This window comes from Alexandromys fortis, unplaced genomic scaffold (assembly GCF_014885135.2).
Source record: "Alexandromys fortis isolate MF-2015 unplaced genomic scaffold, M_Fortis_MF-2015_v1.1 scaffold_94, whole genome shotgun sequence".
Taxonomy (NCBI): Eukaryota; Metazoa; Chordata; class Mammalia; order Rodentia; family Cricetidae; genus Alexandromys; species Alexandromys fortis.
Genome location: NW_026067979.1, coordinates 4997177 through 5068479, shown reverse-complemented (window position 1 = coordinate 5068479; position 71303 = coordinate 4997177). Strand labels below are relative to the sequence as shown.

Below are 71303 nucleotides of genomic sequence, written 5' to 3'. Positions count from 1 at the left end.
TAAGAAGGTGAGCCCAAAGAAAAACATATAGTCATCCACCTGGATATGGGAAGTAGACAAGATTCCAGGGCAAAACCTGGGAACTTGGGGATGAGGTGGCATGGGGCTAAGGGTGAATGGGGTGAGAAACGTGAGGGAGAATGGGGGGAGCTTGGGGGAATGGGATGGATGGGATAAAGGAAGGGTGGACACGGGAACGGAGAAATATATATTCTAATTAAGGGAGCCATCTTAGGGTTGGCAAGAGACTGGTCTCTAGAGGGGCTCGCAGGTGTCCTGGGAGATGTCCCCAGCTAGTAAGTACTTTGAGCAACTGAGGATAGGGAACCTGAAATGACCCTATCCTATAGCCATACTGATGAATCTTACATATCACCTTAGAACTTTCATCTGGCGATGGATCGAGATAGAGACAGAGATTCAAATTGGAGCACCGGACTGAGCTCTTAAGATCCAAATGAGGAGCAGAAGGAGGGAGAACGTGAGCAAGGAAGTCAGGACCACGAGGGGTGTACCCACCCACTGTGACAGTGGAACTGATCTATTGGGACCTCACCAAGGCCAGCAGGACTGGGACTGAATAATCATGGGGTGAAACCGGATTTTCTGAACGTGGCGGACAATGAAGGCTGATGAGAAGCCAAGGACAATGGCACTAGGTTTCGATCCTAATACATGAACTGACTTTGTGGGAGCCTAGTCTGTTTGGATGCTCACCTTCCTCATCCTGGATAGAAATGGGAGGACTGTGATCTTCCCGCAGGGCAGGGAACCTGGACTGCCCTTCATTCTTGAGAGGGAGGGGGAATGGAGTGGAGGGAGGGGGAGAGGGGGAGGGGAGTGGGGGGAAGGGACGATGTGTGCGAGAAGGGGGAGGGAAATGGGAATTTTTTTGCAACAACTAAAAAAAATAAAATAAAATATTAAAAAAATTTAAAAAAAGACATACAGAATGAAAGAAAGAAAGAATGGTATAGGAATCTGTATAAATTTGACTATCTGACAAAAGTAAGAATCGTTTTACTTTGACTTAAGGGAGATAATTTTACAGCTTTGGTCAAAGGTAAAAGCAAACATTTGATATTTTAATAATTATCATTCACCAATTTTTTCTATATTCAAAACTTTTTTTTTTACTTAAAGCAACAGGAATTTATTCTCTCACAATTGTGAAGACTGAAAGTCCAGCATACAGGCTCAGCAAGACCTTGTCCAGCCCACTGGAATCAGCTTAACACTGGAAGGCAACAGAAATCATGGACATCAACACAGACCATGGCTACTGTAGGACCAGGGACCCCATCTGATCCTTGACAGCAAGTCAGCCTGGACATCATCATAGCACCAGTTGGCAAGCAGACCTGCCTCTAAGTCTGCTCCTCACCGCCATCGCTGTGGACCCAGAGGGCAAGCATGCCTCCAATGCCTGCAGACTCCTTGCCATATTAATTTCTTCCTTTCTGCATCGTTCCATAGCACAGGAAGCATTCCAGTTTTCCCCTACGTATTTCCTATTTTAATATGGCACACATACCAGGTGCCTTGTATCACTGGGTGGGCCCTGGCTGTCTTGCCAGCTGGCGCCTGGAGGACACTGGGTGGCTATCTTCCCATCGAGCCCCCAACTGGGCCGTTGAGTATCAGGCAGGGGTGTCTCCATATTCAAATCTTAAAGCACTGAAGCACTGTTTGGGACACACAAACCAGATGAAGTTTCTTTATCTCCAGCACCAGTAGGCTTCTAGACTGTTCTTTGACAAGCTCTTACTCAAATGAAATAGATCTTAATGAATTTGTATATTTAATAAAACTAGCCAATTTGACCCACATTCTTGGTAGATTTAAGTTGTTTTTTTTTTTGGTCAAACATTAATTTCTAAAAGAAATAGGGGGGAAATTGGAGACATCATTTTAAAAAAAATTTACTTCTTAACTTAGCAGACGGTTGAATAAACTATAATTGAAGCTAATAAATAAAATCAGAAAAAGGAAAGAATTAAATAAAACGGGAATAGCAAAAATAGTTTTCTTTAAATTCCTGTCTGCCTTTTCATCGATATAAGTAAATAGTAATGTCATGTATGTATGAACCAAATGACTTTTTGTTAAATAAGAGATATTCAGGCTGGATGGAGGTGATGCATGCTTTTAATCCCAGCACTCTGGAGGCAGAGGCAGGAGGATCTCTGTTAATTTGAGGCCAGCCTGATCTACAGAGTGAGTTCCAGTACTGCCAGGACTACACAGAGAAACCCTGTCTCAAAAAAACAAATAAATAAATAAGAAATATTAACATCAATTAAAAATACCACAAGAACAAAAGCAATTTGGAATAAAGTATCAGTTGCAATAAAGTACTTAAAAATTTTTAACTACAAAAATTTAAGGCCAGGTTACATTTAATGAATATTTGGAAAGTAAGTTTCTATGGCCAAAATAAAAATAAATTGATCGTGTACTTTCTTTGTAAAAATTTTGAACTTTCAAAAAACGTAGTGCATGAAAGGTACATGGTAACACGTAGAAGAACATTTCAGACATATTGGCACTGGAAATAAGCAATTGCTTTATATTCTCAAAAAAATTCTGAACTCAAGACTCAGGAAGAATCTCTGTGCTGTTGTGCTGAAGCAGTCCTGGTTTTCTCTTCACATCGCTGTTCCTAGTGAAACGTGGGTGCCTCTTTACACATCACCCCTATGGCTGATGGTGAGAACTCGGCTTCTCCATGTTCCGCCTCTCAGAGTCAACACACAGATGCTCCCGGGATGCAGTTTTCCTCCAGGCAGGAAAAAAAAAATCAATAACTCACATGGGTCTCATGATGCTATTTGCTTAATTATAAACAAATAATTTTGCAAGCGAAAAAATATTTAATTTGAAACAGATGCTTGGGTGCCTGGAAAGAATTGTGGGTTCTTTCCTTCTTCCTCCAAACAAATACCAAGTATGGTGGCTTCGGGATTTTTTTTTAATGTCTTCCAGCTTTGAAGCTGTTATGATGAGCACAGCTGCCGCGGGAGCCACCGTTAAAATATTCATTATCATTTGGAATGAAAGACACGGTTAAAAGTTCCGACTCTTCTATAACAGGTCTCCTGGACAAGAACAAACCTTCCATGCGACAAGGGAGCAAAAGGGCCAGATGCCAAGACTGTTTTCGTGTGTAAATGAAGCCGTTGCAGATGGTGTGCGACACGCGTGTTTACTGTGCAAATCCACTTTCTTTTTCAATGAAAGAGATTTGTCTTTTCTCTTGGAAAATGAAGCTGTTCTCAACTCTTTCAGAAGGAGTTGGAAGTTTTGGTATTTTAAAGGTCTCTTTTTCAGTCGTCTAAGGAAGCACCAGCAAGCCCTGTGAGCTAAGTTCAAAAAGTGGTTAAGAGAAAGTACAAGCGGGGTATGGGGAGTCGTGGCTTTAATTCCAGTTCTTGGGAGGCCAAAACCAGAAGCTTAAGAACAGCTTGTGTTGCATAGTGATATTCTATCAAAAAAAAAGTGAAATAAAAAACAGGAAACATAATTTTGACCCTAGTGACACAACTCTGGGCACACAAAACTGTATATGCAGCAACATATACAGTGACACCGCCGTACCGACTTGTTACAGTCTTTTTTATGGAGTCCCTTGCAGCACTTAAGATGCTGGTATCCAGTATGGCTAAGACTGGGAGACAAGTGGTGTGTGTGTGCTATTTTAGTTGAGGTGTGGTAAACCCTCTGATATAAACGGTCTTCAGCTTTAGACATGGAAGAATAAAAGGAAAAATAAGAACACTTTCCTCATAGATCCTTCCTTCTAGTAAAAAGAAAACAATATATTGCATCATCTGACTTCTTGGCATTGTACAGCTGTCTTTCTTGCTTGTTTCTTGAAAGAAGGTTTTTCTTTGTATCCCTGGATGTCCTAGAACTCACTATGTAGACCACGCTGGCCGCGAACTCACAGAGATCTCCCTGCCTCTGCCTCCTGAGTACCGGTATTAAAAGTGTGAGGTACCATGCTGGACAAATATAGTTATACTTTTAATAAAAGCAACTCTCAAAAGAATAATTATGATTAACTCATAATTAATTATCTCATAAAACATCAATTGTTTCCACTTTAGAATCAAACTACGCTTGAAAGCATCTTATATCAAAAGAACATAGTATGGAACAGTGGTTCTCAACCTTCCTAATGCTGCAACCCTTTAATACAGTTCCTCACACTGTGCTGACCCCCAGCCATAAAATTATTTTCATTGTTACTTCATAACCATAGTTTTGCTACTGTTTTGGATTGTAATACAAATATTGTTGGAGACAGAGGTTTGCCAAAGAAGTCACAATCCCCAGGCTGAGAACCACTGATATGGAATGATGTGCATTTTCCTTTCTCTGAATAAAAGCTTTTCTGGTTTGGCCAAACCTGGAAAAATATTTCTTTCCCTAAACAACCCAATCAGTGGTCATGTTTCAGCATATATCTGGTGCACATACCTAAAGAATGTTTCATCCAGTCACTAAACACCTATTCAACTATGTTCATTGCTGTTCTATTTATAATAACCAGAAACTAGAAACAAGTTAGATGTCCCTCAACAGAAGAATGAATAAAGAAAATACGGTGCATACACACACTGGAGCATCACTCAGCAGCTGAAAGAAAAAAAAATAAGCCATATAATTTTCAGATAAATGGGTGGAACCAGAAAACAATAATTCTGAGTGAGATTTCCCAGACCCAGAAAGAGAAATCCGTGATGTATTCACTTATATGTGATATTAGCTCTATGTCAATGATAACCAAGGCACAACTCATAGAACCGCGGTGATTAGGTACAGAGCAAGGCTTCATGTGGAGGCATACAGATCCCTTCAGGAAAGGGAAATGGATAAATGTGAGTGGGTATAGTGGCTTAAACAGAAGGGTTAAGTGGAGGGGGAGGGGGAGAAGAGAAGCACAAGGGATAGAATACAAGAAGAGACAGCTAAAATTCATAGCGATTTGATGTGGAAACCAAAAACAGTAGAAACTTCCTATATACATATATATGTATATTCATATATCGTATATATCATATCTATGAAGGCAATCTAGTGGAAATCGCCAAATAATGAGGAGGCAGAGCCCAAATGGATATCTGTTGTCACCAAATGAAGTTTCCAATCCCAGAACTGGGTTACATCTAATTGAGTTTTGGCCCAAGGGATTCCATGGGAATCTCGAAATAACCCAGGCTACTGCCAAGAATATAGGTTGCTCTCCACTAACTGATGCCAATGCTCCATTGCTGGAGACAATACTGACATAACTCCCTGAAAATGGAGAAGCCACACTAGTGTCTACATAGAGGCTTCACCCCTACATTCTAGAGTCTTTGGTGCAGAAAACTACTCTGCACGTGACCAAAAAAGAAAAGTAAATAACAACTTAGCTACAAACCCTGTGATGTACAATGGTGTCCTGCCTGCAAGATATGCTAGGGCAATGGTGGCACAAAGCTGTGGGAGTAACCAACAATATCCGGTTGAATTAAGGCCTATTCCAGGAGATGGAATCTATCTAGATTTCTCCTCCTATTTATTCTCTCTGTCTGGTAATTCTGCCTATCCTTTCTCCTGCCTAGCTATTGGCCATTTACCTCTTTATTAGACCAATCAGGTGCCTTAGGCAGGCAAGGTGAAACAAGTGTTACACAGCTTTACATAATTTAAACAAATGAAACATAAACAAAAGTAATGCACCTTTACACAAAGTAATATTCTCCAACATAAACAAATGTAGCACATCTTTGCTTAGTTAAAGTAGCATTCCACAACAGAACTCTTTGGAAAGGACTAGGAAGTGCAAACTTGTTGAAGGAGGTATGTCACTGTGGTTGGGTTTTGAGGTTTCAAAAGCCCGTGTCTGGCCTAGCCTCTTCCCACCTCTCTCTCTCTCTGCCTACTGCGTTTGGATCAGGATGTAAAGCTCTCAGCTACTTCTCCAGCACTGTTTTATTGCTGTGAAGAGACACCATAATCAAGAAAACTCTTAGAAGAAAGCATGTTGTTGGGAGCTGGCTGACAGTTTCAGAGGGTCGGTCATTTGTCAGCATGGTGGGAAGTGGGACAGCAGGCTCTTCTGTTTCCATGTGTATCTGGCTCAAATGGTGTTCACCAATCTAAAAGCAATAAAACGTCCAAGCACATAAAATAATAAAACAGAAATTTTAAAGAGAGTGTGGTAGAATACAGGCGCCAGTTGGAACTAAGGCCCAAAAGGTGGGGTGTTCCACTTTGCCTAACTTGAGGCACAGAAGGGGAATTATGCAGCCTATCAGAATTGCTTGCAACCCAAAACCATATAATTGTCCTCATTTGCATAGCTGGAATTGCTTGCAGGGAAATTATATGCAAAGTGATTCACCCTAACCAGCCAAGGGCTCTTCCTGTATAAATGGCAATGAAACCTGCCACATTGGAAGTAGGTTTTTTTTTTTTTTTATTACCATCTTGGTCTTTCCTGTGTGCTGCACTCTTTATTATCGGGAACAATTAATGTCATTCTTTAAGTAAATAGCAACCCCATTTTCTTATTTGAAGCTAAGTGGACATTGGCATGTTCCTGGGTTATGTTTCTAGGCAAATATGTGAAAATTCTCTAGTCTGTTTCTCCTTATGTTCTCATAAATTTAGTTGATGTGGCTTAGGAAAGATTGTATGGAATGTTTTTTAAATAAGATAAAGTCTCAACCACCTAGTACTGAACTCTTTAGCCTTGAACTCACAGAGATTCACCTGTCCGCAAGCACTGGTACTAAAGGCCAGAGCTACTTGGTTGTTCTTAATTCTTACAAAGCTTTACATTTTTTTAAAATTTATTAAAGATTTCTGTCTCTTCCCCTCCTCCCCTTTCCCCCCCCCCCCCCCCCCCCAGCCCCCCCCCCCCCCGGTCAGCCCAAAGAGCAATCAGGGTTCTCTGCCCTGTGGGAAGTCCAAGGACCACCCTCCTCCATCCAGGTCTTTTAAGGTGAGCATCCATACTGCCTAGGCTCCCACAAAGCCAATACGTGCAGTAGGATCAAAAACCCATTGCCCATGTTCTTGAGGTCTCAGTAGTCCTCATTGTCCACTATGTTCCGCGAGACCTGTTTTAACCCAGGCCTTTTCAGACCCAGGCCAGCTGGCCTTGGTGAGTTCCCGATAGAACATCCCCATTGTCTCAGTGTGTGGGTGCCCCCCTCGCGGTCCTGAGTTATATTAATGTGTTACTGACCTCTGGTTGATAGGAGCTAGAACTGACATCGAAAGAGGTCTGTTTGTATTTCTGCTTTGGCACGTGGATTGCTAGGTTTCTAAATTTGTCATGAAAGTTCTCTAACTAAACAGATGACATTCAGTCTCTCTGACTGCAAAGGCACCCAATTCTCTTCATAATTTCTGCAGTGACCGCTTCATCTGTCACTTGCTGAAACATACGTCCTGAAACAGAAGGACTTTCTTTTTGTTGTTTTTTTTTAGGGTTCCTTTTTGAGACTGGGCCGAACCATGTTGTGTAGATCAGGCTGACCTTGTACTCCCAGGGATCTGCCTGTCCTGCCTTCCTCCCTCAGCGGGGGTACGAAGGGATTGTACCGCCGCCATTCCTGCCACAGGGAATTAAGTTCCTATTGTGTTGAACACACACTCAGGTAAAGTTGATGAAAATACCTTTTGAGGTGAAGTGGTGTTTAAGTACTACTATCTTTGGAGTACAGTGAAGTCAAAGGCACAGAAACTTCCTAAGCTTTCACTGTAAGTCGCTATAAAACATGCTGTCCACTTGTAGGTTCAGGATAACAGACTTTGTACTGGATTCCAATGTGACTTACTGCACGGTTTGTCAAAGTGAAAGGGCTAAGTTGGAGGTGAATGTCCCATTGGGCTTGACAGAAGACACGGCCTTAAGTTCTCCAATGCCGTCAGTGCCCTGGGACTCCCTAGCCCTCTCTCTGGACAGGCTAAGGGGTAAAGCATAGATCTCACCGGAGATCAAGTGTGCCTTTGCCTCTTGGCCACTGTTAGGTTTCTCTGTGTGAGAGGGGATATGTGCCCATGGGGAGGGTGACCCAGGTCTACCTCCGCTCTCTCCTTTAGAGTGGACCAACGCACCTGTGGCAGAAGACAAGGCCCAGGTGCGCTACATTCTTATTTCCACAAGGTGGCGAGCCAGACCTGCTTTGACATCCTAACGCAAGCCTGAAGACCTTTTGCCAGCAGAGATGGCACAAACGCCACCCTTGGTTCTCCCACCTGCTGCATGAGGATCATTTGTTACACGACGCACAGAGCTGTGGTCAGGCGGAGGAAGGTGATATTTTTATAAACCATATGGATAAGCATAAATTAGATGTTGGCATGGTGCCCTATTCCATCACGTAGTTATAGTGAAAGTTTCGGGGAGCGTTCCCTGATACAGAGGGGTAAGAACAGAAAGGGAGGAGTGAATTATTTCTATCTACATGACACTATTTCTGAGAGAACACAAGGCCATGAATGAAAAAGCCACTACCAACAGCAAGGGGAGTGTGCAGGCTGATTGGACATCGTTATGTATTAGTTGGTACACAGGTTTTTGTTGTTTTGTTTTGTCTTGTTGGTTTTTTTTTTTAAAGCAAACGGACATCCTAACAAATATCCAACAAGGACTCCATGCGCTTTTATGTTTAAAATTCACTTTTGTTATTACTGTTTTTGTGGTGCACGCACAAATGCAAGTACATAAGGCACCGTGTGATCTAGTTTCCAAAGTGTACTGCCACCTGCATGCAAAATCCTGTCCTTCCTAGGTGGCTTTCCCAGCCCCTCTGCCAGGGAGGGCACAGGGAGCCATCAGCTGCCAGGTGGACAAGTTGCTTCCCTTTACAGTGTTCCGTGGAACACACGGTTTGGCTTTTTTAGTTTTGTGTCTAATGATTCTAAATCAAAATGTGTGTATGTATGTATGTGTGTATGTATGTATGTGTATGTATGTGTGTATGTATGGATGTATGGATGGATGTGTGTATGTATTATGTATATATGTGTGTGTATGTATGTATGTATGGGTGGGTGGATGTATGTATGTATGTGTATGTGTGTATGCATGCATGTATGTATGGATGTATGGATGGGTGGGTGTATGTATGTGTGTGTATGTATGTATGTGTGTGTATGTATGTATGTGTGTATGTATGTATGTATGTATGTATGTATTGGTGGGTGGGTGGATGGGTGGGTGGGTGGGTGGATGGATGGGTGGGTGGGTGGATGGATGTGTGTGTATGTATGTATGTACATATGTGTGTATGTATGGATGGATGGATGGATGTGTGTATGGATGGGTGGATGGATGTTCTGGGACTCCCTTTTCCACAGCATGCCTTTTCTTTTCCTTCCACCCTTCCCTGCTCCATGGACCATTTTGGACTCTTCCTGGGAACTCCTGCCATTATTCCACAGACCCAAGCAGACCTGTAACCACAAATCACAGTACCCTATGGACACTGCTTTTGCTCGTGGTTTTGCCACTGACACTGTCCCAGAACAGTTCTCCTTGCAGACTCTGCTTTGCCAGTACGTGTGATGTGGGTCTTCGCCACTAGAGGGCAGAGGAAGCTCGCTTTCAGGTAAGGGGGTGCGTGAGTCGCTCTACTTCATGCTTCTTAGCCTGATGACCCGGGGACATGGCGAATTTTTCCTGCTGACACTAACAGCCAGCAGGGGCCCTGTCCCATACAAGGGTGTAGGATTCAAGCTAGCTAGAAACAGCCCTTGGTTCCATGCCTGCTAGCTACCACCTGGAGCTCCTGAGGAAGCGGCAAAGTGAGATTGAAAAACCACCGAATATTCTTTTTAAAGTGGTCAAAGACGAAGAAGAGTTCACTACATCAAAGCAACCCAAATCCTTACAAATACCAAATCTAAAGTGGATTTCACAAGGAAACTGATGACTTTGAATGTGACAGATGTATATGAAATCATGAGAAATGGCCAGATGAATTTACTGCGTGGACGTGTAGCTCAGTGGATGGCGTAGAAGAGAGGCTACAAATACAGCCACCTGCTTGTCTGCCTGCTGCCATGCTCCCTGCCATGGTGGTCATGGACTCCAACCCTCTGGAACCATGACCCCCAAATTAACATCTTTCTTTTATAAGTTGCCGCAATCGTGGTGCCAACAATAGAGAAGTAACTAAGACACAGCATCTTCAACAAGTGGGAAGGCTTGCTATCCGATTGTGGAAGAATCAAACTGAATCCTTGTCTCTTGAGTCGCATGAAAATCAACTCCAAATAGACCGGGGGCCTTAACACAAGACCAGCCATTCTGAAGCAGAAGGAAAAGAAGTAAAAAATATATTTTGGAATATATTCATAGGATAATAGCCTTTAGACTTGACCCATATTTAGTGCTTGTCTGCAGGGTGGTCTGGGGGCTCTCCTGAAGCAGTACATGTTTGTATGAAAATTACACATGCACACACATGTTTATACACACATGTGAATGTACACACACACACTTGTTGGGCCATCAGGAAGATGGCTCAGCAGGTAAAAGAACTTGCTACATAAACTTGATGATCTGAGTTCAACCCTTGGGATGCCTGGTGGAAAGTAAAGACTGAAAATCATTGCACAATTGCACATAAACAGTAATAAATGAAAAAATTTAATTAATAAACATTTGGGAGGTGGGGGCATAAGCATCAGGAGTGTGAGATAAATCCGTCTAGTTTCCTTTTCCTCCAGTAGTCCCTGAGCCCAGTCTGGGCTCCATGAAATCCTATTAAAAACAATGACTACTGTATCGTATTAGAGTGTTTAGACTGCAAATGGAACTTTTGTAAAGCGTGGGTCTGGCAGAGGCCACAACAAATATTAAGTTAAGCAACATCAAATTACTGGTTCTTTCGCTTAATAATATTTACATATCCATTTCAAGCAACCTGTGTAAATGAGTTTTAAAAGAACAGAACCTTGTAAATATGGGAATCTGGTATATAAAATATGGGAATTTGTTCTATAATATAAATGTATTTTATATTGTTCGGGGCGGGAGGGTTGGAAATGTAGGTGAATAGCCTGCTGGGGAGTGTCCTTGAGGGTGGGTCTTTCCTGACTGTTTCCTGTTTCCCCCTCCAATCCTCTCTGCCTTTGGCCTCTCTGCCTCCGTCCCACCCTGTCCTACACACCACGATGGACCAGAACTTCCAAAGCCAAGAGCCCAAGTTGACTCGTGCTCTATTAAGTTGTCACTGGGTGTTTTATAACAGAGACAACAATATGAACATTGAACCAGCAAACTGTACATTTTGAACATACAACCTTTAAAACAATGGAAATGGGGAGTCTGGAGAGAGCTCAGTGGGTGTGGTGTTTGCTGTGTGAGTACCAGGCCCCCAGAGTCCCCAGAACTCACGAATGATAGTATGATGCAGGCCCCTGGACTCCCTGGGCACGGGGAGACAGGTAGATCACAGGGAGCATGCTGGTGAGCCGGCCTAGCCTAATAGTCAAGCCTAGGCCAGTAATGGATTTGGGCTCATAAAAGAGAATAGAGGCACTTGAGTAAATAGCACCAGGGTTGACCCCCTGTCCTCAATATGCATGTGAACACAATTTCACCCACTCACACAGGAACACAAGCACACATAAATACTCTTGTACACACACAAACAAGAAAAAAAAGAGAGAAGGAAGTCCTGGCTTTCAGTTACATAAATCTTTAATTGCAAAGTATACTTAAATAAAATTGAAAACGTTTCCGGAGAATGCATCTTTTTAGGATCCCCAAAATGGTGATGTGCACTGGATACACACTCACTTGTAAGAAGACTTCAAAGGGGATGAGGCCCAGGGCTGTGGCAGAGTGGGTACAGGCTCCAAGCTGGATGCTCCAAGAGCATCTCTACTTTCAAAAGAGAGGCTGGGCGGTGAGGCCCATTCTCCCTGAGCACCAAGTGCTTCTCATTCCAAATCGTCAAGGTAATAAGACTGGTTAGACGCCAGGCCAACCAGCAGATTCCACTCCTCAGCCACACTCCCCAAGACACAGCCTGCCAATCCTGTTCCTTGAGGAACCATGCAAAAAGGAGACCTGTGGCCGCGGTAGAGATGGCTCAGCCTGGAAGAGCGCTTACTGTTCTGGCAGGGAACCCGAGTCTGGTTTCCAGAACCTGTGTAGGATGACTTATGATAGGCTCTGAACTCCAGCTCCAATGTGATCCAAAGCCGCTGGCCTCCTCTGGCACCTGCACTCACGTGAGTATTCACACACGCATGCACACACATACACACACACATGCGAGTGCACACACACATACGTGCACACACACAAACACACAGACACACACACAAATACACCATATAAAACAACATCATCAACATCAATAATAATTGCAAAAAAAAAAAAAGTGTAGCCAAGGAAGAGCAGCATCCGTGGCTTAGCAAGGGGACCAGTTGCATTGCTCTTGGGGCCGGAGCTTTCTGCCAGGTGGGTATAGTTAGGTGCCATGGAAGCAAAGTGTTATTTCTGTTTGCCTCCTCAATGCACGAGAAACAACACGAAGATGAGCTCAAAAGTCCAGTCCTCTGGCTTTTTATGATTCTGCTTCAAATTGTGTGGAGTACTGGAGGTGCCGAGGTTGGCATTAGATCGTGTAGGCAGATAAGGACCTAAAAACCGAATAGATAGAACACGAACTTGAACACAAGCACAAAACACCACACACACACCACACACATATACACACACATGCACACACCACATATAGGCTAACAGAGACAAATCTTTTGTAATGTATGAACAGATACCTAGTTTCCACACATTCAAGGGCTAAAAATGTTGTCGGACAGCATCTCAGGCCCACAGCAATTTTCCCTGCTGCGAGAGCGCCCCCTTCACGTTACATTTCCCTTTTTTGCTATAACCGCCTACCTAGTGTAGATACCAATGTATTTTAGAGAAAGTCTTGATTTGCGGCTTTCTTTGTCACGTTACCTTAAAAAACACCAGGAAACTGCATTCACTTTGAAGCATGGACTTCGAGGTACGCTAAATCTGGGGTTTGGGCTGCAGTCCCTCATGTTTGGCTCCAGCATGAGCTGTTATCCTCTTTGAGATGATCGTTGTGTTTCTGTGTCACCAACCTCTTGTGGATCATGGTGGCTCCAGGTTTTATCTGCTGCTATTGTGTTCTCATCCAAGGCACTCCCAGGGCCACCCTGTGACCTCACTTACCAAAACAGAAGAGGGGGGGAAAAAAGAGGAGAGAAAATCTCTTAGCAACCCTTAGCGATAGTAACTTGAGAGCTACAGAAATGGTGCACATAGCCAGTGCTAAGCGAGAGAGCCCCTTCTGCAAGAAGCCACGGCCATGCTCTCAGGCAAGTCTTCTGATAAACGCCAGCTCTGCTTCCTGCTGGCTCTCACTGAAACGGCTTGTATCAATGTCAAGGCTCTGGTTTGATCTGAGTCCGGGTCCACCAGAGGCTGCTGTGGGCAACAGCTCGGGGCTGCGAGTCTACTGGGCCCCAGCCGACGGTGATGCCAAAGTCCTATTTGTCGCAGTTTCCTTACTTGCCAAGTTTCTCAAAATGTCACATACAAAGGTTATTAAATATTAGATTCCCTAATCTTCCATAGCCATTCTTGCCCTGCCACACCACACTGAGAGTACTCCATTAGCTTCTGCAAAAAGCTTTTACATAAGGAAAACTATTTAAAAAGTGGTGGCCAACAGGGCCATTATAGTAGAGCTGGCCCGGCAGCCAGCAGTGCCCCTGAGTCAGGGCTGTGTCACTTCTTCAGAGATTCCTGCAGGGAGGCGACAGCTGAGGAGGAAGTGCAGCAGCACTGGCCCTGTCTCTGCTGCTTCTGGTCAAGGTGGCCCAGGGTGTGGTCTCCCTGCGGCCCCTGAACTACTCTGTTTTCAGAGCAGTAAGAGCCCGGTGAGCTGAGCTGAAAGTCTGCTGCAGGTCGGGCAGGCAGAGGGCTGTGAGAAAGAAGAACTAGACCCACAGGGAGCACAGACTTCCTACACAGCACTACAGTCTGCCCAGCAGTGGCTTCAACTGCCAGGCAGTCGAGGCCTGGGCTGCCCATGCTCAGCTCCATTTGTGGTGTATTTGTCTTCCTGAGCCTGGGTCATCTCACTCATACATTTTTCTCTTTCCATCCATTACTGTGCAAATATCTTTGATTCAGTTAGCGGATGAATAAAATTCCACTATACTTGTGTACCAAATTCTCGGAGTTCTGGAATTTCACTTTAGATCTTTACTGGAGTTCTTTGGGTATCACATACTAGTTGTTTTGGCTGAAAGCCTGTTGTTCTAGCGTGCTGGCAAGCTATACAAGGAAGGGCAGAGATTTTGCTATCTATGCTATGGCCCAAAACTGGTCACCAAGCATCCTCCACAGATGTCTGCCACTTTAACTTCTGAAATACCTCAGTCTCCCATAGCTGGACAATATTGGGCAATCCTGACCTGTCCAAGGGATCGTTTTTTTTTTCTCTGAACATCCTCGAACCCACAGAATGACACAGCTTTAGGGAGGCAGAGAATATTTGCTGACTAAGAGGAGGAAGAGGATGCTCCATGCAGCTGTGTGTCAAAGGTTCTGGGGCCCAGTTTAAGGGTATTAGGGTGGCCCTTTACACACAAGGCAAGGAGGGAAGAAGGGAGGGAGGGAGGGGACGGAAGGGGGGAGGGAAGTAGACATGTAGGGAAGGTCCAGCACCTCTAAAGAGCACAAGTGGGTTCTATGATGTCATCTTTTTTTTTTTTTTTTTTTGGTTTTTCGAGACAGGGTTTCTCTGTGGCTTTGAAGCCTGTCCTGGAACTAGCTCTTGTAGACCAGGCTGGCCTCGAACTCACAGAGATCTGCCTGCCTCTGCCTCCTGAGTGCTGGGATTAAAGGCGTGCGCCACCATCACCCGGCCCTATGATGTCATCTTAAAGCTGTCCCAGACCAGCTTTTCCTTGTGGGTGGATCAGCCACTTCTCTGGGTTCTCCTGCTGTGTCAAGGGTTGAGGGGGATTAAGATTCTCCCTCTGCTTGGTATCTTAGTGCACCCTGGCTCTCCATGGCCTCGTCCACACTCTCCTCCCTTCATCTTTGCCTCTTTGTGCCTTCCTCATCTTTCTTTCTGTCTCTCTAATGCAAAGAAGCCTCCAGCAAGGGGGTTGGGGGTCACAGTGTCTCTGCCAGTTGACCTTGTTCAGCCTGAGAAATCCAAAAGTCTGTCTGCCTTTCCACTTTAGCGAAGATCACACATATTCTGAGAGCTGTCTCTCTGGATGCCCAGCTGTCCTAGGACTGAGGAAGGAGATCAGGTCCTTGAGCTGAGAGGCCCTGCAGAAGGATGCTCTGGAGAGTAGGGTTGGAGCTTCCAGGCTGGTTCTCTTCTGTTCTTGATATGGTTCTCTTTTATCTGGACTCCAGGAACCTTCTGCAGGGGATTCTAGAATAGTAGGTACCACGGGAATTTGGCCAAGCTGGAGCCACCCAGAGAGCTCTTGCTCGGTAGCTTTCAGGTCATTTCCTGCTGTTCCACAATCACAAAAGCCAGAGGGAAAAACCAGGCCATCTAGATAGTAATGGATGAAAAAACAAAAACAGGGAAGAATGAAGGCGTAAGTCACAAACAATGTCACACCAGTTTGGAATTATGATTAATAGGGTGGTATTTGTTTAAAGAGGAAAAAAACTTACAGATCACCGTCCCAGACAACACCCCTCTGCGCAACCAGGAAGGGAGTCTAGTCGCCAGCGGAGCAGGAAGTGAAGAGAGAGGAGAGGGAAGTGGCCGCTTTTTTAAAGGGAGAGAGACCATACCCCAATGGGCTGGTATCTCAGCGACTATAGGCTGGAGGAGCGGAAGGACCTCCCGCAACAGTGGAAAGGGTGGAAAGGCAGAGTAGGGGTGATTGGAAGGAAAGATGATTCCCATGGACCACCGAGAATTCAATAGAGAAAATGGTTCTCTGGGGACTGTTCCAACCCAGACCAGACTGCAACCAAGGCCACAGCACCTGCGGCAACCATGTCCCCCTCACAGACACTGATGGGCACCCTAAGGAGCTCAGTGTCTTTGAATCTTCAGCTATCAGATTTCCAGGCACTCTTATTTCTTGGTGCCCTATTCCTCACTGGGGTTGGGGGAGCAGTTATAGGCTCAGACCCATCAGTTGGGTTCCTGCGACCATACATCCTTCTCCCTAAACCTCCCTCTCTGCTGCCTGCTGAGGAAACAGAACACCTAGTTACAGCCTCTTGCCAGGAAACCTCTCTGTACTGGCCTGGTTTTGTGTGTCAATGATGCAAGCTAGAGTCATCAGAGAGGAGTCCTCAATTGAAGAAATGCCTCCATGAGGTCCAGCTGTAAGGCATTTTCTCAATGAGTGATCAACACAAGAGTGTTCAGTCCAGGGTGGCGCCTTCCCTGGGCTGGTGTCCTGGGTTCTACAAGAAAGTTGGCTAAGCAAGCCAGGGAAAACAAACCAGTAAACAGCTCCCCTCCACGGCCTTTGCATCAGCTCCTGCCTCCAGGTTCCTGCCCTATTTGAGTTCCTGTCCTGACTTCCTTCGGTGATGAACAGCAATGCTGAAGTGTAAGTCAAATAAACTCTTTTTTCCCCATCTTGCTCTTTGGTCATGGTGTTTGGTTGCAGCTTTATTAATCCTAACTAAGACAGCTAACTGGATACAAGGACTGTGTGGGGTATTGCTCTGATAGACCTGACCATATTTGGGGGAGGATTGTGGAAGGATTTTAGGACTTTAGGCTTGAAGTGCCATGGGAGGTTCTGTAGGAGCCTGGAAGATAAGAACGGTGAGAGCAGTGTAGAGATCCTGGAGACTTGGCTAGTGAAGTCTCAGACATTTAAAGACTCTATCTGGACAATGTGTTATTCTGAATTAAGATTCTGTGGTTCTGGTTAGCTGGGGCTGAAGGACCAGCTGTGATTAACAAGGCACCAGAACGACTGAAGCGAAACCTTCATGTTACTTGGACAATGGATGCTGGTTGACTGGAGCTCAGAAATTAGTGGTGACTAAGAAGAAACTGGCATCGCTGAGGTGAAATCTTTTGGTAATGTGTAAAAGTCACCCAGGTGGTATTGGTTTTAAAGGCATGAAGGGGTCATGGAGAGCAGCTGAGGCTCGGCCCTGTGAGAGGCCAGGAGGGGCCATTGATGAAGGTACAGCCTCAGTGGCAGTTGAAGGCCCAGGATTGAAAGGGTCATGCCAAGAAGCATCATAAAGAGAGCCTATAAGAGGCTTTTGTTGAGAGTACAGCCCAGTTGTAGCAGAAGACCCCAGCATTTCGGAGATGCCAGTACCATGGGATGCCCACCATGATCAGCAGCAGCAGTGGAGTGGAGCCAGCCGGAGCCTAGAAGACAAGCCGTGTGTGCTGCAGAGGGCAGAGCTGGAAAAGTGACCCAAGTTCTCTGGAGGAGCCTAGATGATGGTGAGTGAATCCCAGATACTGGCTGGTTGGAATTTGGTTTTGCTATAATTTGTTTGTGACCGTGCCCTGATTTTTCCCTCTTGAAGCAAAAAGTGTTTTACTGGAATCCACAGCTGAAAGATTTTGAATTTTAAAAGAGATTGGTTATTTTAAGGGGACCGAAATTTTAATGTTTTGAATTTGTAAAGACTGCGGGACTTTTAAAGTTATTTGTAATTTTAATGTGAGATCTTGGGGTTGAATAAGAAAGGAAGGGTTGTGGCTTAACAGTGATGTTTGTGTGTCAAGATGACAAGGGGTCAGTTGTACTGTCTAGTTCTGTGTGTCACCTCGACACAAGCTAGAGACATCAGAAAGGAAGGAGCCTCAGAAGAAATGCCTCCATGAGATCCAGCTGTAAGGCATTTTCTCAATTAGTAATCAGTGGTGTAGGTACCAGCCCATGGTGGGTGGTACCATCCCTGGGCTGGTGGTCCTATAAGTTCTATAAGCCAACAGGCTGAGCAAGCCAGGGGAAGCAAGCCAGAAAGCAGCTTCCCTCCATGGTCTCTGCATAAGTTCCTGACTCCAGGGTTCTGCCCTATTTGAATTCCTGTTCTGACTTCCTTCAGTGATGAACAGCAAAGCCGAAGCATAAGTCAAATAAACCCTTTCCTCCCCAACTTGCTTTTTGGTCATGGTGTTTCAACACAGCAATAAAAAGCCTAAGACACTCTCCTCCTCACAGAACTGTAAGAGCCTTCTTCAGAGCCTCCTCCTGAGGCCTGCCACCTCCTTAGGTTCCTGCAGTGCTGTGATCCTTCTGTCCATGGTGTTAGTAACCCTTTCAACAAACTAACACCCAACAATCCATCTCATTATCCCCATTGAAACCTACATCTGAAACCTATCAAAGGCACAGTCTGAAATCGGGCTTATTTAGAGACTAGAGTATAAACAATAGAATTTTCTCAACTTTTAAGAAAAATGAAATTTATAGGAAAATGAAGGAATCGTGAATGTACTATGTTAGATGAGATGACCTAATCTCAGGAAGAAAAACATTCCGTGTTCTTTCTTGCTTTTTTTTTTTTTTTTAACTTTTCGAGACAGGATTTCTCTCTAGCTTTGGAGCCTGTGTTCTTTCTTACGTGTAGATTCTACCTTAATGTTATGTATATAGGTAAAGGGGCTGAGAATAGGCGATGAAATTGGACAAGAGCCCCCATGAAAGAAAGAGGAATTATCGGCAGGGAGATCACATGTGACATGAAACTAGGAAGGAGTCTATGCGGAGGGAAGAGGGCACAAAGGAGGGAAGGGTAGAAAAAGAAAAAGGAAAGAAAACAAGAAATAAATTTTGTTTGGAAAAATGTTATAATAAGACCTATGTATTTAAAAACTAATTGAAAAACAGGAAATTAGAAATATCAAAATATTGGCTACAAAGGACTTCTCTCTACATTAATAAACAATCAGGGTCTGGGCATATACCTATAGTGAATACATATATATATATATGTATATACATATATATGTATGTAAATGTGTATATAGATGTCTCTATTGCCACCAGTACAGAAGCTGAAGCTGGAGAATTGTACACTTGAGGACAGCCTGAACAACAGTGTAAGTTGAGGGACATCTGAGCCACTTATTATGACTTTGTCTCAGAAAACAAAATTAAGACAATAGATAGTAGATACAGTTCTGTATGACAATGGGAAATTTTCAGGTCACGTTTCCTACATCTTTCCATTGAAGTTCCCATGGGTACATTTCTTCATGGAGAGACACATATTGAAAACCACTGTTCTATACCAAAGAGGGTGAAGACCAAGAAAGTCCCTGGGCAGCTGATTTGTGCTAAGTTGAGGAGGGTGGGATTTGTCCCCAGGATTCAGTTTCCTTGCCTGGCATCAGGATATCATGACTTCTCATTCTGCAGCTGTCGTTTATGTCCCTGTGCAAGGCGTGAGGAAGTGAGACAGGCAACCTGTCCTGAGCCCCGAGTCTCCCACACTTGTCTGTGTTCTTTTGAGGTTGTGTTGCTCTGAGAAACTTCTTTCCTTAGTGAAAATAAGTATTGGTATATAAATATTTCTCTCTCTCTCTCTTTTTAAAGCTGGATCGTGTAGCTTCACCTGGCCTGCTATGGAGCTGAAAATGACTGTTATGGTTGGTTTTGATGTCAACTGGCTACAAATTAGAGTCATCCGAGTAGGGGACCTCACCTGAAGAAGTGTCCCGATTGCCCTTACAGATGTGGGAAGGTTCACCCTGACAATGGGCCATACCTTCAGTGAGGCACGGCTATTCTGGGACTACTCCACTCCAGCTGCTGAGGCGAGCACCCAGCCTCAAAGATGAAATACCAGGTTCTCAGTGTCCCAGATATGTTTGCGTCATCATTCTTTTAAAGCTCACCTACTGAATCTCCTTTCCCTTGATCTTGTCCCTCTAGAGAACCCCACTAAAACAGATTGCAGTGCCGGAAGTGGTTCTGGAGGGACCAAGTTGTAAGGTCCAGTCTCTCTAGTGAGCTTAGTGGAATTCAGAACTGTTTGTTCGGCTGCATGGGCACAAAGGTCGCTAAAGATACTTTGGATTGTCAGGAGTGCTCTGAAAATCCATGTTGTGCACTGTTTAAAGAGCTTAATTGAGACAGAGAAATTTGATGACCCGGATTTGCCTTTTGTATAAGGAATTCAGTGACTCTTTATGAAACCTTTGAACATCGGTAGGCGAATAACAACGATGGTTGGTTTCCTTTTGCATCTTTGAACAAAGTCAGAGGAAAAAAAGAGCTGAACAATAAAACTGACTGGTTCCAGATGCACATAAAGAGTCTAAAGTTTACTGAGTGCGCACTGGGAGAGAATCTTCTCTCCTGCAGCCACAAAGCTCAAGCTGTAGGAAACAAGCCCAAGCCTGGTTGACTGAGTTACAACACAAATTTAATCTCCAACCTCATAGAGTATTGATTTTTTTTAAGCACTGTAGCATATAGGCATGGATGTGCAGGCTGAAATGCATGCAGTTTTCAGGCATGTTCACGGGTATCCAACTTCTGAGCACTCCATATATAGGTGTGCACACAGTTGTTTACATCCACGCAATTTCCCGACCACTGGCCATTGTAGGAGTTCAGGTACATGTTCACACATGGAATTTCCAAATTCTGTCACATCAGTATTCATCACAAGTTCACATGCATGCAGTTTCCAAGTGCTGTTATATGTAGGCATGTTTCTATGAGAGTTGTATTTTGGCATAGATGCATGTATTGGCAAAGGTGCAAAATCCAAACATGGTCACATGTGTTGATATGCATGTGTTAACACATGTGCAAATTCTGAGCATGGTCACATTTTAACACATATGCACTTGTTGACATATGTACAAATTCTCATAGTGGCCTCATATTGTTTGTATGCTTTCACATACATGCAGTTCTGAGCATGGTCACATGTTCATGCAAATGCACTTACTTGTACATGTGCAGTTCATGTCAGTGCAAATGCATGCACATTTTAAGCATGGTCTCATGTCCATGTGCATCTTAACACATTTGCATATTTAACAACGTTCCCACATTGGCACACATATACGCATTCATATATATGAAGTTCCAAGCATGGTCACTAGTCTGTGCAAATGCACTTGTTTACATGTGTGCAGTTCTGAGCATAGTCATGTGTCAGCGTTTATGCATGTGTTCACATATGGTCATGGTCCAAGCTTGGTTACAGGTTATCACATATGTGTGCTCACATGTGTGCAAGTTCTGAGCTTGATCACAGTTTGGAACACATTTGTGTTCTGACATGTGTGCAACTTCTATGTGTAAAAACATGCCACTGCATATCTTTGTGCTGATTTATGTGCAAGTCACATGTCAGCACATAGATGCATACTGACACATGTGCAGGTTCTGATTATGGTAATGTATTAGCACATCACACTTGTAAACACATCTAAAAATTCTAGGCCTCTCGTGTCAGCACATGTGCAAGGTCACCTGTCGGCACGTATGCATGTGTTCACACACCTGCAAGTTCTGAATGTGGTCACATGTGGGTACACATGCACATGTTCACATATGTGCAAGTTGTGAGTGCAGACACAGGTCATTGTGTCTTAGTTACTTTTCTCTTTTCTGTGATAAAATACTATGACAAAAGCTATTTACTTCTAGAAGAAAGCATATGGTTTGGGGCTTACAATTTCAGAAGATTGGAATCCGTGACTGTCATGGCAGAGAGTATGGAAGCAGACATAGTACTCAAACAGTAGCTGAAAACTCATACCCTGAAACACCCACCCACACACACACACACACACACACACACACACACACAGAGAGAGAGAGAGAGAGAGAGAGAGAGAGAGAGAGAGGATCAAGTCTTTTGACTCTGACCCCAGTGACACACCCCCATTAAGGCCACACCTTTCAATCCTTCCCAAGGTTGCCCGTGATGGAGGGTAGCCCAAAGGGCCCCGTCTTATAGGTGGGATACAGTTCTCCACGCTTTGTTCCCATAGCTGAAGTATAACCTCCAACATAATGAGCAATGTTCCTGGGCAAGGCTTGGGAAGGTCAACTGTTAGGTGTGAGTGCGGCTGAACCCCTACCAAGTAGGAAGGGCTTATCAGTCTTAGCACAGACTCTCTGTCACTTCAAATGGGAATTAAAAGCAAGGCTCTAAGTGGATTAGGCTGGGAGATTAACTTGAGTATCCTGTGTTGAAAGGCCAGGAGTCTACTCTCTCCTAAGACCTTAAAGATTTACCAGGCCCAGCGCTTTTGAAACTTTTGCAGCAGAGGCCTTAGAGTACCTGTTGCTAAGAGCCAGGAGAGCCCTTGGACAGCCCTGTTGTTGCAAGCCAGCAAGGGGGAAAGAGAAGTCGCCCTTCCGTACTGGTATGTTCTGTTTATCCTGCCCCTTTTCAGAAATGTCCCCATTCTCTTAGCTCATTCTGATGAGACGACCCAACAGGGAGAGACCAGCCATCATGCTGCCGTCCATGGCTTCAGCTTTGATCCGCTGGCACAATGAGTTGGCTGCTCTAAGTCCTGAGATGGGTTTCGCTCTCCCTTTGCTGGTGAGGTGTGGGGAGGCTGGCTGATAGGAAATTCCCAGGACTCTCAGCCTCTTGGTGAAGTTTGGAGCAAGCCTTTTGACAGGTACATGGGAATGAACTGTGGAGTTGTCAAAAGGCTGTAACTCTCAGGTTTCCTGGGTCATCTGAGTGACGTGCTGAAGGAAGATGAGAGAAAGTTCATGACTTATTTCCTTCCTTCCTTCCTTCCTTCCTTCCTTCCTTCCTTCCTTCCTTCCTTCCTTCCTTCCTTCCTTCCTTCCTTCCCTCCTGATTTTCTTATGGGGATCTTCTCTGCTAGCAAAAACCAGAAGAGAGAGTTAGTGTCCTCCCCACCTGGGGGAGCACGTTATCCTTCTCAGGGTCAAGGGCACAGATGGGATTGGCTAAGACTGAAGATTCTGCGGGCATGCTAGGGTGGAGGAAGCCCTCGCTAAATGATTCAGCTTCTCCATCCATTATTCCTATTGAAAGGGAAAAGCCATAAATGATAGGAACACCCATGAGGGTCTTGCTGTGACTTGTGTATTACATGGGCTTTCCATGTGATCGCATTATATACACTTAGAGCAGCACCCAGTGCAGAAAACGGCAACTCCATTTTCAGGAGCTGACTAAGAAGGACAGTCAGTAGGTGAAATATCAAGGACCCGAATGCCAGATTCTGAGATCCGAATCTCCCCAGGGTCGGGGTGGGGGGTAATCTGACTTGCTGCGAGGATGCCAGCAGTGCGCCCATCACACTGAGCAAGTGGATTTTCCACTTCAGCTGTGGAATCCGCATTTGGCTCAGAGGAAGAGCAGCTCCCTCCCCCACCCCTCTCTTGACACATGGTGGCCAGCTGTGGCTGCTGCCTGGGGTAGAGATGGGCTGGAGCCAAGAGTGCACATCAAAGACTAGCGGGGAAGTGTGCACTGTTTCTTCCTGATTCTGGCCTCAGATGCATGCTTTGCGGGCTGCATAAAATTAACCGTGGCAAAAGGATTGAGCAAATCTTGTTGTGGAGGGCCCAAACTGCTCTCCTGGCTTTGTGCAAGCCGATCACGATGGGTGATAGGTAGGTAGATAGGTTACTAGGTAGGTTGCTGATGGAGGAAAACCTAAAGCACTTCCCTGATACTAAGTCCGGAGTTTTTACAGGGAAATGAAAGCATCCTCATCCAAATGGTTCAATCTGCTTGAAATAAGATCGCAGAGATCAGAGAAGGGCCAATTCTCAGTTAGTTAGAAGTGTCATGCAAAGGGAGAATTTGACCAATTTTCAAAGATTTAGAACAGTATGAACTATGCTTAGAGCATTTTTGGGGGCTACAATCACTCACAAACAAAACTCTCTGCGTACTAACCTGGGCTTTGCACACATGCTGCCCAGGGCACCTGAGAGCTGAGGGGCGACTGACATTTGAGCCAGCACAGTTCCAAACCCGGAGGATTTCGGCTGCAATGTGCATACATTTGAGGAGACAGCAGATGCAGCAGACGGGACAGGACTCCCCAAAATGACAGTGTTTGATTTTAGGGGAAGGGTCTCTGGGTCTGCAGCAGATGGAACCAGTGGGGAAGGAACCTCCGACTGCAGGGGCAGGAAGGAGTCTGGAGGGAACTGGAGCTGGCTTTAGGACTCTCAGTGACTAAATGTCGCTCTCCGCTCATATGTCATGTGGAATTTCCACCTTATTACATGAGACCGCACTCTTCCTATCTGGCATTAACGATCTAAGTTAGAATCATAGTTTTGTTCATTCATTCATTCATTCATTCATTCATATCTTCTCATCCATTCATCCAAGTTACTACCAGCAATGTCCTTAGTTCACATACAAAAGTTAAGACATTGGAACTGTCCTTTGAAATCTGACAACTGTAGAGAAATAAACAAAAGTGCACAAATAAACTCTAAGGGCTTCAGTGGAGTTAGACTTTGGGGTCTGACTAGCACACAGTGTGTGCCTGAAACAGTGGCCCAGAAGATACTCATGGGTTCTTCCGCATATGGACTTTCCAAGGTGTTCTCTGTTATCTCAGCCTTCCATAAACTATTAAGAGCAGCCACAAAGACTTTAGCCTACAAACTCCCAGTGCGTGGCAAGACTTCAGTGAGGAACAGCTGCTCTGGAACTTTCCTGTTCTTATTCATCTTCTGAGTACAATCCAGGGCTCCAAACAGGCTTTGGACTAACAAGCAATCAAACAACAGTTGTAGCAAAATAAACAGCGTCCTGTGGGAAGCGCATGTGTGCGCACACACTTTAAACACATGCGGAAAGCAGATTTCCTTTTGCATGTCTTGGGTTTAGAAAGATCCAGTAAAAAAAAAAAAATCCTTCAGGATCTGCAGTTGTATGTCAGCAATCATTTTGCTTTGTTTGGCAAAGAGCAAAATAAATTTCCCTAATTATTATTAAGCCATTAATTAAGCAATATGAATGCTTAGTCAGTGGAGGGTGTGGGAACTTTCCAGACGGAACCACACTATACAGCACTTCTGTCTTCCCTTGAGCCTAACATCTCTGCTGCCAATAAAAAGTTTTCAAGTATCCCCTGACCCGGAGATTTTCTGAAGTGTGGATACTGTTTTGTTCTATGTTATTTTGTACTGGAGTTCGGCTTAGCCTGGAATTTTCTAACATTCAGAAAAAAGAAAAAACTAAACACTAAGCATGAAGAGAGGAAGGAACAGGTGTTTCACCCTCCCACACTCAGGGATGAAGCTGTGGCTTTCTTCTTGGATTTTGACCATATCTCTACATCTCAAACATTAAAATAAAAAAAAACAAAAGGAAAGAAGGAAGGGATGGGGAGGGAGTGGGTAGGTAAAGGAAGGAAGGAGGGAAGAAGGAAGGAAGGACAGAAAAGAGGATGGAAGGAGTAAGTGTGGAAGAGAAAGGAGAGGCGGGAAGAGAAGGAAAGGGAAGGGAAGGAGAGGGCATGGAATCTGAAATTGGAGATGGAATGGCCCCTGGGGTGAACGTCCCTGGGATGATGGCTACTGCACCAGAAGACCACGCCTTTCCCCACACTGATACTTAGCGTCTTCTCCGTAATGATGATGAGCTGGGGTTCCTGCTCCAAGTCATGTCACCCTTCCACCTGTTTTTCATGACAGCGCTGCATCTGTACTACAGGAACACGAGCTTCCTCTGTGCCCGTCTAGTCTCCCTTGAGGCCTCAGGGACTGCAGAACCAAGCCAACCGTCTCAGTGAGCTCACTTCCAACCTGGCATGAAAATGCTCTGCCAACCTGCTTTTGCCACCAGCTCTTTCAGGTCCCTTCTTATGCACATATGTATATTCTGCTCAGCCTTTTAGTGATGCTTTCGCTCTCTACTTGAATCTTTTTTTTATTTTCATATGTATGTGTGTATTTACACTCTATGTATATAATGTGTGTTTGTGTAGATAAAAACTGAACATTTTCTCTCAGGTATAGAAGCTAAAGAGTTAATCATAGAATAGAATAGAATAGAATAGAATAGAATAGAATAGAATAGAATAGAGTAGACCATGTAGCTTTGGAAAGATGGGGAGCGGGGACTGGAAAGGGAAGAGGAGGGAAAAGAGAGGGTGAGGGAAAGAATATAGAGAACAACTAAAACTAAGATCTACTTGAGGGATTGTATGGAAAACTAATACAATAGAAGCTTCTTAAAATATATGCGTGTATAGAAGAAATCTAAATGGAATCACCAAATAACAGGGGAGACAGAGCCCCAACTAGACATTTCTTGCCACCAAATGAAACTTTCAGGGCTTGGAATGAGTTGCATCTAATTGAGTTGTTGGCCAAAGGGACCCATGGGAACCTCCAAATAACTCAGGCTATTGCCAAAACTATTGGTTGCTTTCCACAAAGTGATGGTAAGACCCTATTGCTGAAGACAGTATCTCACTGAACATGGAGAAGTCAAGCTGGTGCCTAACTAGAGCCTCCACCTCTGCTGACTAGTGTTCAGAGTACTACAGGCTTTTCCGAATGCTACAGAGAATGGTCAACACCAGCCCAGTGACAAACCCTGAAGCCTACAATGGTGACGTCCCTGCATATATGCTGATGCAATAGTGCCACAGGAGTCATGAAGGTAACCAACTACTATCCAATTGAATTCAAGGCCTGCCCCTTGAGATGAAACCCGTGCCTGACACTGGGTGGCCAAGAACCTGAGGCGAGATAAATCAGGGGCCCCGGGGAAAGCAAATACTATTGTTCTGCCAAAGGAATGTAGCACGAAAATGACTCTGAATGACATTCCACTGTGCCTATCGCTCAGTGTCTCACTCAGCCATCATCAGAGAAGCTTCATCTTGCGAGTAGATGGGAGCTAACACAGAGACACACAGTGGACAGAGAGTGAGACACTTAGTCTTAAATGGGATGTCTTCATCAAACCCCTCCCCTCAAAGGTCAGGAAAATATGTGGAAGAGGAGATGGAAAGATGTAGTGGCATTTTATTTGTATTTTAATAAAGTTTGCCTGAAGATCAGAGAGTAAAACAGCCCCACTGGTCAGCCTTACAGACCAGGCAGTGGTGACACACCCCTTTAATCCCAGTAGCTACACTAGTTGCCATAGAAACCGGGTGGTGCATGCCTTTAATCCCAGTGGTCCACACTTTTAATCCCAGCCCTAGAGAAGATTATAAAATTGGAAAAGACAGCTCTCAGACACAGTCTCATTCTGAGATTCCTGCAGACAGGATCGCCACTTCAGACTGGGGTCAAGGTAAGAGTCAGTAGCTGGCTGGTTTGCACTTTGGATCTTCAGGTTGAACCCCAATATCAGTCTCTAAGCTTCTTTTAATCGTGCTTCAGAAGGATTGTAAGAGCCAGTAGGTATGGAGGACACCAAGGAGACAGAGTCTTCCAGAAACAACAGGACCAATGCAATATGAACTCACGAAGGCTATGGCGGCACGCACAGGGCATGCTCAGGTCTAAGCCGAAGGGGGATTCCAGAGCTGAGAGGGGAAAGTGGACATGGGCTCCCATCCATAACCAGGAAGTTATCTCCAATGGACAACCACTTGCAAAGGAAAAAATATTTTTTTTTGCAATGGAGTCTCATTGAGTATACAAACCACACTTTAGGGAAATCCCCCCAGGAAGGAATATTAGCAACAGACAGACACTGTAGCCAGACACTGTTGGTATGATTGTCCAGAGAAACTTTGTGTGGAATAGCCCAAAGCAGAAAGCAAGCTATTTATTGGGAGGGTGAAAGAAATCACGTTCTCTCCTTTAGCTCTTTGAGTGTTTTTCTGGTGAGTCTGGGTCTTGTAATGACCTTTGAAGTAAAGATGGATCGTTAGGGACTGAGCCCGATCTCCAATGTTTAGAGTGTAAGGGTATTTCTTGGATCTGTTCAAATAAACACACCTTAGGAATTAGCTCAGGGCTCTCTTGCAGGAAATGTACAGGAGACAGCAAGAAGACGTTTAGTCTCCTGAAGATAAGAGAATGTATTATTTTTTCTTCTGTTTTCTCTGTAACATGTGTTAGATTGCTCTCCCCCTTCTCTCTGTGTGTGTCTTTGTGTGTGTGTGTGTGTTCCCTTGAGTTTATTGGAGCATGGGCATCTCAAAGGCAGATGTATGTATGGGCAACAGTTCACAAACATTGGAACCCTGGAGCACACTGCATGGCTTACAGGCAGCTCCACAAATAAGTGTCTCCTCTCCTTAGTGGTCCTTGCTGCTCCTATAACCCTGGAAAAGAGGGGCCTGTGAGATTGTTTTCTCTCAATAGCCGCTTTCCGCAGGCATTCCACACCTGCGTCAGCACTTACTTCCTCATGAAGTGGCTTCTCACACCTGAGTGTGCCCTGAGTCTCCAATACTCACCACTAGGTGAATGTTCAGAGACACTTCTAACAAAATGGAAGAATGCATTTAGGGGTTGGGGTTCAGTGTCAGCAAACCTACCTAGCATGCATAAAAAGCCCCAGATCCAACTCCCTAACAGCTCCTGAGGAGCTCCTAAGACAAATTGATTTCAGAATGATTATGCTCAGGGAAAGAAGCAGAAACAAAATGTATCATCACAGTTTTATAAGTTTCTAGGAAATGCAAAGTATTCCAGGGAAAAGTTGAGCTGAGATTTCTAAAGGTGTATACTGATGGACACAGGAAGCTCCCCAGGCTGGTGGAAATGCACGCCTTTTGAAATGTCACTGTCCTAACTTTTAAACAATCTCCCATTTCTTCATGTTGGTTCCTTTTTAATTTCTCATTTTCTCCTTTTTTAAAAAAATGCAGATTCTACACATGAGAGAAAATGTGACATTTGTCTTTGGGAGTCTCCCTTATCTTAGTTGATATGGTGATCTCTAGTTCTATTTATTTTCCTGTAAACAATGCAATTTCATTTTTCTTTATGGCTGAATAATACTCAATTTCATACACACACACACAGAGTATATGGTTTTTCTGTTCATTCATCTGTTGATAAGCAGGAGGCTGGATTCATAGCTTGGCTACTGTAAACATCACTACAGTGAACACTGGGTAATGCATTCTCAAGAAGGGAATAGCTGGGTTATATGGTAGTCTTGTTTGTTTGTTTGTTTATGTATACATCTATCTATCATCTATCTATCTATCTATCTATCTATCTATCTATCTATCTATCATCTATCTATCTTTCAGAAACTTATTAATGATCCCTGAAGTGGCTGTGCTGATTTTCTTTCTCTCAGAATGTGTAACAGTTCCTTTTTGTCACCTGTTTCCTTGATGACAGTCATTCTGATGGGTGAGGTGGCATCTCTGATTTGCATAAATGCCTTAGGGCTTCTAAAGGAGAAGATTCAGAGAACACTTGAAGATGCAGGAGCAGGCAAAGAGTCTCTGAGAATATTTTTTCCATCATACATTTAGGCAGCAATGCTCTAAACAGTTAGGACAGCTAAGAGTTGTCCAGCACATGCCTTCACCCAGAACTCACAAGTGTATTAACATTGCATCTTTGCTTACCTTGAACAAAAATAAGCATCACGATTTACTAATCTAACACCTAGTACCCAGAGCAGTAGGGAATACACCCTTGATGAATATTGATTGAGTGAACAAATGGCTGTACTATGGATGAGCACATTCTTAAGACTCCTGATAGAAGAACCAATGAAAAGAGAAGGGTGAGAAATTCTAATTCAGTCTCAAGAACAGGGTCATCGCCCGGTGGCTCAGAGGTCATTGTTCAGCTCAGCTGCTGTCTGAGCAGAGTTTTGGTCATAGTTGTTTGAATGTTTAATATGCTTTAAAGAAAGATATGTTAGCTTTATAAACTTGATTCCAAAAAATGCAAATAAAAGCAACCTCGATGGACTTGTATACAGTGAGAACAGCCACTTGGAATAGAAGCTATGTAACTTTACATTGGGCTTTACACTTCCATTTATAATAGAGTTTACAAATTTCAAATTAAAAAAAATAAGCCAGACAGTGGTGGCCTAAACCTTTAAACCCAGCACTTGGGAGACAGAGGCAGAAATATCTCTGTGGGTTCAAGGCCAGCCTGTTCTACAAAGCGAGTTCCAGGACAGCCAGGGCTGTTAACAGAGAAGCCTTGTCTTGAAAAACAAAATTTGATTCACTTATAGGAATTATGTGTTGAAAACACATGGACGTTTATTTTTCTGCCTGTTTCTTGATTGCTCTGTGGCTGTCCCATACTAAATGCCCGCTACCTGTCAAACAGATGCCGCGGGTATCTCAGTAAGAATTTCAGAATGTTTAGAAGAAAACTAAGGGCAGAAATCAAAGGGAAAAAAAAAACGTTTTAAATATTCTCTTTTGTCTCCCAGATGGTCAGATGTTGAAGTCTTGGCCACTAGGTGGTGGCACCATTAGGAGACTGTAAATGCATTCTGAGATGAGGCCCAGGGATAGTATATCCCTGAGATAGCCTGTGATGCAGTTTACAGAGAAGGCCTCCTCAGCTCCTCTTTTGTTCTAGTGATGAGGTGGTTGAATTTCCCTCGACCTATTCTCTCACAGTGATAAACTGTCTCACCCCAAGCCCAAAAGCGATGGGGCCACCTGACCACAAGCTAAATCCTCTAAAACCTTGAGTCATAATAAACCTTTCCTTTGTATATATTATCTCAAGTGTGTGTTATAGAAAGCTGACTGACACTCTTGGGAGGATGTTGGGGACTTGCTTTGAAGCACATTTGATCTTTTCTTTGAGACACTGGGCATCTAACCATAGGGACCAACACAATAAGTTCTGGCCTCAGGCGCTCCTGTTGTCCCAGAGAGACCATTGGCGCTGACTGTCCAGGAGAGGCTGTCAGGAAGGTTGTATTTGGTCTGCCAAGGTTGAATCCTGTTAATAGTCGGGGATTTCCTGTCTTGAGAGCAAAAAGGTGTAGCCATGCCAAGCGTAATTAAACACTTAGCCTTAGACGTTTTTTCGTAATTTATTCATAACACCAGCATATGGTTTCTGTCCTTCTGGGAATTTAAGGTCATTGCTATGAGAGGAAGGAGAAGATTATTTTCCCCCTCCTGAAATGTCTCACTTGCTGCCTCTGTGATGCCTTCAGCCGGAAAATGCGGCTTCCACAATGGCAAGTTGCTTTAGCTCTGGTCTTGCAAATCAAGGGCTCAAGGTGTTTAGGCTATAAGTAGCTGGCTGTTTCCTTATGCTCCTACAGGGTTCTGCTAACCCTTTTCCCACAGAGAATCAGTTTTCAGAACCAGGTGTTGAGGAGGGTAATGATGGTAGAGAGGAGGGCTCACACATGGCTCTAGGCTATGCCCTTAGCTTCCCTTTCAGTCCATTGTAGTGATATTTTGTTTGTAATCTAACAAAACTCGCCAAGAGCTCAGAGTGGTTAGCAGAGCTAAACCACTAGTTAGCCGTAGAGGCCAGGCAGTGGTGGCACACACCTTTAATCCCAGTACGTGGGAGATACACGCCTTTAATCCCAGCACTACAGAGGGGGAGTTAAGAGTGATATACCAGGGAGAAGAGAGGAATATAAGGCAGAAGGAAACAAGAGCACAGATGCAGTCTGTGGTAGGGACAGCAGTTAGTCTGAGGATTCGTGGAGACAGGGTTGCTCCTATGGTCTGAGCATTGGCGGAGGTAAGAACTCTAGTGGCTGACCACTCTGCTTCTCTGATCTTTCAGCATTAACCTTTATATGACTCTGAGTTTTAATTATTAATATCAATTAGAATTCGTGTTACAGACTATTAAGGCTTTGAAAACAACCTTTTCATTCTGAATGTTGAGATGAAAAAATAATTCAATTTTTTCTTATCGTTAGCCCAGATTTAAAGTCTTTTTGGACTGCTGACTTAAGTATTTCTTTGTTGCTATTATCTGTATAGATATATCTAGCAATCATCTATATAAACACGGATAAACTTAAATATATTTATTAAGCCCAAGGATCTGAAATATGTATACATTGTGGATTGGCCACATCAATCATATGCATTATTTCGCATACTTATCCTTTTTTTGTGATGAGAACCCAAATTGATTTTGGCAGTTTTTATGGTTGTAATACATTCTTGAAGCATTTTTTTGAAGTCTTTATTATGGAGCCCTGGCAAAACTCACATCATTTTGCCTGCTTCTGCCTTCTAAGTGCTGGGGTTGAAAGGTAACACCACACCCAGCCAGTCGTACACCATGTTCATCAGCCATTTGACACCATGATGTACGTAAAGCATCGTTCTTAGCTCTCACAGTGTGCATAAAGTGTTTCTCTGAGATCTAGGCCAATTTTTCCCCTTCTTCAAATTCTAATTTCTAATGCCTTCTGGAAATAAAAGCTAACCTATTTATAAACTATGTGTTCAGTATACATCTGTGATCATGGAAAAGACTGGTGAGGTGACAGGCAAGAGAAGCAACAGCAAGTAAGTAGCAGTGAGCAGGAGGAGAGAGAAAGAGAGAGAGAGAGAGAGAGAGAGAGAGAGAGAGAGAGAGAGAGAGAGAGAGAGAGAATCCGGGCAAGCTGAATATAGAACAGCAAGTACTAGAGGTTGGGGTTCAGTGGGGGAGTCCTGGCCAAAGAGAGGCTGGGTTTGGCTGGTACATAAAATATGTACCTGTGTTAAGATGGCGCACTGACTCTCACTGGTACGCAATTAACATGGTAATGAAAAACGACACTCCAGGGCCCAAGGAGCACCTGTTGGCCCTGGATAGCCAGGTCCCCTTCCCTGTCAACAGTGGTGAGTCCCTGCCATGTGTCAAGACCAGGGTCTGGTAGAGAGAGCCATTCGGCCAAGGAAATGGGGTGCAGCTGAAAAGGGGGTCACCCTCTAGTCCTTCACGTGTTCATGTGGAACCTGGCACTAAACCATTTGTAGACGACCTGCTTCTGGATTGGGAAAGAGAAGGAAGGAAGGAAGGAAGGAAGGAAGGAAGGAAGGAAGGAAGGAAGGAAGGAAGGAAGGAAGGAAGGAAACGACACCAACACTAAGCTGCAGACATTTAGAGTTGTATGGGACACAATAAGGAGCCTACATCAATCAGCACAGGCTAGAGCATGCTATCTTAACAAAGAGCCTGCTGTGACACACAACTGCCTGTGACATCTAGTTCTCGAAGATTCAAGGTCCTCTTCTGGATTCCACAGGCACCTCGCACCTGTGACATACACTCCCACAGACACACACACACACACACACACACACACACACACTTATATAACAAAAATTGGGTGGAGGGAAAGAGTACAGTGATTGTGATCAATTCTCTTGTGAGAGGTGACTGGCATTGCCCTCTGACCTGCCCTCCACCCCACATTTTATTAGACAACGAGAGATTCAGCTATACTGTGCTTGCAACAGATCCGCCAAGCCTCCTGGACTGGAAACTTAATTCCCAGTGCAGCGGTTGTCTCCCTGTGTAGTGCAACAACCTAACTGGTGATTAGGTTGCTACGCTGTTATTGTTACCGTTCCTGTGGAAGTGGATTAATTACTGCAATAGTTAAGTTGTTTTGTTATGAAAGCAAGGCCAGCTTTGCTGAATCCCTCACTTTCTGACTCAACTGAAAGGTGAGAGCTGCTGATGGGAAGATCCGTGCTAGAGGCGAAGTGGGTTCCACAGGTACCTCAAGCTATTCTGGGACCTGGTGTCTGGGGCCACTGAATGGATAAGTAGGCCTGGCTGTCCCGAAAGAAATGTTCTGAGACCAGCAGTGTGTGTACTGTTGATCTTATGAAAAGGCTTTCCTCAATAAGACGTGGTGGTTTCTTTATTCTTTCTTAATGAGAAGGCTGGACTTGAGGGAGACTATAGAGATCCCTCAGCATTTGTGCGTTGTAAACATGAGTGTTTGAAAGCCGAGCAAGGCTCGATCTGTGCTCCAGCCTTACAGTTGAGGTCCAGACGACAAAGACAGGCTTGATCATTGATGACACAACCAACTCCTACGAACAGAGAAACAAAATGAATTTAGGACCTGCTTGGTCAGAGTCCCCTTCAGCCCCTCTGAGGTACTTGGCTCTCCTCACGTGACAAGAACAGCTTTAAATCAGAAAAAGCCGGCCTTCGCTGACAGAACCAAGCATGATCGTGATCCAATTCTCTCCTTCTTGGCAGTGCTTCTTCCTGCTCACACCCTGAGCTCTCAACAGGGTGTTCAGAGATGGGATCCTTGGAAGAGAAGTCGCTGGTATCCAGAGGCTGAGGACAGATGCTTGGGGTTATTTTTTATGTTAGGTTGTAGCAAACATAAAGGAGAAGTGTGGCTTTTGTTTCCAGCCATATGTGCGGCACACACAAGAAAGGTCCTTCGCGCATCTGGGTGAGAGGGTTTGTGGCCACGCGGAGGAACAACATGAAAGGAGGTAGGGAGGGCTCGGGATGAAGATTAAAGCCCAACTTCTAAGGCTCCTTTAAGTTGGACCGTGTGGAGAGAAGAAAAGCCTGAATTATGTAAAAGCTGGCTGGGAGCCCACATCTGGCAACAGTCAGATTGTTCGGTGAGAAGAAGCCTCTCCCGCCCCCACAGCAAGCAGAGCTGGGTCCTGGTGTCGCTATGGCCCTGGGGCCCTGGCATCATGTGGGGACCTGGTAGGAGACAACGTTTATGTCCCCCTGGTCTCCTAGCCCATCTTGGGGTGTGTGGTTTCTGTTCTCCTTTACACCAGGATGGTCTCAGTCCCAGGCTCACTCCTGCATGACCCTGCAATGGGTTTTTCTCCAGGTCTTCCAGACAGTCCCAGAGGTAATAAGATCTTTTTCTGGGGCAGCAATTTTCTGAGGGGAGTCTCCTCCTTGCCACTCGCTCCCTGCCTCCTTAGTAAGTAGTCATTCCCCAAAATTAAGCCAGGGGCACGTCCCCTCTGCTCACTATCTTTGTTTGCTGTTATTGGGCCCATAGGCTGATCCTAGGGGTATCAGCGCACAGGGGTGTGGACCCCAGGACGTTCCTGTTGGAGACTGCCTCTTCCCATAAACAATAACGTGGGCAGGGCCTGAAGCTCAGACCCGACTAGCCAGTGGAGGTAAAGTATAGGAATAAAAATAAAAGTTCCCTGGAGGGACAAGGGGGCGGGATGGGATGGGTCACCAACGCACTTCAGGATTCCCCTGACTCAAGCCTGTAGCCCATTGCTGCCACACTGGTGGGACAGACAGACACTACAGACAGGAACTGGTCAGAGAGGCTGTGCTTCTGCTCCAGCACATGCGGGAGCTTGGGGGTGGGTTAGTAACCGAGCGAGGTCTGGGGGCCTCTTTTCAAAGTCAGCCCTGAAGTTTCTGTTCTGATTTAGGTTTGTTCATAAAAGGCACAGTTGGTTCCTGTTAAGTCAATAGCGTTTGAACTGTTGCTTAGATATTCATCTCCAGTGAGATCCGTCCTGACATCTCTGCCTGCGTGCTGTATTTCACAAAACCTGGCCAGTGCTTCTATTTTCTTCTTTCTGTGAGGAGAAGGGGGTTGAGAGTGCACAGATTCAAATCGCATTCTTGCTGTTAATCGTGTCCTTCCATGCTGTGTACCCTTAGCTGCTACCTCAGCAGATGGGCTCTGCCTTTTCTCTCCCCTACAGCTTCAATTTCCTATAAAATACAATGTGGAAATGTGACCAAAGCTTCAGCCCCGGGCTTAACCCTGAATGGCAATTCCAAAAGGCCCAGCAAGAGTTCTAACTGCCCCAGAGTTTATCCACACTGGTGACTGCAGTCAGTCCGGCTCAGAATGGCCTCGTTGGGGGATGCTAGGGTTTGGCTAGAACTGAGTGTGTCCCCCAAAGGCTCCTATGCTGAAAGTGTGGTGGCCATGTTAAAAGTTGGAGGGACTTTAAAAGATGAAGGCTAGACTTACATGTGCAGCGTGGAGAAGGCTAGCATCCTTACCTGTACAGCCTGGAGAAGGCTAGCATCCTTACCTGTACGGCCTGGGGAAGGCTAGCATCCTCAAGTCTGTAGAATGAGGAAGATTTAGTCTTTTCTCCTGGATGAGTTGGTTCTCTTGAGAGTGGGTTGTTATAACATGAAGCCACCCCTCTGCATATGGCATCTTCTGCAGGTTTGTTTCCTTTTCTCCAATTTGTGACACAGCCAGGGAAGCCTTCCTGGAAGCTGACCTGAGGGGGTACTTGATCATGAACATTCAGCTTCCAAAACTATGAGCTAAATATGTTGAAGGGAAGAGCGGCCAGGGCTGTGTCCCCGGCACCCGGCCACCCACATGGCTAGCTTATGCCCCGAAATAATTACACAGAAACTGTATTCTTTTAAACACTGCCTGGCCCGTTATCTGTAGCCTCTTATTGGCTAGTTCTTACATATTAATCTAACCCATTTCTAATAATTTGTGTAGCCCACAAGGTGGCTTACCAGGGAAGATCTTAACCTGCATCTGTCTGGAGCAGGAGAATCATGGCGACTCCCTGACTCAGCTTCTTTCTCCCAGCATTCTGTTCTGTTTACTCCACCCACCTAAGGGTTGGCCTATCAAGGGGCCTAGGCAGTTTCTTTATTAATAAGAAATCACTCCCACATCATTAATAAACCTTTTTTCTTTATAAAGTACTCAGCTTCAGGTTACTTTGTTACAACAGAAACTAGATTAATACAGGGCACACCAGCCTGACAGATCTCAGGCAAGACCAGCAGACAAGACGCAGGATACACGAGCGCTAAAAGCATTTTACAACAAAACAGTGTATGTGACAAGACTGTGGAAATTTCTTAACTAATTTTGATTTAATCTTGCATCTAGGAACCTAGGAAAGTGAGGCGTGAATACCTACGAGAGAGAGAGAATTTGGCAAGATCCACGAAAAGTATAACTAGGCATGTAGCATGTGGAGTGGGTCTGTCATTATTACACATGGAGGTTTGGGATAGGTTGATCGACGGCAGGGGTGACATCACAACATAAACATTAATAAAAAAAACAAAGACAAGGATAAGATATTTTAAACTATTCCACATGCTTAAACTGAGCACTTGTTGAGAATAGCACACGATTAGTCTATTAGCCAGATGAATGACTCATTGGCCACAGCTGTCAATCAAAGGGGAGAGAAATGATGTACCATGTTCAGCCGGCAGTGATCTGGGTCCCTGTCTGTCTTAGGAAGTGATTCTTCTCTAGAGGAAGTGGGACTGAAGCGTACATGTAAAAGCAAAGAGTTAGAGCTGAGCCTTTGAGCAAGATCAACCTGGCCTGGAAACATGCTCTTGTCATTTATGAGATGTGACATTTTGGGTAAGTCCCCAAGTCTGAGTTTGCTCATTTACAGAATGGACAGGATAGAATATATCATCACAGAACAGATAGACTCAAGTAATACAAGTACATCAATGGCTTTGTACAATGCTTGACTAACAATGAATGTTAGGGGCCAGCAACCTGGATCTATGCCCCTCCAGAGAAAGACGCAGCTTGACTTCTTGTAATCTTCATTTGAAATGGTATTCATTACTTTTCTGGTTATTATGACTGACTGCCTGTTTGACAAAAGTAACGTAGAGGAGGACTAGCTAGCACACACCCCTCAAACCCAAGTCTCAGCCCTTGCGGCAAGGCATTATGACATGATCTTACATATACCGGTGAGAGTCACAACCAGGCTCTAGTGACGTTGCAGCAGAATGGAAGATGCTGGCTTCTGTTACAGTTTGGGTGTAAGATGTCTCTCACAGGTTTATACATTTGAGTGCTAAATCCCCAGCTGGTGGTCTGGTTTTGCAGATTGTGGAAACTTTTGTTTGCCTGTCTACCAATCTCTCCCTCCCTTCCTTTCATTTCCTTTCCTTTCCTTTCCTTTCCTTTCCTTTCCTTTCCTTTCCTTTCCTTTCCTTTCCTTTCCTTTCTTTTCTTGTTGCTTCAACTCTCAATTTTATTTATTTATTTAGTCTCAATTTTTTCAATTAGTAAATTTTATTCCTTGACACTTTCATATATGTATATAATGCACTCTGGTTACTACCCCCTTCTATTTATCCAATCTTTTAAACATAATTCTTTATTGATTCTTTGGGAATTTCACATCATACACCCCAATCCTACCTGTTCCTCCATATCTACCCCTCACCCTGAAGCATCACCCTGAAAAGAACCTCCCTAAATAAATTTTTTTAAAAAACCCACCTCACTCCTCTACCTTTCCTGCCTCTCCAGCACCTCTTCATTCATCCTAGTGGCACTGGATACTGTGGTGTGTCACACAGTGTACCCTTTTGTCCAATCAGCCCCACCCACAAGTGTTCATGACAATGAGTCATTGGTCTGGCTTCTGATCAGTCACAAACGGGACACCTATACTACTCTCTCTGCTAAGGCTTGGGGACCACAACAGAAGAAACGGCAGATGGTTGTGAAAGGCAGAGGCCAGGGAAGACTGGAGCAGAATAGTATCTTAGGGACATGACAGGACCACGGCAGCTCCAGTCGCCTGGATAAGACCTGCACAAGATCAAACCAGTCTGCCTTCCAGCACGGAATAGATTGCCAGCTCCAACATCTAACTGGGGAATATCTGTAAGCATATGGCCCCCTGGTAGTAGGTTGGCTATGCTACAGCGGATGACCCCATACCCATGACTACATGGGCAGCACACATTGGACTCAGCAGGTTAATAAAGGGGGGGCATGAATTGGGAGAGAAAGATCTAGGAGGAATTAGAGGGAGGAGGAAGGAGATCAAACTACACTGTATGCATGTATGAAATTCCCAAAGATCTAACTAAAATGTTATACTAAAAATAAGACTACTTGGAAAGACTAAACTCCATGTAAACTACTGTCTGGACCTTTCTGTTGGTCATGCAGCCCTGCCCAACCTCTGGCCAGTGTATTGTTAAGAACAGAATAGAAAAATGTCGTGGGGCAGGAGGCACACCCAGCTGAGTTTACCGGGAAGCGCCCTTAGATTCATGTCTTTAATTTCTGCTGGCTTGTTTACCCCTCAGGGGAACTTCCATGCACTGTTTTCCTATGCATATTTTCCTGTGAACCACATGAACACCCGAACACCCGAACACATGAACACACGAACATCCGAAAAACACGCCTTCCAATCAGCTCCCTAGTGCTGTGTCATGTGTCCAAATTCCAGAAACGCTCTTTGGGCTCTGGGCAGATCTGCAAAGGCAGTTCTGACCTGGGCTTCTGGGCCTCATTTGTTCTGCCCCCACTGCTTGCTGCTCAGCCTGAAGGGCTGGCTCATCTGGGCAGCAAGCAGTGGGGGCAGCATCTGGGCACCGTCACAGGATATTTCTATGGGCTGGGGAAGAAAGTTATCCAAGAAGGGATGAGCTTGGAGTGAGGTTTCTGCAGACCGTAGTACCTGGTCACCAGCTCTCACCATTAGACTATACACAGAGAACAAGGGTTCTCTACACTACAGGAAGAGACGCACCCAAAAGGCGGCTCTGTGACCATGTAAACAACATGAACAGAATGAAAGGGGCACAGCCAAAAAGGATGCAGTGGGAGGCAAGATCCTAGGAGAGACCCAGGGGCAAATCTTTTGCCCCTGGAAGCAGGCTGGTTTTCAGTCTATCAAAAGGGCAGCCTGATGGCCGTAAAGTCTAGATTCCCCCTACTCTTGGAGTCTCCAGTTCAGCCGGGCCAATAGGACAAGGCAGTGGGCCAACTGAAGCCACACAGGCATCAAAGTTAAAAGTTAATTAGCTTAATTTTTTTCCCCTAAAGTTAAAGTAAAAATAAATCGAAGTCGGCTTGAACTGGAGACTAGAGAGCATTGTAGAAAGAGCCTGAGAAAGTCCCAGGCGCAGGTCACAGCTCTAAGGAGGCTGACTCTGCATAAAATGGTTCGGGGAGGAGGCCTCCATGAACTCAGTCTGTTTGTGAGTCCTTTGCCTTCGTCTCCTAGACCTAGTCATCTTCTGGCTGAAACCTTTCTTATATGGCTGTGCCCTGGCCTCCAGCCGCTTCGGTTCATTTAAACAGGTTGGCGAGGTGGTTCATCCAACAGATTGTGCTAGGGGCTGAAAATGGAGGGACAAAGGGGACATGGGCACAGGGCTCAAAAGCTGTGAGGGTCCAGAGCTGCAAGCAAAATATTCCCAGCAAAAGCTGTAAAGAGACATTGGACAATAGAGAAAAGTCCTGAATTAAATCAGCAGGTATACTTCAAGGATGGGCTGGCCTCAGAATGGAAACCAGGAGATGTGCTATGTTTGGGAAGGGGTTTTGCTCTTGTTTTAGGAAAAGAAATACTATGGATGCCATCAAAATTAATCAAGACTCAATGTGAAAAAGAGAAACCTTTAGATAAAGAGAAATGATAGTTCATCCACAGAGGTGATAATCCTACAAGTTGTAAGGAAACTTCACAGGGTTGGGGTAGGGTTCCATTCTTCTCTTTGCAGGAAAATACACATCTTTGAAAAGTCAAGACCTTGGACATCTGGATGCCTTAAAGAAGAAAAGATGGGTATCCAGAAAGCGTCACAAGGAAAAGAAAAATCTGACTTATGATACCAATATTCTCTATAGGGTAAAATCTTACTACGTAAACATGCATAGCTCCTTACTTTTCAATATAATGGTAGTCCCGACTCAGTTAAAAAAAAAATCAAAGCTGACTTTGGAGTTGGAGTGTGGCTCTCTTCTTCTCTAAACCCAAGCATGCTTATTAAAGTGAAACCCGAAGTCTATGTCTCATGTCAGAAGAGTCACGTGATATGGAACAGAAGCCTCAGTGTGCTTGCTAGTCTGCTGTGCTCTGACGCACTCTTTTTTTCCCCCCAAAAGAATTGCTTTCTTAGCTACTTTGACTGGGTTTTTATGTTCCTTTGTGCAACACCGCAAGCATTCTTTGTGTGTTTCTAACAATAGGAAATTCCATTGTTAAAGAACTTTAAAGAAACATTCTACTCTTGCAGGGGACCTGAATTTGTCTCTTAGCATCCGTATCAAGTGGCTCAAAACCTTGTTTCTCCAGCTCCAGGGGATCAAACGTACTTTTCTGGCCCCTAAGATCACCCACACTCAATACATGTACCTATATGTAGAAACACATGTATAGACACATAATTTTCAAATTATCTTTATTATAAAAAATTTGAAAAAATTATATACCAAAATTAACCAAACTAACAGTTTATATCTCCCCATGAATCTGTATACAGCTAGAATATACATCCTAAAGCGTGGAGCTTCCCTGGGTTCTACACTATCACACCGTTTACTTATTTATTTACTTACTTATATATTCTTTTCTGATATAATACATCCCGACAGCAGTTTCACTTCCTCTCCTCCCTCCATCCCTTCCACTGCCCGCTCACCTCCTCTCTCCCCGAGATCTACTCCTCTTCTGTTTCCCCTCAGGAAAGATCACACCTCCCAGAGATATCACCTGAATACAGTATAAGACACAGTAAGACTGGACACAAAACCTCTTATCATGGCTGGATGAGGGAACTGAGTAGGAGGGAGAGGGTCCCAAGAGCAGGTGAAAGAGGCAAAGATACCTCTGCTCCCACTGTTAGAAGTCCCACAGACACACCAAACTAACAACCATAACACATAGGCAGAGCATGCAGTGTAGTGTTTGTCAGTGACTGAGAACACACACTGCTGCTGCAGAGGCTCTGGACCAGCACTTTTGTTTGGAAGCTTACAATCTCCTGTAACTCCAACTCCGTGGGGGATCCAAAGCCTCCAGCTTCCTTGGTTACTTCTATTCATGTGCATACACCAGTCCAGAAACACAGACACATAATTAAAAATTAAGTAAGTTTTAAGAATTAAAGAAAAAACTCACCAAGCTATTTCAAACAGTACTCATTGTAGACACCAAGTAAGGCCAGCAGACACCCTGACAACTGTCAAAGTCTTTTTGGTGACCCCTGCTTGTGTCAGGGTCATATGTAATAAGGTCATTGGGAAACCTGGGGGTACCAGGGCCCTTGGGGAGGGATGTCTCCTTCCACTTGCAGATGAACGTGCTTAGGTTCTTGCTGACCTGGGAGCTTCAAGGCTGCCAGGCTTTACAGAATTCTGCTGTGGTGGTTTGGGTGTGGCTCGGACGGCCTTCATAATGGTTTGTTATAATTAGTCTTGGCCTCCATGAAGATGGTACTGATGGGAGGTGGTGGGAGATGGGGACTTGTAGGAGGTCCTTAGGCTACTGAAAGATTGTATGGAATCATCTATCTGTGTCTGTCTGTCTGTCTGTCTCCCTTCTCCCTCCTTCCCTCCATCCTTACACCTCCTTTATTTCCCCCACCTCTGCTCAATCTGCTTGATGATGGAAGGCTATATGAGCTGGACCTCTCATGGCTGTGACAAATGCCCAAGATAAACCAAGAGGGTTCATGAGGAAAGAGCTCCATGGTCAGCTGCTCCATTGTTTCTAAGCCCTGGTAGAGCAGAACTTCATGGCAGAGACTGTGGCAAAGACAAGTTCCTTTCTTTATGGGCAGCCAAGAAAGTGCAGAGAAGGAACAAGAAGGGTTCTAATCCAGGGTCTACTTCCTAAGAACACAACTCAGGGGCCCTTCATACAGATCCCACCCTCACAGATCCATCATCTACCAATCATCTATTTGGATTTTGAATCCATCAGTGGGTTAGGCCAGAACCCTCATGGGTTCACCATCTCCATAAACACCCTCTGGGGTATAGGTATGCTTTACTAACTTATATTAGCATCTGCCAGTCAAGTCCGGTTGACATCCACGGTAGCCATCCACAGCGCTTCCAGATGTGCACACCTCTACTGCCATGTGAGCACAGCCAGAAGGACCTTTCCAGTGCCACGCTCCAGGCTTCCAAACCTGTGAGCTAAGAGAACTTTTCCCCTTTATAAGCTAGTGACCTTAGGCATCTCATTGTAGACACATAAAGCTGACTAACTTATATTAGCATTTCTTGTATGCTTTGTCGCTCCTCTGGAATGCCTGCAAGCACTCTACTGGTCTAGGTAAACTCTTCCCAGATGTCCCCACCAAAATTTCATTTGCAGGAGAATTAATCCTCAGCCCTAAAAATGACTTCCTAGATCACTAATGCCCCATGGCTGGAAGCTGGGATCTTGTTGAGCTAGGGAGATATTCGGGACAATGTGCAGGAAGGCAGATTTGGAGCTAAAATTGCAGCAGTTGATTTGACTTTCAAGCCAAGAATGGAAGCCTATATTTCTGGCTCTGCCAGAAGTGACTTCCCAAGAAAGCTATGCTGGTTTCCTCCCCTGAAGAAGGAATCATGTGAGGAAGGAACCTGGCTACTCCATCCACTGAATGACAATAGTCATTTGGAATGGCCATGTCGTTAAAATAACAGTATCCTGCCAGACAGCCACAGTGTGTCTCCCATCACCATAATCTCTCCACTTCTCTCAAGGGTCTCTGGTTTTTCTTAGAGCCGTTCCAGAGCTGTTAGGATCAGTTTCCCTACAGACTTCCTCTCCTCATTCTAGAAGATTCTAAAATCCGAATGGAATGATGAAGGAGAAAGACATAGTAGCTAATAGAATTTCTACTCCTTCCTGTCTTATTCTCTAATCCATTTTTATATGCTTCAACTACCGCAACACGTCTCCCCAGCCATCGGGGAACCACTGTGCTCCTCACCACCCATTTAGGAGGTTGGAGTCTCAGGCCTGGAAGCCGTGGAGTAGTTAGTACTCTGTAAATCTATGGAATAAAGTAGGTAGGCAAATGTGAAATCTCTACCCCCCAAAACGCTCTCACAGCTACTCTGGAAACATTCTTTGGGGAGTACGTCATTCATTAGGAATCCCGTTTTGGATAAGGCCATAAAAAGGCTTACCTTAGCTACCACGCCAAATCCTTAATCAAGTAGCAGTGTACAGCTGGAGCCTGCCAAGGCTTGCTGGAGGAAAGCCACCACCACCTCTCCCCACAGGGCTGTGAGGAGATGGAATCCAATGTATTCCACACAATATGAATGAAGAAGGGAGTGAACGCTGCTCAGAGAGGCGGCTACAAATACCTCAGATGATAAAAAAGGCTGTTTTTTTTAATATTAATATTTTATTGCAGAGGGGTCCTGGCCAACTGGCTGGGCTTGCCGCCTGCATGAGCAAATGTCATCCTGACCTCAGCTGCTGCTCGCTTCGCGCAGACGCACGCTCTCTAAACCAATCACAGGCCAGCCACAAATGGTGTGGAGTGGACAATGTTTATACGATAGAAAGGCCAACAGAATGCCTATGGTATGAAAGAGGGAAAATAATAAAGAAAAAAAGTACTTTCTGTGAAACATCAGCTCAAACTCAACATGGTTATAAAGCCCAAACTAGATCTCAAAGTAGAAATTTTGGTTTCTCTAAATGGAGAAGACAAATGTTGCATAAGATCGTTCATAGTTTAATTTTTTCCTAGGAGTTCCATATTTATGAGAAATGATCTAAATGGTTTTAGTTCTTGCCTAGATAGTTGAACTTCCTCTTGGGATGTTTACAGAGGAGCATAGCTGGTTATTTAGAAGGTTACTTTTATAAATACCGAACTTCTGAGATATACCTGCTAGAGGCCTGTGGTGATTTGACCAAGAATGGCTCCCATAAACTAATATGTTTAAATGCATTGTTCCTGGCAGATGGAACTATTTTGGAAGGATTAGGAAGAATGGCCTTGTTGGAGAACGTGTGTCACTGGGGGTAGGCTTTGAGGTTTCAAAAGCCCACTCTATTCCTAGTTAGTTCTCTCTCTCTCTCCCTAGTGGTTTTTGTGTCAACATATAACTTCTCAGTTACTGCTCCAGCACCATGCCTGCCTGCTTGCTGTCATGTTGGCCCTGGACTCCCCTTCAGAAACTATAAGCACACCCCCAATAAAAATCTTTCTTCTATAAATTGCTTTGGTCATGCTGTCTTTTTGTAGCAATAGTAAATTAACTAAAGCAAGGCCCATAAAGATTCTGAATTTGGGTGGATGAGTAGATATCAAAACTAAAAGAGACCAGAATTCAGCTATGTAGTCATCTTTCCACCAGCAACCATTTATTTGGACTCCATTCATCTCTCCATCCTCCCATGCATCAACCATTTATCCATTTCTTCACACAGCATTTATCTACCCATCTATCTACAACACATTTATCTATCAGCTCTTCTATACATTCACCCATCCATTTATTCACCACCTACCCACCCACTGACCACCCATCTACCATCCACCTACACACCCATGTTTATACCTTCTTTCCACCCATCTACTTACCATCGTTTCAATATAATTGTTTACTTATTCATCGTTAAGGAAGGGTGTTGAGGAAAGGATGTCTTTAAACTTGTCTTAAAATATATGAGCTACAGGAACTTAAATGTGACTTTCTTCAGGAAATAGAGCCTTCAGGAGAAAGGGGAACCTCGGGGGATTAGAGATTGCCCAACGGTCATGACTACTCGGCACGTGACTCATATGTTGAACATTAAGCGAAGCTGCCTTAAAGCCAAAACTGAAAAAGCCTCATGATTTGTGAACTGCTTGAGCATCAAAGGGAGTGACTAACTGTGGGTTTCCCACGAGGCCACCATATGATTGTGAGGTCATGAGGCGGTGACAAACAAGGCCAAAACAAGTACTTTGCCTCGTATACCTCGTACTTGAGAGGTGCTAGGAAGGCAAATGACCCAAAATTTGACCACAAAGAAAGGGGTCTTTTCAATTTAACATGCCAGTCTTGTAACAATGTGCATGCATAAACACACACACATGCACACACACACACACACACAGTTTCTTGGTAATTAGATAATAACCCCCTTGGCCAAAAAAATTTATTAGAAATGATACATAGGGAAAGAAATAACTGACAAGGTGTTGTAACATCTGCACCAGTGTGTGCCACAAGAGAGATAGGACCCGTTTTAATCAGCCATAGGACACACAATAATCTTCCAACCACTCCACTGTGCTCTGTTTGTCAGGCAGATGCTCATGTTCCATACGCCATGTTTCCAATGTGACAGCAAAGACAGGGACAGAAGCAAGCATAGACCCCGCCTTCCTCAACACCTGCCCTGGGCTGTGCTTTATGCTCCACCCCCTGGGAGTATGGTGATTAAGCGCTTTTCTAACAACAGGTGCCCCACTGTCCTTCAAGGAATAGAAAATATGAACTCAAGAATAGAAAATATAAATGCAGCCATGGAGGCAACTTGTAGAGGACACAGAGGTACCAGTGCCTTAGCTGAGGATCTCCTCAAATTACAAGGACCTGCTCACTAAAACATGGTTTGGGATGAATTACTGAAGAAGAATGGCAATCTCTCTCGCTCCATGTCGAGAGACAGCCACAGCAGTCTGCTTTGATGGTATATTGGTCTATAACCAGACAAATTAGGAATTTCCCCTTTTTATCTCATGCTTCATATTGTAGCATAAATTCCCGTTCCCTCTCCTCTAAAGATTGGGAACAGATGGTCCCTTCCCAACATACTATATTAAGATTCACTTTTATCAGAAACCTCTTTACGTCTTGTGGGTAAGACAATTTCGGTTCCTTGCCTAGGCTGTCCCTAGAGGGTCTCTGATTTAGAGCTACAAGCATTTGAGGCTAGCCTTAGAGTCTCCATTTGCAATGCTGCCAGAGGAACAAGGACCAAACACAGTAATGACCTCGGGCCAGGCACATAGTGTTCCAGGGATGGTCCTGCCTTGAATAGGGTGACTTGGGAAAGCTCAATAATGCCTGAACCTGAACTTTCTTATCTGAAAGAGAAATAAGCAGGAGAATTGGTTTGCAGGCTCCCTTGACTCTAAAACTTCCCATGAATCCTAGTTCTCTTTATTTTCATTACTTGTTTTCTTAGTTTATGAGGTAAGACATATTAATCCTGAACCAAAGGAAATATCTGCTCTCAAATTTAGAGTGGTCATTTTGTTCTGAACTTTCTGGAAAACTTACCAGTTTACATATTTATACTCAATGACAGAGAGAGAGAGAGAGAGAGAGAGAGAGAGAGAGAGAGAGAGAGAGAGAGAGAGAGAGAGAGAGAGAGAGAGACAGAGAGACAGAGAGAGAGAGACAGAGACAGAGAGAGATAGAGATGAACTAGAGTTTTCACTTCAAGAATTTTGGAAGAATAGTACAGTCACATGATTCAAAAGTCAAATATGAAAAAGTAGATAGAAAGGCTTCTTCCCCATCCATGTCCTCTCCCCCTCTCTTGCCCCCTGAACTCTGACTCCTCTTTACCCGTGGCTTCCTCTCCACACCTGAGCACTTCCATTATCTTCCTCTCCAGCTTTGCCAGTGTTGGGGACACTGGATTCTCAGGGACTAATGCATATTCTAAATTCCAACAATGTGTATACTGAGAATATGTACATGTTTATGTAATTACATAAATATATTCATAGAAATGAAATTACAACACTCACTACATTAATTCAAAACCAGAGTCCCCAGCTGAGAATTGTGTTTCAGGACTTTAGCAAAGTACACAAACCGTGGTGGCAGCTCTGATCCGTCTTCCAACAACCACAGTGGCTGGAGGGCTGGACTGTTTCTCGGATGCTTAGAATACCTGAAGATTAGATCTATGGAGACCCATAGGCTGGAAGTAGTAGAATGTATTTATTACCTCATGAGGGAAAATTATTTTTCTCTTTCTCCATTGAGCAGAGAATGTCAGTTGGCTTCAGCTTGTGGGATTCTTATGGGGAGCAGGAGAAAAAAGAGGTGTGAGGCCTCCCCAAGTAGGAAGGAGCTATCCTCTCAGCAGAAGTGACTTCCTTCTGAGGCCTTGTTGCTACAGCTGCCATTCACAGCCTGACTTAGTCACAGCATCACCTGGAGAAGGTATATAAGTAGGTAGAGAAGCCAAATCCCCTTGACCCTGTGACAATAGGCTACCCCTTCCCGACAGTTGATAGTGAAGACCTCATCACTGTACAGATCTGTTTTTGTTCCCTTTTGGCCACCCAGGTAAAGACTGCTCTTAGACATCAGGATGGCCTTCCCAGTTGGTAACCCCTATGATGGCTGCCCAGGCCAAGTAAGCCAAGAAGAATGAGATTTTGTAAGTGACTTTGGGGATGCCAATGAGGACTTTGAAAAATATAGACACTTTCATATTCTTTCTTCATTATTTTAATGATTCCAAATTTGTTTCAGGCTACTTCTATGACTTGGAAAAAGAACAGGAAAAGAACGCTAAGATAAACAAGAGGATTATTTGCTGTCTCTACGTTTGCATATCAGTCCTGGGAGGTCAATGACATTCTCCTCATTCTCTAGGAGAAACTGCTGTTTTTTCATGGGCGGCCTGGAGGTAAATTGCAAAAACATATGGAGAAGCTGAGGAAATCTGAGTGCAGGGACTCTGCCTGCTTTGTGACTGTAACAACTATGAAACATGGTAAGAGCCTCAGTACCTCAAATACAGCCAAAGCCATTTCAACCTGGCAGAGCCTCTGTTGATAAAATTCACTGATAAAGGAAGAACACAGATTTCAATGGGATGTTCTAAAAACAAACAGCAAACAAACAAAACAGGGAATACATGCGATAAAGTTGATATCTGGGAACAATTAAAAAGGGGACATCCTGGCTAATTTGTTGTCAATTTAACACAAGCTAGAGTATAGACAGAAGTTTCTGTCCCACCTGGTCCCTCAGCCATTCAGTCCCAAAGAAACACACAGAGGTATCTATTAATTATAAACTCTTTGGCCTATTAGCTCAGGCTTATTATTAACTAGCTCTTACAACCTAAATTAAACCATAATTCTTTACCTATGTTTAGCCATGTGACTTGGTACCTTACTCAGAGCAGCATCCTCATCTTGCTTCCTCTGCATCTGGGTGGCGACTGCAGACTGAGCCTCTCCTCTTCCCAGAATTTTCTGGTCGCCCCACCTGTACTTCCTGCCTGGCTACTAGCCAATCGGCGTTTTTATTAAACCAATACAAATGGCAAATCTTTACAGGGTACAAGAGCATTATCCCACAGCACTAGAGTTGTCTGGGAAGATGAATCTCAATTGAGAGAACGCCTCCATCAGATTGGCCTGTAGGCAGGTCTGCGGGGGCATTTTCTTGGTTAATGGTTGATGTGGGAGGGTCCAGCTCAGTGTGATGGTGTCATCCCTAGACAAGTGGCCCTGAGATGTACATCAAAGCAAGCTGAGCAAGTCCTCCTTCGCCGCTTCTGCTTCAGTTCCCACTTCCAGGTTCCTACTTTGAGATCCTGTCCTGACTTTCCTCGGGGATGGAATGTGACCTAAGTACCAGCTGAAATAAACACTTTCTTCTCCAAGTTGCCTTTGGCCACAGAATTTATCAGAGCAACAGAAACCCCAGCGAAGAGAGGAGGAAATGTTGCGAGATGTGCAAGCGCAGGTGTGTACATGTACACTGTAGGAGGAGAGTGAGTGTGTGGGTGCCTGAGCCTGTGCACATGCTTACAAAGGCCAAAGGGGAAAAATAACTTGGGGGGAGAGGGCGCCAGACAAGCTAATTGTTCAATATCACAAATTCCAAATAGTGATTTCATTTTACCTAGCTGTTTGCGTACCCATAGTGCACGAATTTGACACCTATCTGGTTTTCTTTTGATGGCTTCTAGAGAAACTGAGGTTTCCCCCCTTCTGGCCTCATCCTGACCTTCCCCTTCCTCCCCTGGTACCAATTACAAGATGACAAGCCTTTCATTCTAAGCAATTATGCACTGGGACCTTTTCTCAGTCCATCTACCCTTTCTCTGTGATTCTGAGACATGGCATACTGAGAGAGGGCTATAAAACCAAGATCCAAAGACTCAAAGGTCTCAGAGGTGCTAGATTCATTTCCTGCTTCCAGGGTCTCTCTTTCCCAGAGGGGGAAAAAAAAACCAGCAATGCTCTTTCCTGGCTCCCATTCCAACCTCATGAAGGTTGTCGTTATATTTCACCATGAAACCTCAGCACACACAGCAATCATTTCAGGATGTAAATTAAAGGAAAACCTCGGACAACCAGACAGATTAGAGGACAGATTTTAGCTGCAGCACTGCCCTACCCACTCCCATCAAGGGTGCAGAGGAGCCCCACCATCAGGACTGCCCTCACCACCTTTATGCTGTTGCATGTAAGCCTCAAGGAAGTCTCTTTTTCTCTGTAAGCTTGCTGGGAAGATCAGGGGTATAGAAACCACATAGAAAGCCAGCCACATTTTGGTTTCCTGGGATTTCTTTCAGGAAAACACAGAGCATGTGGCTGTAGAAGAGGCCACTAGTTCATTCCCAACTGCTCAGCCCTGAAATAATCACACAGAAACTATATTAATTAAATCACTGCTCGGCCCATTAGCTCTAGCTCCTTATTGGCTAACTCGTATATATTCATTTAAGCCATCTCCATTAATCTGTGTATCACCAGGTGGCTGTGGTTTACCTGGTAAAGTTCCCCGTGTCTGTCTCTGGCAGGCTACATGGCTTCTCCCTAACTCCACCTTCCTCCTTCCATGCTATAGGCCAAGCCAGTTTCTATATTCATTAATGGTAATCACAGCATACAGAGGGAAATCCCACATCATGTGACATCTCCAATGGGTCTCTGCAATGTGACCCACGGCAGACATTATCCCCGGGTTGAAGTGAAGAGAGACATCACTCAAGTCTTCCACCAGTAGATCTGAAAGCCACATGTCTTTCTAGAGAGTCACCTGCTCATGGGAGGAGATATGGGCCCCAGCTCTCCCATGCAGCAGCCAGCCAGCTCTAGATGTTGTCCAGCTCAAGACCCATTGAAGTCTTCTGGGGAGGTCAAGGCCACGCTTTCCACAACACAGTAAGTTGAGATTCAATGGCAGCTGCCAGACAGGTATATTCAGTTCACAAGAGTACCTGGTTTCTTTGCATTTAGTCCTTAAAGGGATTAATTAGTGGGAATGAGGCAGCTTTCAGATGCAGAAACTGCAGGGTAACCAATCTGATTGGTAACCTTGCAGGGCAGGAGTGTGGCCAGGGAGAGTTGAGGGTCAGGCTCCACAAATACCTCCAAGCTGCTCCTAGGGGGCTCTAGGTCACTGAGAACTAGAGCTTAGCCACCTGTAAGAAAAGCAGGGCCAGGGAGCCTACCCTCAGGGACCAACTCAGGAGAGCCCACCATGAGTTTGGATTTACTGACTATCAAAAGTCTTTGTTTATGGAGTAAACTTCATACACATATAGAAAAAAGCTAAGCCTGATGTACAATTATTGTAGAGGTCATGTTGAAATATTAATTTTACTCCCATTTGTTTGCATAACAAAAATTATATATAATATGACACAAAATGTGATATTTTAATATATAACTGGACACGAAAAGGTTAACAGTCTAGCTAATTAGCATATCCATCATCCTTTGTAGTCATGATTACATTCTTTTTAGTGGTGAGGACATTTAAGATGAGCTCTGTCACTGTCAAGAACCCAAGCAGCATCATCACTATAGTTACTAAGTTGTTTTCCAGACAGCATGCATCCTGCCCAAGCGAAACTTGGTACCCTCTACCCAGGATGTTCACATCCTTGGACAATCATCATTTTAAACACTGCTTGTGAGTTTGGCTTCATTAGATTCTGTATACAAGTGAGATCATGTCATGTTTGTGTTCTTGTGTCCAGCTTCTTTCACTCAGCAGGTTTTCTGGGGTCATTGTTGGTGAAAGTGATCTATTCTCACCATGTGTTTCCATCATTCTTGTTAAAGACCTATCATTAACTGTAGATGTGTGGATTTATTTTAGGGCTCTTTGATTTTCTCTATTGGTTTATATATATTATTTATACCTGTTGTGATTGATATATTAATATTAATAATAACCATGACAGTCACCAGGCATTTAGAGCTATATGATGTGTATATATCATATACACATCTGTATGCTGTGATTACCATTAATGAATAAAGAAACTGCTTTGGACCTATAGCAGGGCAGAACTTAAGTAGGTAGGGAAAACTAAACTGAATGCTGGGAGGAAGGAGGCGGAGTCAGAGAGAAGCCGTGTAGCCCCACCAGAGGCAGACACTGGAACTTTAGGTTGGTAAGCCACAGCCACATGGCGATACACAGATTAATAGAAATGGGTTAAATTAATATGTAAGAGTTAGCCAATAAGAAGCTAGAGCTAATGGGCCAAGCAGTGATTTAAATAATGTAGTTTCTGTGTGATTATTTCTGGGCCAAGCAGCTGGGAACCAACAAGTGGCTTCCTCCAACATCTGTAAACCCTGCCACCTCAGCTTCCATACACTTCTAAGGTAAGGAGAGGTAGGAGAGGTAGGAGAGGAAACAGAGACTGGTAGGGTGAGTTCCATGGTGCGATCGTGAACATTGGTAAAGGAAGATAAATTTAGTTACAGTTTGGCCAAATGGGAGAAGGTCTACGTCCTTCTCCATGCCTTTGGCTCCTGTGAAACTCAAGCGGTGGCCATCCCCAATCACTCCTTTTTGTGTAACATACCAGCTTTCAGGCTATGTTTTGTTCTGGATAATTCAACTCCATTATATTGTTTCTTAGATTTATTGGGGAGGCATGCATATGTGTGGGAGCCAGCTCCTACAAAGTCTGCTATGGAATCTGGAATGGGAATCTCCACACATATGGCACAAGTGTGTGGAGGTTGAAATACAACTTTGAGAACCACTTCTCTTCTACCATGTGGGATTCAGGGATTGAACTCACATCTTCAGGCTTGGCAGCAAGCATCTTTACCCACTGAGCAATCTTTCTGGTCTTGACTTCATTTTTCAAAGCAGCAATTGACTCCATTTTAAATATAAATGCCAAGGTAGAATGACTTTGCTGTTCATTGTACGTGTAGCCAACACCTGTCAAGCTTTTTAGAGATTATTGCTATCCCCTGGCTTTGCATTCAAACTCAGCATTTCTGAAACAACCTGGAGTTAGTGGCAGGAGGTGGCCCTTTTAGACACAGCTGCTATCCCCATTCCTCCTAGGACCTCCTTACCTGAGCTGAAGGCTGACGGAATGGATAAACTGTAGACCGCCATTAAGCCCCTTCCCAGTGACAATGCTTCCTGTCTGTAGTCCAGCGGATTCTCACGTCTGGAAACAGCTGGCCCCATCTATTTCCTCTCTTGTCTTTTTTTTTTTTTCTTGAGTGTGGTTTGAAATAGAGGCTTATTCCTGTCTCCAGGGCAAGATAAGTTTCTGATGGCTGGTAGTAATATACATCTAATTGGTAACATATCAAGTCCATTTGTACTGCTCTGGGGGCCAACTAAATGCCAGGGTTGATTTAACTGAAAGGGAATGGAGGTTGTCAGTCTTTACAAATGACTTAGGATTGATAAACCATGCAATCCACCAGCCCTTTGTCAACTCGAAATGCAACCGATGCTTTCAAAGTAGACAGACCCCAAAGCTCTTGACACCAGAATAGGAGGATAAGAACCTAATAAATGTCATATGAAGCTCATGAGTTATCTCTCATATCAGCCCGTCTCCGAGTTGGGTGCCTATGACACTGACCTTAAAGAACTGGAGATGCCTATAGAATATTCTCAACTTCCCTTTAAGAGTCTGTTAATAATGATGCCTATTATGCGTGAATTTATCGGAATCCATTTTGAATCTATTTTTAGCGTCCCTTGACATCTTAGCATAATTTGCTCCACATGTCTACAATCCAGTGTAGTAAACACAATTTCCTTTCCTTTGTCACTGTGATGCTTCCCTCCCATCCTTAGGAGTTCTCTGTCCTTGAACTCGGTGGTCAAGCATTTTATGTCTGGCCTGGGGAGTGTGTTATGTGACCTCTGCTGTGATGAAATACCTAGCAGAAGCTACTTAATGGAGGAAGACTATATCCTGACCTGGGATTCCAAGGCATTTCAGTCCCTCATGGCAGGGAAGGCTCTGCATGGTGGCTCCACGGTAGTGGGTGCATGTGGTGGAGATCTCCATATGGCAGATAGACCAGGAAGCAGAAAGTGACATGGTAGAGCCAGGAACAACATACCCCCAAGGCCTAGGCCCAGAGATAGCTTTCTCTAGTCGGGGCCTCATTTCCTAAAGGTACCACAGCCTATCAAAGGAGTCTATACCATTCTCTAGACTTTGTTCCATAGGTATCACATGGCTGTTGTTATCTGGAAAACTAAGCAACTCTGACTACCCAAGCTTGAGAATTTCACCTTCCTTCATGGAGGTGAAAAAGGACTCACTCACGAGGCAACATGTAAGGGGTTCTCAAAGCTCCATGGTAGTGTACTAGTGGCGCACAAGTCTGTGTACTAGCTGTGCAAGGCCCTACCCCTCCCTAAGGATGTATAAATGGTGGGTACTTGCTGGTGGGGGAGACTTCTTTGGTATTCAACAGCTCCTAAGTTGCCCATGCTCCTTTAAGGAATCCCTCAGTTGAGCTGGTGACAGCAACCCCAGCTAAACTCATTGGCTCACCAGACTAGAGCCATGTGCTCTTGATTCTTTGATCTGTTGTTGGCGCCCTAACTGGAGGTGTTCGTCCTTGTGTTCCAACGACAAAAACAACACATCATTTGCAAAGGCAGTGGTGAAGCTGCATCATGGGCGAGGAAGGCCAGAAACACCTTGCATTCATTACTTGTTTGACTCTGAATTACTATCTGAGCACCGGCATTCAGAAACCTGCTAGTGATGCCAATTTTTTTTAGACGCCCACACTCAGCTCTATGACTCTATATGGGATCACAGCCTGTATGTTAAGAAGCTGGGCTCTAGACCAGCTCCGGCCTCTAGAACTTCCTATAGTGAAGTAACTGCTCCTTTCCTGTACTTTCCAGCATGAAAGCTACCAGCTTCCTATGACTGAGGGCCCAAACCTTTTCTTTTACTAAATTTAAATAAGTTTAAATCAATGAAATAATTAATAAAGTAAAATGAAATTAGGTTAGCCTTATGCTGCTAGTGACTGCTATGTTAGGAACAGCTGATTCATACTCTTTCCTACTCCATAGTGGTCTTAGAAGTCCTGTGGTTCTGGAAGGCCTAGGGACAAGCTCAAACAGCCTGGTCCTCGGGTCACCACATGGAAGAGAAATACTATTTCAACTGCTTAACTTGCAGCAAGGCAACTCACCTTAGACATTGTATAAAGTCTCCAGAGTTCGGGATATACAGGAATCTCCACACTCAAATGCTTACTTCAAGTATGTAGGCTTCTGTTATTAATGAATGAACAATCAATATTCAAAATCCTCATTGCTAGTTTCCAGAAATACATTTGTTTAAGTGGTGTGCCCCTAAGAAGATCTTCACCATTTGCATGGCATGGTGGTGTCTCACACGCTTTTGGGCCATCTCGCTCTGCAGGTGAGCCATCCGTTTGGCCTTTGGATTGCTCATCTCCCCTGTTGCTCTCATGATACCTGACAAAGTAGCTCCAGGGAGGAGATATTTGGATGAAGTTCAGTTCACTGTGACGAGGAAGGCATGGAAATAAAAGCATGGTATGGGAGCTCCTTAATATTTAGAAAGTAGTGGATGGGACCTAGGGGGTATTTGGGTTATGATCCTGAAAGACCCTACTCCAAGTGGTTTTATCCCAAAGCTTCAACGATCTCTCAGAACAGTGCCCCCAGCTGGTAGCCAAAGACTCAAAATGTGTGTGTGTGTGTGTGTGTGTGTCGTATTGCACATCCAAATCATAACCACCACCAGGCTCCCTGAGTCTAGCATCTGCCACTGTCAGCTTGGTTTTCAAATGTTACGTCATAGCATCAGCAAACTTACTTCAGAGACCCCTCCCCCTTGCTTTTCTTAAGAGTGTCCTTCGAAGTATGTGATGATGATCCCAGCAACTCGGGATGCCAAGAGAAACCATGAAATGCTTCCTCTGTGAAAATTCCTCGCCTGAGGGAGCATCCGGTGCCGAGTTTGTTAACTTCCACAGTTCAGTATGACATCGCATGTTGCTTTGATTGACCGCTTTATTAGTATGGCTCAACTTTAGCTTAAGTATATGTGTACAGGAAATGCCCAATTTTCACACAATTCAATACCATCTGTGGCTTTAGGTGTCCTCGGGGGGGGGGTGTCTCAGATTATACCCCATGCAGATAACGCTATTTGTTAGTATAGTTATATATCAATACAACAGACCTGTCCCGAAAACTACAGTGCAGAGGCGTGGTGGGCACGCAAGGTGTGGCCTAGCCAGGTGACTTTCCAGCTGTGGGATCTGGCAGTTCTGGACCCTGGACCAGATTCCTACTCCGGCCTGTTCCTTTCGTATGTCTTTAGTAGTCATTCCTTCTCTTGCCCAACCTCGAGCTATGCAGCATTTATCTGTCTCTGCCCTGCACAGTGTGGCTTCGTTACCCTCCATGAGCCTAGACTCGGGGGGAGAAGAGGTCTACTTTGTTTTTCTCCCCTATTGGATCCTACCGAGCAACGTTGCTTTTTACTTCGATTCTTTCCGAATGAGTCTGCCACCAGACGACCAGAGGGCAAGCGTTCTCGATAAGTGCTGCATTCAATTATTAATAAATCAGCTGGCTATAACTGCAGTCACAGAGCTCTGGGGGTAGAGATAAGGGAAGAAATTATTTTCCTTTCTTCATGCCAAGTTGGCACTCTGGTCAAAGGCCTGGGATTCTGGCATGGGAAGTTCCATAGAAACAATTTATTTAAAGGGTAACACAGCTGGAGCAGGCCACAGAAAATTCAGCTCTCACCCCACACCCACCTAATTCTAAAGCCAGTAGCCCATAAAAAAGAGCCCATCTTTCGTGTGTGAGGGGGAAAAATGGTTATTTTGCTGATGCATTCGGCAGCAGCACTTCTTGGTCAGAGAGAGGTGACAACTTGAAGCTCACACCTTCAAGTAAATTAAGTCCCCTCCAGCCCAAAGTTTCCTTCTCTGTCCCCTGTCCAAGTTTTCATTTCCTTAGCCTTTTCTTCAGTCTCAGTCCCTCCTTACACCTCATGGCTTCCCCCTCACTCAGCAAGACAAAGACTGGAGATGTTCAAAGAAAACAAATAATATGCTCGCCCTCTTTAGGAGGGACAGACAGCTTTTGGCTCTCTTGGCTTGCTTAGCCTTCTTCCTAGGGTGGCCTCATGTCACTCCCCACTAGAGGACACCTTACCTTGTCAGCAAACATCCCTGAAGTGATAGGGGGTGGGGGGTAGTCCTTTGAAGGGGCTTGGCTTCCTTGACCAAGCCTGTTTGTTCTCCCCAGCCATAACACAGTTCCTGCCAGCTCCCTGGCCAGGAGACCAGTGGCTTTGACTGCAGCTGGGTGGAAGGAAGCGCCTTCTGAGCTGCCTTCATTGTTCCTGGTTAGTTACCACTGCTTGGAGCCTTCAAAGCCCTCTCTTCTTTTGCTCTCATTCTGGAGTTCCGAATGTTTTCCCACCAGCCCCTGTTATCCCTAGCGCCTTATTTTTCCTCTCGCTCCAAACCAAACACCGTTTATCAGTCATAGGAAGGCCTTTGCGGCGTTTCTGCCTGCAGTGAACAGTGATACACACCGCTTCCTGTGCGAGGGTGGCCCTGCTCCAAGACAATGGAACAAGCCTTCAGGACAGATCAGAGACAAAAACTGTATAGTCTAAAGCCAGGGCCCCAGAGACAGAGCTGGCCTTCTCTGCCTGTGTCACTGATCCCTAGAGAGAGCTTAGATAAAAAACTTCAAAGCCCAGGGTGAGCCTCCTTTCTGAGGAGAGCCCTTTGTTTTTGTTTGTTGGTTTTGTGTTTTGAGAGTAGGGAGAGCAGGAGACCAAGGGCTTTTGCAGCCAAAGTCTTAGAAATATTTACCCCAGAGTGTGCCCTTTACCAGAAGTGCTGAGGACCGGAAGGGTTTTGGAGTTGAGAGTTTTCAAATTTTGGAATATTTGCACACATATAAAATGAGAAAACTTAGGGATAGGATTTGGGCTTTACGATAATTTATATTTCATCTACTTTATAGGCACAGCTGAAGGCAAGTGTATTTCAGTTATGTCTTCAATAGTTTTGTGCATGACACAGTTTCAGGGGGTAGAATTCCCTGTGACTTGTGACATGTGGGCTTAGGAGCATGTCAGGTTTCTACTATCCTGGTTAAGCATACTCAGTTTATACGTCTAAAGATAATCTGTGCACGTAAAACTCACTGGGATGCCATGCTGCAAGGAGTCCCCTGAACTACAAGGGACTGTGGTAGCCTCCATCCTCACTCTGAGGAGATGGCTGTATTGAGGATGGCCTTCTAGCTTGATTGAGGAGCCTGCCTTCCCACTGAAGTTCATGAAGTCACTTGGCACGTGAGTTTGTCAAGCTCCCTCATGCCTTAAGATCTCATCTGTTGAGTTCCTTGCTTATGTCTAAGTTGAAGAAGCTGGCCTGGTGATCTCTTCAGTCTTCTATCCCTGTGACCAAATACCTGAGATTAACAGCATAAGGGGGACTGGTTTTGTCTCAGAGTCTTAGGACAGTTTCCCGTTCCACCGGAAGATTTTAGACTCTTTGGATATATGGATGCCAGGGGCTGGGGTGAAGCCTTAACCCAAACATTCCAGACTCTTTAGATGTATGGATGACAAGGACTGGGGTGAGATGTCCACCCAAACACATAGAACTCTCACTGAGGACATTAAACATTAAGAATTGGTAGCTTTTTCTTTATATTCTTTTGACAGAAATTACACCTAAACTTTAGACTTGAATATTTTCATTTCCCCAGATTCCCGGTTCTTTGTGGGGAAGTGAGCAATTGGGGATTGGTCGGGGATCTGTGAAGAGCATAGAAAGGGCAACTGCCCCAGTTGGGACAGAAAAAGAATTCTCACAAGCCCAAAACAGCTTCTAGAAGTATCTCACTGACTAGAAGTCTGTCACATGACTCCGCAGAGGCTGAAAGCATCAGTGAGATGTGTTTTTGTCATTCTGAGTACTCCCTAAGGACAAAATCCAGCTTTGTTAGGTTAAAAGCAGGGTGTCTTAGAGGTAGTAGCTGCTGTATAGTTCAGTAAGATGCAGTCATCTCTTGGTATCCATGGGAGATGCATTCTAGGACCCCCAAGTCCACAGATGATCAAGTTCCTTATGTTAGAAGGTGTAGTATTCCATAGAATGTATACCCATCTTCCCACGGATGTCAGATCATCTCTGAGTTGTATATAATTCCAACATTGTGCAAATGCCATATGTTAGCTTTTACCTTATATTAAGAATATAGGCAGGTAGAAAGAGCTGCCCAAGCTTGAGCACAGGGCCTATGTTTGATTCAGTGCGCCTTTTAGTTCACACATTTTTACCTTGCTGTGCTCGGACCCTCACTGCGGCAGCTGCTGAGTCTTCCTGAGGCTCGCTGCCCTGTGTCATTTGCATTTACTCACTGAGGGCTTTTTGGCAGGTGCTACTCTCTCACTGTGTGCTTAGGGTGCAGCCATGCTCTATAAAATGCCTTGTGGTTGACTTTGCCTGTTTCAGTGGGTAATCCTGCCTCTTGGGTTTGGGCTCTGTGTGCACATGTTCATGCCATAATTGTGGACTTCTTTTCTGTTCCCCAAGAACCCATCCATGTGAATGATTGGAATTTAGATCATTCTGTTCTTAGTTCTTTAAGCAGGAAGCTTGGTGCAAGTAGTCAGGTCCCTTGGAGTGGCCTCTCCTTCCTAACCCTGATCCTGTCTTTCTGACTTCAGAGCCCCAAGCTCTGGCCCTAGAGGGTGATCTAGTACAAACTCCCTGTGAGTTCATCTCTCTTCTCACCTTACCTTTTTGAGACAGTTCAGACGGGGTCTGATTTTGTAGCCTAGGCTGATCTGTAACTAATTATGTAGCCCAATCTGGCTTCAAACTCCTGGGTAATCTTGCCTCAGCTTTCCCAATTGCTGGGATGAAAGGCGAGAGCCACCATACACAGCTTCTCCACCTCTTAGTAACTGTGCTGAACTTGTGCCTTTGGGTACCTGAAGGATTTCTCTTTTAATTTCAAACGTGCAGAGAGAGCGAAAGGGTTAATGTTTTATTTAATCATTCGCATGCACGTGTGTGTGTGTGTGTGTGTGTGTGTGTGTGTGTGTGTGTCGCAATCAGAGGATAGTTTGCAGGAGTCTGTTCTCTCCTTCTACCATGTGGATTCCAGAGACTGTATTCAGGCCATCAGATTTGGCAGCAAGTTCATTTACCTTCTGAGCTATCGCTCTGGCCTCGGGAAGGTTATTTTATTACATTTCACTAGCATTCTATAATTTTGGCCCAGGCGCAGGGGGATGAGGCCTCGCAGTTGACTTAGACTTGGCTGGGGGCCAATGTCAAGGCTCTCCAAGAGCTCTTGGCATCTCGTGTGAGCCTTCCCTTTCGCTTCCACCAGTTGCAGTGAGCATCTGGACCATGCCATCAAAAGGGCTCTGGCCAGAACAGACATGACGTCGTCGGGAAGATGAGATAACAGGGGAGGTGATTAGCGCCTTTATCTTTGGCCGTCCAGCAGAACTTGGAAGCTGGGGCACGATGCAACTGATTTGTGTGTGAGAGAGAAGCTCTTTGAAGGAAGAAAAAAAGAGAGAAAAAAAAAAGAAACACCTCTTTGTGAGAAGAGCCGGAGAAGAGAACAGTGACAGAGACTTGTTCTAGGGTCACGACAGTACCCCACGTGAGAGACAGTGAAGCCCCAACCACGGCAATGGGAAGGTGGGAAGTTTTTGTATATGTATGTGTGGAGATTAAAATTTGTTTGTATCTGCTCTATCCAAACTAACTGCTTGTTTTTTGTTTTTGTTTTTGTTTTTTTGTTTTTTGAGTATTTTCCCATTTAATGCTTATAATACCCCTAAAAGCTGTCTATTTATTTTTTTCCATGCAGATCAGAAATTAGAAGTTCGGAGAGTTCAGTAACTTGATGTCATGTGACCAGCCAGGAACTGAGTCTAATTTTGAGCCTAGATCTCTGGCATTGAAATATGATTCCAACTTTGAATTTCCCTCTGTTTCAGTGACCAGATGCTAAGAATCAGGGGGAAGTGGATTATGGGAAATGAAGAAGAAAGAACAAGGACAGGCTTTGGCACCTACAGGCTTGGGTGGTCACAGATCAGGGATGTTATGAATTAGAAGGCAGGATCCGGAGGCAACGTGTGGTATGAGAAGGAAGGAGGAAATGAATCTGTCCTGCACAGTGTTTGGAGTTCTGCCGGTAGAGATTTCTAGGACAGAGCGTGTGGCTAGCGATAAGAACGTCTGAAGTTGTTGGCTTGCTCCTGTTTATAGAACCTAGAGGGAAGATGAGGTGTTCATTTTTAGCAAGTCATGAAACTAGATGCAAGACAACAGCAAAGCACAGATATTCTGACCCCCGAGAAGGAGTTTTGTAAGGTGTGTCCTGAGAAAGACCAGCAGAGAGCAAAGTTGAAGTAAAGAAGGAAGTTTCAAAATCAGCAAGAGCTAAGGAGGCTGAGTAGGATGTGCGCTGAAACGAAGACACCGGAACTGCCAGCAAAGAGGTCATCAGTGACCTCTGTTAGGACAGAGGAAAGGAATGAGTAATCCTGCCTGAGGCAGGCTCAAGAAACGCTTCAAAGAAGAAGCTGACATTTGAGTTGGACCATGAAGCATCAGTGGGCTTGTGCCAGGCGCAGAGGGCTAGAGGCATTTCAGGCAAAGAGAACAACACAAGCAAGAAACAAAAGCCCGAACTGGGAGATCATCTGGACTGGGGGCCTTTGTATGGAAGCATCAAGTTGGCAGAGCATGTCTCATGCTTTGTTTCCTTCATTTTAGAGACTCCTAGGACACAATGATTGTGATTGGGAAATATGAGTGATGACTTTTAAAAAGACACGTGGTTCGATCCTTCATAAAAACCAAATGCGGATAAAACAGGGCGAGCAGGAAAGCTACAAATGCATCTTAAAGAATACACCATGATTTTGAAGGCTAATAAGTGCTATTGTAATAACCCATATGTTGCAGAGACTCGATGGCAGTGTGGTCCTCGCTCACGCAGTCTGATGGGGTCCAGCAGCTCTACCAGGCAGCTGTCATCCACGTAGGGACTCAGTGATCTATGTTCATTCTTTGTCTTCTGCAATCTTGGATCGTTTTGCTTCCTGTTATACAGCCCAATGCCATGGGGGATTCACACTTCACACAGCTATTCAGAAACCATAGGCTGTGCTTAGTCAAATGGCCACACAAAGTGCAAGGGAGATGGGAAGATGTGTGCGAATATATAAGGGCTACAGTTGAATGATAGCTGTATATGCTTGAGGCTATCTCCCTGTTAGAGTATTGATTATTCAAGTAGTCTTTGTTTTCCAGAGAGAACATTAATGCCCTTAGATCTCATCCTTGTCTAGAACTTCGGCACCCTTTCCCTTTGATTCAGTGTCTTATCTCAGTCTGCTTTTTAAAATAGAGTTTCATGCTGAGCTGTGGTGGTACATGTCTTTAATCCCTGCACTTGGGAGGCAGAGATAGGTGGATCTCTGTAAGTTCAAGACCAACCTGGTCTATGGAGCCAGTACTGTGACAGCCACAATTACAAAAAGAAACCCTGTATTGAGGGGGAAATTTTTTTCCATGTTATTAGCATTCTGCCCTTATGCAGAAAGCAACTAAAGTAAACAACTGAAGTCAAGGTTAATTTGTTACATAGACTTCTGTAACTTTAAAGAGTACAGAAAGAAAGAAAGAAAGAAAGGAAGGAAGGAAGGAAGGAAGGAAGGAAGGAAGGAAGGAAGGAAGAAAGAAAGAAAGAAAGGAAAAACACTTGAAGGAATTAATCTTCATTTTGGCCCCTGATTCCAGAAGCCTTCTTCTGTGGTTTCATGGCCCAGTTTCTTTGGGCTTGAGGTGATGCATGAGCATCATGACAATGACTTGTTTGGGTGAGGCAAAACTTTCCATCAACAAAGCTCAGAGGGAAGACAATGAATCCTGGGACAAAAATCTACCACCCCCAAACTCCTCCCCAAGGAACTGCTTTCCCATCTACCACCTCCTTAGGCCAGCCAATGAGAAACCCTTGAATGGACTAATCCGCCAATGAGAGGAGAGCCCTCAGGATCAAATCCCTCAACAAGAGCTCCATTCTTCAACACATGGACCTTTGGGGTGGGGCACTATATATCCAAATTGTTAACAGTGACAGATCATAGAATGTTTCTAGAAGTTGTCACAGTTAACTGAATTCTGAATGTAAATTAAATTCAAGGAGCTCAAGGGCACTTGATTGTTGTGGCTGACAATGTACTGGAGTGAAGAAAACCCATGCCCTGTGGGGTTCATGTCACGATGATGTCAAAATCTTATTTTTCCATATTCATCTGTAAATGTTTTATTTTTCTTCTTGTGGATAATACTAACAGCAAGTTTAGGAAAGAAGCATTATGCATCCTTGTTCTCTGTATTTCCCTTTGTTTTGTTTCAGTTTGGCTTAGCATATGTGTGAACTTTTCATAGAGTGGAGATCACGGCTGCTTCCATTGCTCTAGCATCCCATCCCCTCTTCCCAGTTGGCCCTAAATTGTGGCATTACTCACTCCACCCCGAATACACTGACCTATCCAGTTCTTGACTTATCAAACTTGCACCCTCCTCAAGATACTTGCTGCTGATACTCTTTAGGATAGCCTTGGCTAGCTCTTTCTGTGACTGGCTCATCCTCATTTTTCAAGTTTCCTCCTTAGAGGAGAGTTTCTTAAGCCTGCTCATATAAACACCCCTGCGCTCCCTCATCACACCACATCAGCATACACGTGCATTATAGCAGTCTTCATAAGGTGTATATCTCCATCCTTTAGCCCACGGGAATATAAGCTTCTGCAATGAATGTCTTGATACATGGGACCCACCTTACGGCAGGGATTTTTCTTGTGTCCTTTTTCCCTGAACATATTCTCAAGAGCAATTTCCTCTGGTTGACATCCTCAAGATTATTGAAATATGGTTGCCATGTTGCCCTCCAAACACTGTACTGATGTACACTATCACCAGTAAAATGTTTTTGTGCCCATTTTATCCATACTCTTTATTATTAATAGTGAGCTTTATTACATACACACATGGGGTGTTGACAAAACAAGGATTTTCAAAATTAATTTATGAATTAACAAAAATAAATGCGTACTTTAGCATGAGATAACACACTGTATCTTTGAACTCTTAAGCCAAATTTTGTTTTCCCCTCATTAAGGATGTGAGAAAGGTTGAACACATCCTGAGGACCATGGTTCTCATGGACTAGGTGCTTGCCCTTGAACCCCCACCCACCACCAGGCACTTGCCTTTGAGCCCCACCTGCCAGAATACGAGGCTGCAAAAGGCCTGTGGGTACTCCAAAGATATGGGTCAAGGTATGGTCTGGCCTACTAGACTCACGCGCGGTCAAAGCAGACTTACAGATTAGACTGACTCATGGAAGGTCTATGTAGAGAGCTAAGTCCAACCCCTTTAATGCGCATAACAGCGAGACGCTTGCATCCTGCAGCTATCACAAAGGGAAGATGCCTGCGCTGGGCACGTTCCAGTTCCCAGGATCAAGCACATATGCATAAACAAACACAGAGGCAAGCATAATCAGAGCATCTCACAGAGATCGCAATGATTAGGTTCTAAGACCTGGCCAAGTGTATTTAACACACCTGTGCACCTGCTAGCCATGGCAAGGGCAAATTAAAGACAGACTTAAAAATAGCAAACAAACTTCAAGGGGAAGGCCAACCCTAACAAGCATTATTCCTCACAGATTAAAGATGTAGAGATGCATCAATTATATTTGAGCGGTCCCTTCATGTCCCTGGTTTTCCCAGATATCCCAACTCAGGTTTGGTCACAGCTTGGCTTCCAGCTCCCTAGAGCTGAGATAAACAGATTGAGGATAATCATTGTATCAGAACACCAGAGGTGTGGGGCTCCTGGCACAAAGAGTCTGTAATTGGAGGAAAGCTGAGTGGGCAGAAGGAGGGCCGGGAGGTTAAGTGGCTCCATCCATCCCTACTCTGTCCTAACTTATCCTGTGACCGTGAGAAGCCACCCAGTTCCTCTGTGAATTTCAGTTGTCCTTCTTGATGTTGGCTGTGGAGGCTAGACCATATCATGGGTTTCAGAGGCGCCCCCTTCAATAAAATCTAAGACTTTCTAACACTCAAGGTATGTATCAATGGTGGTATGAAAATCACTTCCTGGTGCCTTTATCCAGAGACAGTGTTCAACCTTATCAGCAAGTTCGGGGCTTTCTAGAATTTAAATTAAGCTTAGTCACTTCTTAGTCACTTCTATAGTATTTACTCTTCCTATAATCTCACTTGGAAAAGAACTTTTCTGTTGTTGTTTCAGTAATAGCATTAGTAGTAGCAAGAAGGTTGTATACCTACCTTCCCGGGGTCGTTTCTAGTCATTTCCCCAAGTAGCAATATTGGAAACATTCCAGCTACATGAGGCTTACAACAACAGATCCAGTGCAAGCAGAAACCCAATGGACTCTTAAAGCCTGGCCTCCTCCCTTTCTCCCTCTTCTATCAAGGCTCTCCTGTGTCTGAACAAGCCTGTGTGGAGGCTGGAGGCAGGGAGCCTTCTTGCAGCAGCCAGGCAGCTTTTGAGCCAAGTCATGAAAACCCGTAGGGAACGCTGATGTCCCATTTGCCACCGCGTCAAAGGGGCTCCTGACAATAGGGTCTAAACAAGTTAAAACAATATCACATCCTTGTCTTAGTCTGTTCCAGCTTAATAGGCTGCTGGATGGGTCCATAGTTCACATACACTCTGTTTGGACAGAGACCTAAGCATTGGGTCTCACGTCCAATCTCGGGAACAGCTGTGCCCTATAAGCCACGGAGGTGGCTAGCTTCCTTAGTATACCTGGTGTATAAAACACCTTGGGAAAAGCACACAGTGCCACATGTCACAGCTGCTCTGGTTTCCCATTTTCTTTCAGGGCAGATTTGCCTGATAGGCCTTGCTATTCAGTAGGGGGTTTAGAGTCCTAAGTGGCCAGGGATAAGGGTACTTGGATCTTTTTCTTTTCCTACCTCAAAGAACACTTAAGTCTGAAGCTGTATATGTTTCTAGCCAGATGAAAATAATCTGGGATCTCTAGATGCCTGGTAGTCTCAAGGGAACCTTCTAGAAGCTCCCTCTTGGGTCCTTTAGCTTACCTGGAAACCACTAACAGTGTTGCTCCTTCTTCATAGCAATATAAAAAGACATCAGATCATCAAGAAGACGTAACTCCCCATCCCGTGTTCCACGTACCGGTAAGCAGTATTTCCCCAGCAGAGATCTTTAGTAGCAGTTGGCACCTCAGAGTGCTCTTGATTTTCAAAAGATCAAGTCTTATACCAGATGAGAATCTGTTCACATTTCCCAGATCTTACTGCTGAAACGCCACACGGTTCAGTATTATTTGAGGCACAGGAATGCAGTTGAAAGAAAAGGGTTGACCTCTCCTTGAGGATAACACCCGAAGCCAGTTAAATGTAAATGTATTGATATGGGCACTGAAGTTTTCCACACTTTTCTTCTTCTTCTGTCTGGAAATGGATGGCTCCCCCCCCCCATGAGAAACAGCTAGAATAACATTTTCCTTTAAAGAGAACCCTGCTTCTTCGTTTTCTTGCAGGAGTCTTTGCTGCTACTGAAGTCTTGGCAACTCCAAGGTCTACTTTCTTTCTGTCCTCATGGGTTGAGTTTTGCAGCCATTAAATTCTGTGCTTTGTGAAATGGTGGAGGACACGCGGCTCTCTGGGTAAATGTTCAGCTTCCCAAGAGAAGTGAACAGGCAAAAGCTGTACTCCCAACAGTCTTTCTGATGGAGCAACCGGGCAATGTCAGTTGAAGAGCCTACCAGGCAAGGGCCCACCAAAACCTTGTTTAACCTGTATGGCAAAGCTAGAAGGCAGTCATTATTGCCTCCACTGTAGACATCTGAGACCTAAGATTATAATGGATAAAGGACTTGCCTTCCAGCTCACTGTTACAGAGTGGATCACAAGCGTATCTGAACATGGAGGTCATGGAAAAAGTGACAGCTCTGAGTTTCTGACTACAAAATGACCAAAAATTCACTAAAGAGCAAGCGAGCAATGAGTCGGGAGAGTTACTGGCAGTGCTTAACAGGGTGACATCATGCCGTTCCTCTGTATCTTAGGTCTGGACACACAAGGACACACGCTGTCATGCCACCCAGCATCAAGAAGATTGCCTGAAACACACTGGCTCAGATTCAGGACTATTGTGTGAGCTGAATTAAAGCACGCTTACTGTACATACACAGTGTTCTGTTCTTATAGGAACATAATGGTTTAATTATGGAAAACAAAGACTCTTAATATTTTCCCACCATCATTCCTCTGCATGCAAGCATCAAATTAGTATATTTTTAGATTGGACTGTGTTCTAATGTTTGGTTTTAAAAATTGCTGCTTGAGTTGCTGACTTGAGTTTCATTGAAAATCATCAAATGAATTTTTAACTTGGGATTAGGACAGAATTTCCAACAATTTCTAAAATATCTCCAAACATACTTTTGCCATTTGTATGGTGCATTTATTGTAAAGCATCAGAATTCATGATTATAAAATTGAATATTAGTCTAGTCTACCTTTTTTTTTTCTTTTTTTGTTTTGTTTTGTTTTGTTTTTCGAGGCAGGATTTCTCTGTCTAACAGTCCTAGCTATCCTGGAACTCACTTTGTAGACCAGGGTGGCTTTGAACTTACAGAGATCCATCTGCTTCTGCCTCTCAAGTTCTGGGTGCTGGGAATAAAGGCATGCCACACCTCCATTCGGCATCCAAGTAATCTCACCATATCTAGACCATAATGTATCCCACTGGGCTCCTATGGAGATCACAATATATGTCCATACACAACATGCATTGTTCCTCATAAAATACCCATTGTTTACATTTATGTAGACAGATCAGAGACAAAAAGCATAGGCAAAAGATTCCCTTTTTGAAAAAATGTTCTAAGGAAAGCCATCAAAGCTGACAGTCTGAAACATGGGTCTCATTTTCTCCACTTACAGTTGTATTTATTTTTAAATGAAGAAAGCATCAGAACTAATTCAAACAAAGCTTTCTGTGGAAAAACCTAAGTGTCAGCTGCACACAGAGAGAGAAAGGGTACCCAAGACTTCATAGCTGCACTGACCAAGACAGCTAATCACTACAGATGACAGTGTTCAGGGAAGTTTTAGTTAGTTGGGTAAGACCAATTGCAAAATGAACCGGAAGCCTTAGAGGAAGTCTTCTGCCTTAGTATGCCCTTCATAACATAGGTTACCCTTTTCTTATAAGCTGATGTGAGTACCAGGGGCAGAGCATCTGTAGACTATGCCAGGTGTCTAGCTCTCCTGTTCTCTTCCCTTCTGCCCTGTCCTTCCCCTCATTCCAGCTCTTTCCAGTGCTCAGAGAATCCCTAGTTTGTGAGCTCCCCACCCAGAAACTGGAAATGGCTCTAACGTCCTGGAAGCTACAGAAAACTCTATTGGATTTGATCCTGGGCTGTTAATTTGGATCAAGTGTCACAGGACAGAGGACAACAGTATCGGCACATCCGTGCCATGATGGCTGATAGACAAGCTCATAGTGGCTGGCCTCTAGGACCCTGGATCCTCAGCAGCCATGCCTGGGGTGGAAGCTGAGGTTTCAATGCATTCCTCCACTTCCCAGCTAAGCCCGCTGGATTCTGTATCTTCAGCGAGCAACTTTGATTAGACGTCATCTTGTTTTATTCAGTTAACAATACAGCTTTTCTTTGCTGTGCACACACCTGCGGAGCCCATCGCTGAAGATGCTGCCTCTTTTCAGTTCTCTCTGTGCAGGGTCCCGTGCACAGCAGGCACGGTGTTACCACCTACAATGTGGCAATACTTGTTTCATGCCATTGTATTCGTCCTCTGTTTCAAGTCAAAGACTTCCAGAAATTGTTAATGTTTCGAGATAAAGGATATTTATGTGCCCAGAGAGTTCAACTGTAGTTCAAGCAAGGCAAGGTTCAGCCAAACTAACTCTGAGGTGGCCGGGGTGGCTTTGCACCTTGCCCCTTCTTTGTGGTACCATTGGGTTGTATGACACACAGGTCAGTTTGCCAGCCCTTTTGATGCTGCGCTCACTACCTACATATTACAGATATATGGATCTAAGTTTGGCAGCTAATATTCTTTATGTCTGGTTTGGGTGGTGGTGTTTGTTTGTTTATTTCTTCTTTTGTAATGCTAGCGGTTTGAACCCCAGGACCTTGTATGTACTAGGTGAATATGCCATGGAACTACATACCCAGACCATCAACTGAAGGGTTTTTTTTTTTTTTTTTTTTTTTTTTTTTTTTTTTTGTCAAACAGATTAGAAATTCTTCTATATACACATAGTGGACTTACCAGGAAGGCAGGAAAAAAGCATATCAAAATAGTACTCATGAAAAATTTAAATCTATGCCCACCCGGCATTTGACCCTCGTCTCTGATCTGTTATGAACCAGGCCGGCTCCTTACTGTTAATGAATTTGCATGCCACAGCCAGGACAGAAACTTGAACCCGCCCACCTTCCTTCCAGTGTGAATCAGACACTGTCGACAGACCTGGCAGCATGGGATCCTGGAACTCGAGCCTCCCAGAGACTTGAAAGGCAGGCTGGGTTTCCCCTCCGCCTTCATGTTTTATGAGTGTTGGGGAAATGTTGGCTGTTTACTAATTATCAAAGCTGTTTTTATGACTTCCCCAAAGGCAAACACAAAAGGAAAGGCTCCGAGTGTATTCCTCTCGGGCCTGGATGAAAGGTTGACCTTTCATGCTCTTGGGGGACTGCATGGTCGGCAGCCCTGGAAAATACGACTCGGAAGCATGTTCAGGAAGGCAAAAGGCTTTGAAGTAGAAAGCCAGATGGGGCCTGCTGTCACCAATGGTGAGGTACACACTTGGCCTGATGTGACAGACCTGTGCACCGTCGCTGAGTTCAGGAGACGGCAAGGGAGAATACCAAGGACACTTCCTCTCCACGGAGCCTTCTACAGATGTCTCTCCTGCTTCCCGAAGGACCCAGAAAAGAAGCCCAGGGGCCAGTGGGCATCATGTATGTGCCCATAGGAAACAGCTTGGCCATGTCCTCCCACAACACATCCTGGTTCGTGGAACCCCAAATGTAGGAAAACAGAAGCAAAGAACACGCTGTGACTACCCAAAACGCAATTATAATGATTTAAGACTTATCAGTCACATCTGCCTTTTTAAGTCCTTGAGATCCTGGAACTGGCACCCATCACAAAAATATTTTCTTCATGGAAATTTTTATTTTTTCATTAAGATCAACATTGGGGGTAAAAATGCCATCGACTGACATCAAGAATTAGCATAAAACATTCCTTTCCCCAGAGAGGATGTGAAAGGCCCAGAGATCGCCCGTTGCCATAGCCAGTGGCTCCAATATTTATTTGCCTTCTTACTTTGGTCTCTTTTCAATGGACAGGCCCTTTACAGCTCCCTTCCTGTTTCTATCGGCGGAAACTGCACAGTGAAAAGCGGTAAATAACTCTCAGCACTGTCCGTTCCCAAGGTTTAGGTTCTTTCTTTTGAATATTCTCTTAAAAGCCAGTTCAGCTATGGCTCTTTCTAAAAATACAGCCCAGGGGTTGGGTTGGTTGCTTCCCTAGCTTTGTGTTAACCCTGTTTGAAGAACTTAGGACAATGTACAGTTCAGTTTCCAGCGACTTGCTGGCTCGACTGCTATCAAATGCTTCTGAGTTTGACTTCGCCTGACAGATAAGGCCAGTTTGGGAACCGACAGTTGGAGGATACCTGCTCTCCGGCAGCTGATCTCCCAACAAGAGTCTTCCAGACGGAAACTTTGCACGGGTGTTGTTTTAACACAGGCTGGTAACCCCACGTTTCCCGCCCCAACTCTGTGGAGTGTGAGACTGTAGTCTTTACCCAGGAACTAGCAACTACAACTGGGAAGACATGAATTCAGAGCCCAGCACGACAGAAACCAGCATGGCAGCTGGGCTCCACTAGGAACAGGTTCCCTGTTTAAGCAACAGAATGGGATGAATCTGTCTCAATGCATTTGACACAAGTGGGCCTGGCAGGAAGTCTCCTGATCCTTTTTCCATTGCTGCAACTGACCATCACAGATTGGATAACTGGTGAAGAATGCTTGCTTTCTTGGTTTAGGAAGTTCAAGATCCAGTGGCCGCATCTGATGAAGTCTCTCTCACTGGTGGCAACTTGGCTGTGCAGGTTGTCACGTGGTAAGTCAAGTGGCATGGCTCAGTCTCCCCCCTGTTCCTATAAAGCCACAGTTCTGTTGGATCAGTGCCTTAATATTCTGTCTTGACCTTCCCAAGGCCCCAACTCCAAACAGCACAACTGGATTTGGCTTGTACCAGTCCCTCACAATGGCACAAGAGACTTTCTCAGAG

The 71303-nt window shown here is 44.5% G+C and overlaps 1 long non-coding RNA gene across 1 annotated transcript; it reads right to left on the bottom strand.

Moving 5' to 3' along the window:
* Window positions 1-33325: 33325 nt before the first annotated feature.
* On the bottom strand, window positions 33326-44038 carry LOC126511097 (uncharacterized). The gene is made up of 3 exons (XR_007594605.1): window positions 43784-44038; window positions 35916-36113; window positions 33326-35447 (listed from the first exon to the last, which is right to left on the bottom strand). It is a non-coding gene; the product is annotated as an uncharacterized lncRNA (long non-coding RNA).
* Between the last annotated feature and the right edge of the window lie 27265 nt (window positions 44039-71303).